At 45.1% G+C, this 71,622-nt stretch overlaps 2 protein-coding genes and 1 pseudogene across 3 annotated transcripts in view; 2 read left to right on the top strand and 1 right to left on the bottom strand.

Moving 5' to 3' along the window:
* Positions 1-9,274, top strand: part of ERRFI1 (ERBB receptor feedback inhibitor 1) — a 14,097-nt gene extending 4,823 nt beyond the window's left edge. Inside the window, exons 2-4 of the mRNA XM_060013588.1 lie at positions 5,345-5,542; positions 5,652-5,725; positions 6,586-9,274. Of these exons, the coding sequence (XP_059869571.1) occupies positions 5,421-5,542; positions 5,652-5,725; positions 6,586-7,769 (1,380 nt within the window). The 5' untranslated portion in view covers positions 5,345-5,420 and the 3' untranslated portion in view covers positions 7,770-9,274. The remainder of the gene's footprint in view (positions 1-5,344; positions 5,543-5,651; positions 5,726-6,585) is intronic.
* A 16,404-nt stretch (positions 9,275-25,678) lies between these two features.
* On the top strand, positions 25,679-26,552 carry LOC132436503 (ferritin heavy chain pseudogene; annotated as a pseudogene).
* Positions 26,553-37,018: 10,466 nt separating this feature from the next.
* PARK7 (Parkinsonism associated deglycase) lies at positions 37,019-53,162 on the bottom strand. Of its 2 annotated transcripts, none has more exons than XM_060013568.1 (7): positions 53,025-53,162; positions 51,820-51,937; positions 50,317-50,418; positions 48,432-48,491; positions 47,494-47,563; positions 43,514-43,600; positions 37,019-37,402 (listed from the first exon to the last, which is right to left on the bottom strand). In XM_060013568.1, the coding sequence occupies exons 2-7, from the start codon at positions 51,907-51,909 to the stop codon at positions 37,242-37,244; spliced, it is 570 nt and encodes a 189-aa protein (XP_059869551.1). In that variant the 5' UTR covers positions 51,910-51,937; positions 53,025-53,162; the 3' UTR covers positions 37,019-37,241. The 2 variants fall into 2 exon arrangements, with proteins under 2 accessions (XP_059869551.1, XP_059869557.1); XM_060013574.1 differs by lacking the exon at positions 53,025-53,162 and adding an exon at positions 52,943-52,966.
* Positions 53,163-71,622: the final 18,460 nt, after the last annotated feature.

Here is a 71,622-nt window from a genome sequence, read left to right as displayed (position 1 = left end):
AACACACTTTTAAATCATCTGGGCATTTAACGCAGCGGCTGTTGGTGCTTCCACAGTAGCGGGGCGCTCTCCTACCTTGCTGCCCCTCCTCCCTTCCCCCAGATCAGCCTATTGAAGTGAAATCCGAGAAAAACCCTGAATTAGGGCCTGTGATTTTTGAAGAATCTTCTGCTTTTAGTAAATCAGCTCAGGCCACACAACACTATAGCGATCATAAACGCTGAATGTGTTAGGCGAATGTCAAATAAGTTTTCTCCTTTTATTAACGGAAATTAAAATCCTGTAAAGGAGCTAAACTGAGCGTTCAGTGCAGATCGCTTGGCCACCAGCGCTTTGGACACGAATCACAGTAAAAATAGTGAGGTGTGGTTTTGTTTTCTTTGCTTTTTCATTTTCCCGAAGGTGATTATTTTAGGCATCTTCAAAATGAAAGATGAGTTGGTTTACTTGGGGAGGGTCTAAAATCATGGTAGTTGTCGTGGCCTTAAGTCAGTTTCTTTTCACAGATTTTGGCTGTGAATATAGTTACCTTATATCTCCCTGAGTATGGAAATAGGTCGGTAGGTAATTGTTACATGCAGCTGCGAAGACCATTTATCACCCTGAATAAACAGAAATCAGGTTCTTAAACCAGATTGAAAGAAGGAAATTACATCACGCTTTTAAATAAGGAAGCACTGGGCAGAAGTGGATGAGTTGTGTGACAAAAATGTGCCCCTCCCCCTCTCATGGATTGCCTGAGATTTATTAATGAGATCTGTGGCCAGGTAAGCCTATCTAGGTTATTGTCTCAAGGTAGCCTGTTTTTAAAAGAATAGTCTCAAAGAGGCTATCCTCAAGCAAAAGGCACGTCGTTTCACCTGTTTGATAAAGAATGGGCGATGTGCTTTTGGACGTAACCCTTTTTTTTTTTTTTTTAAGGAAAATGACCTTAAATTTAGCAGCAAAAACACAGGAGGTGCATCACAATCCGGAAGAGAGGAGAAGGTGAAATTCAGTGTTTCCAGAAAGCATCCCCTGATTGCTTTAAGTAGACATTTAGTAACAGATGCCAGTTGGGAAAGTTACACTGTTAACCATTTAAGCTTCTAATTTTTTACCCAGTCTCAAACTGTCCAGTTTGGATTTTGGAAATGAATTTAGTGGAAATTCCTTGCTGGCTACCCGTCCTAGACTTGTTCCGCTATAATTGGGCAATGTCAGCAAATGTTAAGTTTATCGCTTACACACCTGTGTTTTTCCCCTTCTTCACTGGTTTGTATTATAAATTCCATAAATCTTTCATGTAATTACTTTTTTAAAAATGAGATGAATATTTTCTCAAGATCCACTTACTAAGTATGTGTCAGAAATGAATGCGGTCAGGATCTGTTGGGGCGGGGGGAGTGCTGTCCTAGAAAGTTCGGCTGATAGAAGGGGACCAGGGGCACAGAACAACCCGAGCCCTGGACAGCCTCCTCTGGCTTCTCCCAAGGGAGCGGGTTCATGGAGAGGGTGGCCCTGAAGCCTACATTGATTCCTAACAGCGATGTGGGGAAAGGAGAAGCAAGAGCTTGAGAAAGGTGGATGGGGGCCTTGTTGTGAAGGCCTTCAACGCCAGACCGAGCAGCTTGCACTGAGCAGCCCTTGAAGACTTTGACGAGGTTGGAGCAGTGGGAGATGAGGAACAGCGATCTGGTGTGCAGGGTGGGTGGGGACTTTCAGACCCGAGGCAGATCTGGACGGAAGGAAGATAGGTTTGAGAAACAGCGTAGAAATAAGCTGTGGACCTTGGCGATTGAAGGTACATCTGCTGTAACTCAGGTTAAAAATGGTGCCTTTCGGAGACGTGTGATCTGCTTAGACTGTGAACTGGTTTGGGAAGGGGGAGGGGATGTGCAGTGGGTGACAGGAGGCCTTTGGTTAGTAAAGTTGGAGATGCCAGGGGACCATCCGACTGGAAAGGTAATCACCAGACAATAGGAAATGCAAAGTGGAGGCTTGCGCCTGGGCTGGACTCGGGTTTCGGGAAGCTGTCAATGTAGAGTTGAAGCCCTAGAGGGGGATGAGAACTCCAGGCAGCACCGGGTTGTAAGGAGAGAAAGTAAAGGGACAGCCTCAAGAAACAAATGGCTTTAGGGGTTTTGTTTTGTTTTGTTTTCCTTGAATTAAAAAAAAAAAAGAAGTGATGTTAACAGGAAAAAGTAGTTCACACCTGGGATGGGTATTTAACAGCATTTTTGACACAAAGGCTAAAAATTAGTTCATGTATTTGAGAAAAGTTACTATGCCCAAGGTTATTGAGACCCTGGTCTATATACCAGACTGAGTGGATTCACATTAGCTTTAGTATTGTTTGCATTTCATCGCACAATGCCATCTTGGACTTACAGTTCCTGGTTTTCCCACGTAGGTATCTTTTTGCAGCCGTTTTCCTAATGAATTGTAAGGTAGCGCTAGTTTTACGGTTACAAGGGAACAAACTTCGAAACACGGCAGCATCAGTTAAATTTCACTTGAGCGCCGTGTTTCTTTTTGACTCGAGGTTGACCAAATTGATTGACTTTTTTTTTTTTTTTTTTTTTTTTTTACAGAGGAGTATACATATTGAATACTTCCAGAGTTTTGAAAGAGGCATAAAAGAATTCCAGGTGGTTGAGTTTACAACCTGAGGAACACACTTTAAAAGTTTCCTTCCAGACCCCCTGCAGGTTCCCTTTTTTGAGTCTACAGTTGGGAGTTATTTTCCAGAAGAAGAGAGCACACAGTGACACTGCCCTGGGAGCTCCCCGTGCGAGCCAGTGGGAAGTTTGGACAGTTTCATAACATGGCCCATTCACAATTCCCCATTGAAATGTAGAGGCAGGTCACCTTCGATGAATGCACAAAGACACTATTGTGGTCACAAGCGAGCTGCCTCAGTGAACACAATTCTTTTTATACTAAAAAAAAAAAAAATTTTTTTTTCTTAAGAAAGCTAACAAGGAGGTGATGGAAACAATGACCGAAAAATAACTTTTTCTAGAACGTGTACATAATGTTAAGGGACCACTGAAATGGAAGTCCAGAATTCCGAGGTCATTTCAGCAGAGGCGATGGTTACACAATCACCCTGTTGAAAGCGAAGATTTAGATGGCATTCGGAGGCCGACCCACCGTAATTACTGGTAGTTCTTGCTGGCCTGCAGACAGGTGAGGGCTGGGCCTTCACCGTCCCCTGCAGCACTTTCCTGTAATCTGGATGGGCGATCTTCAAACGTATGCTTTCAAACCAGTCAGATACCATATTCTTCTTCCTATCTGGCCTTTCAGTTTTCTATCGCCACAGATACTGTCCCTGTCGTCCTGCCAGTGCTTGCAGATTGCTCAGAAACAGCACCCTAGACCACTGGGCAGGGACAGAGAGGGTATGTCTAGCAATTTTTTGCTGAAGATTTTATCTTAAATTTTTCTTAGAGCTTAACTGCATTCAGGGGAAGTAAAAACACATTTGCTTTGTTCCTGATCTTAAAAACCAACCCTCAGAAACAACAAAAAAAGACCTCCCAATAACTTAGATTTCTGAAATGATGGGGGTTTTTCCCCCCTCTTCTTAATCACGTATCTTTAGAGACCGATGAAAGAAAGATAATGCTTGACTATTAGAAATAATATTTTAAACCTGTTGAAATCTCTGCCTAGTATATGAAAACAGCTGACTTCGGGAGAGTAAAAAGCTGAGAAGGGCTGATCGGACCCCGTCCTCCTTTGTCACTGAAACATTAACTGTCTGCATTCCTTTTTACGTGAAAAAAAATGAATCATCAACATTTGCAGAGTATTTTTTTAGACCCTTAGCTTTAAAAAAAACAAAAAATAAACCCTGTGCCTTACATATTGTTTACATTCAGTTGCTGCTGACAATACTAATAGATGGCGTTGTACAAACGTTCCCTTACTGAGCACCTGCTAACGTTCAGGTGGTGATAATTAATGATTGGGGTGCAGCCTCTTTCCTGAGCTCACAGTCTTGTAGGGGGTGACGGATTTGACCCTGAAACAAAACTCTGACCTGTGTGCCCCTCCCCCAGCACAGCACCCATCTCACTCGTCTTGTGTCACCCACAGTCCTCAGCACGGCACCCAGCTCTCGGTTTGTGCGAAAATACTTGCCAAGAGGATGAGAAAGCGTTAGAAAGTGTATGTACACGTCGCACAAGGGGCCAATGTGACACGGAGACTTGACAAGTGACGTCCTCACCTTATTCTAAGCAAACATGCGTATCTGAAGACAGGGCAGACGTGGATGCTAATAACGAATACACCGTGGTAATGAATACGGAAAATGGGGACTGGGGACTCCAGACACATCTGACAAGGGGGCGGAGGGGTCTGAAAGTGAGGAACTGCTGGGTTAAGAAAACTGTAATCCATGCCTCGCAGCTAGGCAGGACAGACGTAAATTACTAGGCAGTTCACAGGGGAGAATGTGGAGAATGCAGTCTTCAGTTTGCCTTTAAAAGGGAGGAGGACGCTATCCAGGTCTCTGCCGAAGCCGCCTGCAGAACTCGATTTCCACGGGAGAATGGAAATGAGTATCTTCATATGTAACGAGTTCTTTTTTCTCGCAAAAGTAGTTACTGGAGAATTTGTCTTCCCGGGGCCCACATCCGAAATACGGAATCCAAGTAAATGCTGGGCTTGTGGGGTTGGTCATCAGGGGCCGAGTGTAGACTCTCCTGCTTCATCTAAGCGTTGGGTCTTAGAGAATATTAGTGTTGCAGATCGGAACCCAGTAATTTCTGAAATTACTTGTGTAGCTCGGGGGTCGGGGTGGGATGAGCTCCACTCTCAACACAACCACACGCTGGAAGGTCCGTGTGTGTGCTCCGGCGGGTGAGGCCGCTGTGTTGTGCAGCTGTCAGCGCGCAGGACCTCTGCCTCGGCTGATCTGTTTCCCATTGGCTGAAAGCATCTCACATCCTGGATTAGTACATTCCCCCGCCCCCCAAAAAAGACTTACAATGTCTACATTTACGTACCCTCGTGAAAAGTAAGAGCTAGGTAACATAAAAATGGAAGAACTGGGCTTCCCTGGTGGCGCAGTGGTTGAGAGTCCGCCTGCTGATGCAGGGGACGCGGGTTCGCGCCCCGGTCCGGGAAGATCCCGCGTGCCGCGGAGCCTGCGTGTCCGGAGCCTGTGCTCCGCAACGGGATAGGCCACAGCAGTGAGAGACCCGCGTACCGCAAAAAAAAAAATGGAAGAACTGAGTGGAAGTCGGTCGTGGAACGTTTCCATTCCACAGCCCCCGAAATTGTCTCACCGTGGCGAGTTGCGTGTGCTTCGGGATTGTTCCGTTTACTCTCTCCTCTGTATCCCCTCTAGGAAATGAAAGCCACTGGCTGACCACACATCCCTCCCTGGGCTTCACGAGTTTTAAGACTTCCCAGAATAAGGCACAATGTCCATGGCCGGAGTCGCTGCTCAGGAGATCAGAGTCCCGTTAAAAACTGGGTTTCTGCACGATGGCCAAGCCCTGGGGAGCCTGAAGGCCTGCTGGGGGGGCCGCGGCGAGTTTGAGAAGTAAGTGCAGGACGTGGGGCCGCTGGAGCCTGAGTGTGTGACGTCCGAGTGAGGGCGGGGACGCGATTGCTGCCTGTTTGTCACCAAGGTGTCTGTCCTTTCCTTTCAGCGGCTTTTTGAACATCGACCCCATAACCATGGCCTACAGTCTGAACTCGACGGCGGAGCACCTAACATCCATAGGTATGTGTCCTGAAAGCCCAAGCGCCCCTGGCACTGGGGGAGGAGGGTGGTGGCAGCCCCTCGCGTGAGCTTGGCCTCCAGCGTTATTTTCTAAATGAGGGAACGACCTGAGCTGTTTCCGACAGGAGCCGGTCCCCTAGTGGCGACAGATTCTGAAGCTAAGCGTGTTCTTAGCCGCCTTTGCACCTCAGCCTGAGTCACTGGGTCTCCCCGTGGGGGTGTGAGCTTCTAAGGCGTCCCAGCGATGAGACATAATAACTCTCAGGAACCCCGGACAGGATCTCTCTTCTTCCTGACGAGCCTCGAATGCCTGTTCGAAAGTGACAAAGCGGTATAAGTGTTGACAAAAACTTAGAAGAGTGTGTGTATGTTAGTCCTCCTAACGTGAACCTGGTGTTCCTTAGATTTTTGCCAAGGGCTGCTTGTCCCATCGCAGGCGAGTCTCTGGCTCGCGGTATCGCAAGGGGCCTGGTGAGGCTCTGTCCTATCTCAGGGCCGCCCTGAGTGTGCTGTGTGGTCCACCTCTCAAAGGACCAGGTTGGTGCAGGCTGGCACTCGCGTAAGTTACATGCTGCTGGCCTTCTGTGGATTCTGCACACGTTACAGAACCTGTCTGGGGCGTGTGGGCATGCGCCGCGCACGCGTCCAAGGCAGATAGAAGAGGTCATTTGTTCTTTGAACCGGATCAGGTGCGTTCCCCACCTCCGGGCCCTAATTACGCCCGTGGGGCTTGCCTGGGTGTGCTCGGCGTTCCAGCGGCTGGGGGTTTGGCCAGGAGCGACCCGGCAGAAGGCGGCAGGAGTGCGGGCAGCTGAGGGCGAGCGTGGTCGATCTTGGGTAACCTCTCGGGTTCCTTCCAGGGCGCGCTTCCAGGTCTGCTCCGATGAACGGCAGCCACTTTCCGGAGCACGGCCCCTCCGCCAAGTCTCGCCTGCCCCCTCTCATCATCCCCCCGAGTGAAGGCTGGGGGCAGCAGGAGGAGGGTCGGGTGGCGTGTGGATTGAAGAAGCTGGCAGTGAACGGGGTCTGTGCCTCCACGCCCCCGCTCACCCCCATCAAGACGCCCCCGTCCCTCTTCCCTGGCGTGGCCCCCTGCGAGCGGGGCTCTAGGCCCCTGCCACCCCTGCCCATCTCCGAGGACCTCTCCCTGGACGAGACGGACTGCGAGGTCGAGTTCCTGACCAGCTCGGACACGGACTTCCTTCTAGAAGACTGCGCGATCTCCGAGTTCAGACCTGACGGCCCTGGCAGGCGCAGCTTCCGAGGGTGCGGACAGATCAACTACGCGTATTTCGATACCCCGGCCGTCTCGGCCGCGGATCTCAGCCAGGCGCACGACCAGGCTGCTGGGGGGACGAGTGCCAACCCCCCTCTGTCCCAGGCCCACCGGAGACTGAGGAGGTCTCACTCAGGCCCCGCAGGGTCCTTTAACAAGCCGGCCATCAGGATCTCCAGCTACGTGCACAGGGCTTCTCCCAACTCCGATGACGACAAGCCCGAGGTGCCCCCCCGGGTCCCCATCCCTCCCCGGCCGGCCAAGCCGGACTACAGAAGGTGGTCGGCCGAAGTCACTTCCAGCACCTACAGCGACGAGGACAGGCCCCCCAAAGTCCCGCCGAGAGAACCCTTGTCCGGGAGTAACTCCCGCACCCCGAGCCCCAAAAGTCTCCCGTCTTACCTCAACGGGGTCATGCCCCCCACGCAGAGCTTTGCCCCCGACCCCAAGTATGTGAGCAGCAAAGCCCTGCAGAGACAGCACAGCGAGGGGGCCGCCGGTAAGGTCCCCTGCATCCTGCCCATCATTGAAAACGGGAAGAAAGTGAGCTCAACGCATTATTACCTGCTCCCTGAGAGGCCGCCCTACCTGGACAAATACGAAAAGTTTTTTAGGGAAGCAGAAGAGACACACACGAGCACCCCCATCCAGCCCCTCCCTGCCGACGGCGGTGTCTTTTCGGCCCCAGAAAAGCTGGACTCGAAACCAAGAGTGGATCTGGCAGGCCACGTGAAGCGCAGACATTTCTCCTACGTGGTTTCCCCTTAGACCCTGGGTCCTGGCTCAGCAGAGGCGCCGCAGCAGCCAGCGGTTCTCCTGCAGTTCTGCAGCCTGATGGCGGTTCCCAGGAAGACGGGGCAGGTCGCAGGGTCAGAGAGTCGAACTGTCTGTCTTAAAGAGAAGGGTTTAGAGGGTCGTGAGGTGCTGCCACGCTGAGCATCCCTGACCGTGTTAGTGGCGGAGAAAAGTCCGCTCAAGTCTGTGATTTAAAGATGTGATGCGGGAAGGAAGGATGGGGACATTTCTGTACGTGCTCACGTTATGCACCCGTACCTACACTTGTGGTAAAGTCGTAGATCCTAGTTGCAAGTTAACCAAGTAGTTGCTATCTTAGAGTAATATATATTTAGAATGATAAAAACTAAAGCTGGAGGATGGCTCCTGGCAGACTGAAGATTGAGCACATGGAAGAGAATACAGAATACAGTATTGTTTAGATCAAAATCATTAAAAAAAAACCCAACTATTTCTGCTTACTAAGTTGGAGGATTTCTGGCTCGGAGGCCTGTTCCGTTTTGTCTCATTCATCTTTGCAAGCAGTTTTTCCATGGAGGGCAGGGCATTCGTTCTTTCCGTGATTTAACCTGCCTCGTTCAAGTCATCCCAAGACCTAAATCCTTTAGGTCTTGCTTTCTGGTCTGTTGAGGGGAGGGATGGCCACATATTTGGTACCGTATTCTCACCTGTCCGTGTCTCACATCTTGAAAAATGGGAAGGTAACAGAATTAGTCATTTTTCCTTACCATTCCTGCTGTATTCTACCCCCCACCCCCACCCCACCCCGAAACACAGGGCGCTCGGGGGGGAGAGCAAATTAAACTCTTCGCCAGTGTTGAGGATGTCAGTTGAAGCAATAATGAGACAGCAATGCGGTTGAGAGGATCTGTGTGGGGACGTGTGTCGTGGGTTTTTTTGTTTTGTTTGTTTCTTGTTTTTTTGTCCTGGGTTTTTTCCCTCCCCTTTTTTAGACTGTATAAATAAACGAATACAACACAAGCTGGCCTTGTGTTGCTGGTTCCTCTTCAGTATTTCCCGGGGATTGTTTGCTTTTTAAGTAGAACACTTCTGACCAACAGCCCAGTATGTCTTAAGAGCAGAGGTCACCTCAGCACTGCTTTGGAAACTCTCACAGTCGGCTGCTCCGCTCGGAGAGCTCACGTTCCCATTTTCACAAGCTTCGCTGTATTTATCTTGTGTAGAGCCGCACAAAGGAGATGGTGCTCAGTGACAGAAGTACCTTACTGCGACGTTCTTCATGTTAAACAAGCTGTTTACAGTTTAAACTGCTGAGTGATGTTATTTGAGTTATTTAAAGCTTATATTTTAGTATGAACTAAATGAAGGTTAAAACATGCTTTAGAAAAATGCACTGATTTCTGCATTTATGTGTACAGTATTGGACAAAGGATTTTATTCGTTTTTGTTGCATTATTTTGAATATTGTCTTTTCATTTTAATAAAGTTATAATACTTATTTATGACACCGTTAATAATGTTTCTTGCCTACACTCTTATAAAATTTTGTGTCTCGAGGGAGGGGGAGGGGAGGTGTAAAAAAAAATTTGTGTCTCGAGTAATATGACAACATGACCATTTTTAAGCACAAGGGAACATTTTTAAGCAGTCTAACATAGGCTTGAAATTTACCACCATTCCCTAAAATGACAGACGATTTAAGCAATGTACATTTAAGTAGTATACAGACAGTGAAAACGAGCTGTTTGTATTTATAACAATTAAGAAGGTGCATCTGAATTGATGCTGGTTTGTTGCTGTGGAAACAGGTTCCTTCTGGGGAGGGGCGTCCCCATCCAAGGGGCTCTAACAGGAAGCAGCCAGCTCTGACATGGACCTGATGTGACGCACTTTTTTTTTTTTTTTTTTTTTTTTTTTTTTTTTTTTTGCGTTACGCGGGCCTCTCACTGCTGTGGCCTCCCCCGCCGCGGGGCACAGGCTCCGGACGCGCAGGCCCAGCGGCCATGGCCCACGGGCCCAGCCGCCCCGCGGCACGCGGGATCCTCCCGGACCGGGGCACGAACCCGCGCCCCCCGCATCGGCAGGCGGACTCTCAACCACCGCGCCACCAGGGAAGCCCCTGATGTGACGCACTTTGAGTTTGAGGACTGGGTCTGGGTTGCCCTGGGCCCCTGGGGGAGGCTCTGCTTCTTGCTTGATGCAAGGCCACCAAAGGAAGGCCAGCCTGCCCTGGCTTCTCATTGAGTCATAGGTTTGGGAGGCGGGAGGAGGCTGGGATGCCGTCGGGGAGGGTGCCCGTCCGGTGTCGCCTGGTCCTTTGCCTGTTCGCCTCCCTTTCTTCTGCCCTGTCGCTGAAATCCAGCTGCCTGCCGTCCCCCGCCCCCGGCCCTCGACACTCCCCAGCTTCCTGGGTGACGGCAAAGCTCTCCATGACTTTACCTGCAGCCCTGCCTGTGCTTGGTTCCTTCCAGAGTAAAGAGCGAGGACTCGGAAATGGTATATCTGGGCTGAAAGTCCAACTCCAGCTCTTTCTAATGACGTGTTGGGCAGATTCTTCGAAATCTCTGTACCTCAGTTTTCTCATTGGTAAAACTGGGGGAGAGGGTTACAACTACGACCGGGAATTATCTGTGACAACGGCGTATAAACCAGTAGCTGGTACACAGTGGGGGCCCTGTCTGTGGATTGATTTCATCCTCACCCCACAAGCTGGGCGTTATTTCTGGCAATTGACAGATGAAGAAATGGGTTTGAGGAGTTCCTTCAACAGACGTTTGTTGAATAACTACCAAGTGCTGGATCCTCGGAAAACACACCCAGGCCCTTATGGAATTTGAAGCAGTACCTAGTGACCATTTGTGATAAACGCTGGAAAGGAATGAACAGCGGTGGTGACAGAATGACAAAAGGGCCCCCACCTCTCTGAGGTGATGAGATCTGAAGGGATGGAATCTGAGCCAAAGGAAGCAGAGTGAACTGGGAAGCCCAGGACGGGGACCGCAAGGCTGGAGGGAAGCTGGGCATTCGCCAGGGGCCGGAAGTTACCCAGCGAGAGCGACAACGGGGAAGGGTAGCGGATGCCACTCAAAGGTCTAAGCAGGGGATGGATGGGATGGGATGTGTTTCAAGAAGACCAAGGGCTGTTGCATGCAGAACGGATTGGAAAGGGGGAGACTTCAGGACAGAGGCTGTCGGAACTGAGATCCGAGTGTCCGGCGGTGGAGACGGAGAAACACTGGCCTTGCAGATACTTGGAGGTAGAAATAGCAGGTGGTGATCTCAGGTGGGAGGCAGACCCAGGTGTGTGGCCCGGGCCACTGTGCCTGTCCCCCGGGGGCTCCCGATCACGGCACTGAGACCGCACCATCTGCAGCTCGTGGTTTTTGCCTGTTTTTCCCACTCCACTGCCTTTTCTTTGTACTGTGGTCAAGACCATCTTTAATTCATTGCGTACTTGCTTCCCTCTCACCTTCATGTTGTTCCTTGATTTTGCGCGACTATTATCTTTTCCTGTTTCTTCCTGGCCAGTGCCACTAGTGACCAGAACGCTATCCATAGCACCGCTTGCCAGCTCAGTCCTTGGCCAGCACACAGAGCAGATGGAATTCTAAGCGCTCCCCTGGCCCAGGGCAGCCCTGGGCCTGCTCTCTTAGTGTCGATAAGACCGTTACGGGCGAGGAGACAGCCGGCTCTCAGCTGCCACTGAATGCACTGTTGAGTCCTCACTTAAAGACGGGCCTTACCTAGTTAACAAGGCTCTGGCCTAAAGTCAGGAAGTGCAGGCTCATCTCAACCTCCCACGTCCTCCGGGAAGGATTCCCTGAGCTTCCCTTCCCCATGAACGGGAGACCACAGCAGAGCAGGGCCCAGCCCTATGCAAACAGAAGGAATTTATTATTAGGGACCGTTTCATGGCAGAAAGCAGAAGCTAAGTTCAAGAGGACTCCTTTGTTAAGTCAACCCCAAACCTGGATAATATTAAATTCCAAGTCTCTCTAGGCTGCAGTCATCGAGTATGCCTTGCCGATCTTACCAAATTCCACATTCTAATGGAAGTTTAATCTTGTTTATGTGTTGCTTATTTCTCTTTAGGTCTCAAGGGATGTCTTAACTGTGTTATGAAAAGATCTTTTAAAAGGATGTTTCTTAATGCTAGGGGCCCTCGTCAAAACAACAGAGCCATAGATTTTTCTAGAGCAATTCATAGTCGGAGAAAAGAGAACTACATCCACCTACTGGTTTAAGGATCAAAATATATATTAAGCTATTCTCTATTTTAGTTCTTTTTAAAAAAATTTTATTCATTTTATTTTTTGGCTGTACTGCATGGCATGCGGGATCTTAGTTCCCCAACCAGGGATCGAAACCCGTGTCCCCTGCAGTGGAAACACGGAGTCTTAACCACTGGACCGCCAGGGAAGTCCCTCTATTTTAGTTCTTAATTTCATCACATAATTTATTATATTAGGGTATAGGGAGACATTTTCTTAAAAATAAGCTCCTAGTATGGTTATTTCATACAGAGCTTTGTTTTTGTTTTTGACTTTTCGTTTTGAGATTAATTATAGATTCAAAAGTTTCAAAAACAGTACAGAGAGCTCCCCTGTACCCATTACTCAGATTTCCCCAATGATAACGTATAATCATAGTCCATAATCAAAGCCAGGAAATTGACATTGCCACAACACATGTGTATGTATATATATATATATATATATATATATACACACACATATACGTATATATATATATATACACATATATATATATATATATATATATACAGTATTTTATTTAGCAATAGTTACTATCAAAATGGACTTAGGGCCTACTTTTATAAAATTAACTTAGAAATTCATTTCAGCATTCTGTTAGGCATTTTGTGAAAAGCCAATAAAACTTTAAAACTATGTTGCCGTGTAAAAATGTCTACATTATGGTAACGGCAACTGAGAAGATAAAGCTGACTCAGGCTGGTTCTGACCTGCCAGGATTCTCCACAAGATTACTTTGCATTAGCTCTAGTCAAGATATTACTTCAAACTTTGAGGATTCTTGAATGATTTTTCCTTTAAAGGCCTTCAGATAGACAGACTGAGGTTCCACACCTTTGAATCTGAATCGTGTAACAACAGGAGGCAAACTGTGAGTTTCCAATCCAGTACTAAAGCTTGGGAATGGGGGGTATGGTGGTGGTATGGGTTCTTGTTTTTAAGAAAATAAGCTTAGGTCCAACTAAGATACACTCAGAGACTGGTTTGCTTTGCAGACTAGACCATTTGACAAACGTTCTGACCCTTTTCCTCTCCACATTTGAATCATACACCTTTTAAGAGAAGTTTTGGTGTTTTATTTGGAAAGGAGAGAGAGGAGAGAATAGGGCAGAAGGTTCAAGTGCATCCGAAATCAGCTAGCCTGATGGTACCAAGCGAAACAGTGTAACTGAAGCATGTCTAATGCGATCTGAGGGTGTGAATTTTCATGCTTGCTTTTCACTTGAATGTATCAAACTTCAAGATACTTCTACCTAAGCAGCCCAGATGTGTTACTAGAGCGTGTTTAGACAGGCTCACCTCGGCTTTCACGTGATCTGCCCAGAATTCAGTGGCAAAGGTAGGTATAGTGTTTACGTTTTCCAGCACCTGCAGAAATGCTTTCACATCAGAGCAGCCCTTGACGGCCCTTTGCTTCTCAGGTCCGTGGCCACCTGGCAGGGCCGCAGGGGGGGGTTTGGGATGGAGAGGGGGCTGGGGATGGTTGGGAGGGTTTTCCCTGCCTAGAAAGAGAGCTGCTGGCAGGCCATTGGGCTTACACGTGCCTCCACTATGCCGTCATCCTTCACCCTGCGATCCCATCAAATGGCCTGGAAGCCAAAGTAAGCCCACCCGTAGCAAGTTCTCTAAAACAGCATCCATGATGGCACGTGAATCTTCTCTTCCTCCCTCCCCCAACCAAAGTAAGAGGGGGAACCGAGGGGTTATAACCAAGGGACTGGTCCTTGGGAACGTACGAGCATTCGTCATCTTGAACTCTGTGCCCCGATGGGAAAAGGCAGCACCTTCATTCCTTGGAAATAACTTTGGATCCGTGTCAAATAAACATCTGAATCACATGCTTCTTGCATGTTTCTTCATTTCGCAGTTATGAGGGATTAGCCCAGCGCCTCCCCTGGGACCGCGTGACTTTTGTGCACACCCCTCTTGTGTAAGGCAGGATGAGTCTGTCTGTCAGGCCTGAGCTCTGAGTGGCCCTGGGCTCAGCACACAGGAAGCTGTATTTTGCCTGTGCCAGCTCCTCGGCCGTGCTGAGGTTCTTGCAGGCACTAGTGTCCTGTACACAGTTTTCTACCTAGTAACCGATCACAGCTCTTGGCTAAGCAGAAGCCGGGGCCGGATCCTGAGGTTCAGGGAGACCTGGGAGCCCGGCTCAGCGCACCCACAGCAGCCCACACGCATGATAAGACTTGTCTGCGTATCGTCCCGGCCTGGGAGGCTCTAATTACACGTCTGGGGCTCGCAGGAGCCCAGGTGGCCCGGCTCACAAGATCCCAGAACTGTGAAGATAGCGCGGGCACGGTTCTCACTGCCTGGGCAGCCGGATCAGGGAGGCTTCTCCGGGCCCCGTGCGTCATTTCAATACGAATTATGACAACCGCCTTCCAAAGACAACAGTCCATTTACCCAGGTGGCTCTTCTGCAAGCACTGCCACAATTTTATCCTCCCATCAAGGTTTCAGGCTCTACCTTTCTGGTCTTTCCAGCTCAACTTTCCACCTGCCCCCTAACTGGCACAGCAGAAAACAGCTGGGCATCGCGGCAGAGTCAGTGCAAAAAAGCACAATATCGAGGCCCCAGGCAGCCGTGTTCCCCCCACTCAAGGTAGCTTTGGCCTGAGAGGTGGCTCGCGGATGCCACTTTGACTGATTGAACCTGTTCCTGCATTTCCCTGACCGTGTTAACAGTCACCAGTTATCAGAAACGTGCCCTTTGCCAGCGGCGGTGCTGGGCACACGGAGATCTTGCGTGAAGCTACCAGCATCTGCCTTACAACCAAGCGACCTGGTTCAAAAGAAAAGATGCTTGGGACTTCCCTGACGGTCCAGTGGTTGGGACTCCGTTCTTCCACTGCGGGGGGTGGGGGTGGGGCGGCGGGTTCGATCCCTGGTTGGGGAACTAGGATCCTGCATGCCGCGTGGTATGGCCAAAAAAAAAAAAGAAGAAAAGAAAAAAGACACTTGTACGGAGCCGCGCGAGAAAGTCACTGTCACTGGGACCAAAATCCTGATTTGGCACACGTCAGAGGCTCATTGAGGAAAGAAAGGTGTGCCGTGGGAGCAGGTAACACAACAGGTGTTCAACCTGTCATCAGTCAGCTGTATGGGAGGATTTTGTGGACAGCAGCCAGAAATCTGTATTTATTTTTGTTTTCGAGGCTAGTTTTTTTTTTTTTTTTCTTCCAAGCTTACTGGATGCCGAATCAGTGCAGTTTTTTCCTTTTGCAAGAATCCGCACACTTTAACGCTAATAGGTTGGCACTTCTTTGGTTACTGATGAGTATCTCATAAAGAAATTGATTTACCAAACTGAAATTGTCATGTTTTATAGTTGATTTAGATGTGGTACATATATACAATGGAATATTAGCCATTAAAAAGAACAAGATGATGCCATTTGCAGCAACGTGGATGGACTTAGAGATTATCATACTGAGTGAAGTAAGTCAGACAGACTAAGACAGGTATCATATGATATCACGTATATGTGGAATCTAAAAACAAAAGGCTACCAATGAATTTATCTACAAAACAGAATTAGAGTTACAGATGTAGAAAATAAATTTATGGTTACCGGTGGGTAAGGGGGGGAGGGATAAATTGGAAGATTGGGATTGACACATATACACTACTATATATAAAATAGACAACTAATAGAACCTCTAGTATAGCACAGGGAACTCTACTCAATACTCTGTGATGACCTATATGGGAAAAGAATCTAAAAAAGAGTGGATATATGTATACGTATAACTGATTCACTTTGCTGTACACTTGAAATCCTCATTTTCTTTCTTTTTTTTTTTAAATTTATTTATTTTTGGCTGCATTGGGTCTTTGTTGCTGCGCGTGGGCTTTCTCTAGTTGCGGCGAGTGGGGGCTACTCTTTGTTGCGGGCTTCTCATTGCAGTGGCTTCTCTTGTTGCAGAATACAGGCTCTAGGTGCATGGGCTTCAGTAGTTGTGGCTTGCAGGCTTTAGAGCGCAGGCTCAGTAGTTGTGGCATGCGGGCTTCGTTGCTCTGCAGCATGTGGGATCTTCCCGGACCAGGGCTCGAACCCCTGTGCCCTGCATTGACAGGTGGATTCTTAACCACTGTGCCCCCAGGGAAGCCCCAAATCCTCATTTTCAATGTTTTCCTCTAAAACCTGGAGTATCATCAGTCTATAGACATCTTCTATTCATGTCTTTTTTTTTTCTTAAATCATATTCTTAATGGTTCTATGTATTCAGTAATCCTAAAAAGACAGATTTCTGGATACAGAGTTTTCTCTGAACAGCCTTACAGGCAAAAAGAGGTGTTACCGTCCCACCCAGCGTGCATTATAATTCTGTCGTTGCTTAATCCCCACCCAAATGCCCATTTCCAGCTATACAAACTTATATTATTCTTTCTGAATCATACATACATGCCACACCCTGAGTTGCACGTAAAACTTTGCTGTGTTATTTCTACATCACTGTGTCCTGACGCAAGCTGTGGCTAACTTAGAAGCCCTTGTATATTTTTCTGGACTCATTTATCACCTCACTTCCCCGTAACTGGTTCTAGGTGGGAATTCCATGGAAAGGTTTTCTTCTGAAATTCTGTAGCCTAATGTTGAGGATATGTTTTCAACCCCTCTCCCAGTTGCAAATCCTGACGTCAGCAGGTCTTTCTCCTTTAAGTTTGAACCTCAACCAGGACAAGAGACACTGTATTATTCGGAGGGGTGCAGAGCCCCTACCCTGTGGTCCATAACCAGGAATGTGATGCAGGCGAGCTGTGGGGACCCGTCCATAGCCCAACGCAGGTGGGCCTCCTGCCTCCCTGGTAAACATATCCTGGAGTCCCCTGAAGTCAAGAATAAACCTGGGACCTCCCTGGCGGTCCAGTGGTGAGGACTCCGCGCTCCCACTGCCATGGGCCTGGGTTCAGTCCCTGGTTGGGGAACTAAGATCCCACAAGCCACGCGGCGAGGCCCCCCGCCAGAAAAAAAACACAAAAAAACCTTTAAGTAAAAACCCAAAATGTCTATTGGCATACCGGACTGTTTCAGGAATTCACGAAAGATACAGAGTAGATAGGTGTGGTTTGTTGGAGAAATAGGATCAAAGGAAAAGGAAACCTAAAATATTCACAGGCAGTGACTTCTGTGAAAGCAGTCCAAGAGTTCTGAGAAAGTTCTGTGTTTATGGAAATGGAACAGGAAGCAGCCCTGGGGCAGTAGTCAGGGTGATTATCTGGGGAACCACTTTCGGAGTATCCGCTGGCTAGCGGCGGCTCCCACTCCCTTCCCTGTACTAAACCCGTGCCAGTGAGTGTCTGCCTCCAGGCTAGAGCGTTAGTGTCCAAGAGACAGGCAAGGCCCCAGGCAGCAGGAAGTCTCTAGGTGGGACGGAAAGCCCTTCCCGATGAAGAGGACCCATCCCCACTGCACACCCTGTCAGAAGCACGGACCCTCCTCTTCCAAGCACATGTGATCAGAGCCTGGATCCACAGACAGCAGAATTGGGGGTTTTCAAACACAAATAGGAGCCTAAGATTAAAAATCACCAAACATCTGAAAACCAATGAATGTCAAGAAGAGCACACAACTCTATAAACAGAGACCAGCACCCATGCAAAGATTTCACAAAGTAAACAGGTGTGGAAATAACCCTCAGACACAATATTACAAGACACAAAACCAAGGTATTATGGGAAAAGTCCGAGGAACAGCAAAGGAGAAGAAAAGTAAAGAGGCGTTTAGAATCTGAGGAGACAGGAACAGAGAGTGGCATGAAAGAAATAATTAAAACATAATGGAAGAAAATTTCCCAGATCGGAAGAAAGATACAGGTCTTCACATGGAAAGGGCCCTCGGGTGACAAAATGACTTACTTGGAAATAAGACACACCCTTACACATTTCCCAAAACTTCAGAATACCGAGAGAAAAACAAAAACAGAAAACAACACCGTTTCCAAAGGAAAATAAGCAGAAAATTACCCTCAAAGAAGTAAGAATTGTATGAGCCCCAGCAACATAGGATGCTGGTGGAAACTGGAGCAATGTCATCAAGGTTCTAAGAAAAAAGGACTTTGAACCCAGAGGCCTTTACTCAGCCAAATTAGCATTCACGTGAAAGGTCACAGCGAAATACTTGGGGCATATAAACCTCAGGAAGTCTGTCACTCTCAGATTTGCTCCCTGAAGGAATTTCTCAAGGATTGCCACATAGCAAGACACAAAGAATCCAAGAAGGAGGTAGCTATGGTATCCAATGGGCAGTGGCCAACAGAGCAGCCATTACAGCTTATAGTGAAGTTTAAATAGTTTTTATGCATAGCTAAAAAATGAATAATAATAGAGAACTAAGATCCCGGATTAATTCAAGGAAAAGGAGAATGAGAAGGGAAGTGAAAACAGACTCAGGTTTTGGTCTTTTGGGAGGAGAGGATAGAATTGATTAATTCTGGATATTATTGAATACTATTAGTGTACATTAAAAATCTAGAGGAGGGGCTTCCCTGGAGGTCCAGTGGGTAAGACTCCACGCTCCCAATGCAGGGGGCCCAGGTTTGATCCCTGGTCGGGGAACTAGGTCCCGCACGCATGCCGCAACTAAGAAGTCCGCATTCCGCAACTAAAAGATCCCGTGTGCCGCAACTAAGACCCGGCACAGCCTAAATAAATAAATGAGAAGTGTCAGGCTCCCTAGGAAACCATTAAAAATTAAGCTGTAAAATATAGAGAGTGGCATGGGAATTAAAAAAAAAATCTAGAGGATAGGAGACGATGTCTGAAGTAGGTTCCCGCTTCTCCATTCTTTGCCCACTGAATAAAGCTTGCTGTTCCAGTCTCAAAAGACAAAAAATCTAGAGGGTAAGTTCCACCTCAGGTAATAGCACAGAAGCTATTGAGAGTTAGAAACTCGGGAAAAACATAACAAACAACTAGGTGAAGACACAGTGCCCTAGACGGAAGGAATCTCGGGGTGGTCCACCTCATCTTACAGGGCTGAAAAGACAGAAGCTGGATTTAAGGGCTGCCAGAGTAGCTGGGAATTGAGGGAGGGCAGATCCTGAAAGGAGGAAGCCCCCAGATCTGTGTACAAATAACCCTTCAAGCCTGGGCTGATTGCTGAACCTGGTATGTACGGGTCATGCCTCCAAGGAGCCCAGTTGAAAGTGCCAAGTGGAGAGACAGAGGACTGAGCAGAGATTTCAGCAGCTGCCCGACTGCAGACTCAGAGTTTGGAATTCAAGTCCACCCTAGTTCGAGGTGTTTGGTAAACCCCCTGGGCTTTATACTAAAACCCCAGAAAGGCCATGTTTTAGAAGTGAGGCCCATATATACACACACATACACATACATACATACACACAGTGGAATATTATTCAGCCATAAAAAAGAATGAAATAGTCCCATCTGCAGCAACATGGATGGACGTAGAGATCATCACACAAAATGAAGGCACTGAGGGCAAAACTGAAATAAACATACCCTAACAAAGCCTAGAACTGAGCTGCCACAGGACCAAGTTTATCTGCCAGTAATTTAATGGCCTTCTAGAACAAAGTTCATCACCTTTCAGAGGAAGTTGACAGAAACTATGTGTCTGTCATGATGTATCACCCATAATGTTCAGTGTACGATCAGAATTTATGAGACACGCAAAGAAGGAGGAGACTGCATCCCATAATCAAGAGAAAAAAGCAGACCCACAGAAGAGCCAGACACTAGAATTAGCGAAGACTCAAAAATAATTATTATAAATATGTTAAAGATTTGACAGGAAAAGAGGGATATAATGGGTGAAGGTATAGGGATGACTTTTTAGGAGCAATATAGAAACACTAAAAAAGAGCCAAATGGAAATCTTAGACCTGAAAAATGCTATATCTGAAAGAAAAAATTTTAGGAGATTGAAAGCAGATTGGATACTGCAAAAGAAAGGATCGTAATGTGAACATAAAAACAGGTAAGTAGAAGGTATTCAAACTACAGCACAAAAAGAAAATCGATCAGAAACTTGTCCCAAGTGGGATGGTAGAAATTGGATGTACACCTTCTAAAACACTTGAAGAAAAAGAAAATGAAACTTTAAGAGAGTGATCAATCCAAGAAATGGTAAGAGGAGAAATTTAATATGAAAAATCATGGTAAAAAGCAAACATAAAATAAGATAGCAAGAATAAGTCAAAACATTCCAGTAATCACAAGGGGTATGAATTAAATTCCCATTTACACTCTTTGGCAGAAATTGCAGCAATACCTTTTTAGATACGCCTCCTAGAGAAATGGAAATAAAAACAAAAATAAACAAATGGGACCTAATGAAACTTGAGCTTTTGTACAGCAAAGGAAACCATAAATAAAACAAAAAGACAACCTACAGAATGGGAGAAAATATTTGCAAATGATGCAACCAACAAGGGATTAATTTCCAAAATATACAAGGAGCTCATACAGCTCAATAACAAAAAAACAAACAAGCCAATAAAAAATGGGCAGAAGACCTAAACAGACATTTCTCCAAAGAAATCACACAGATAGGGCTTCCCTGGTGGCGCAGTGGTTGAGAGTCCGCCTACCGATGCAGGGGACGCGGGTTCGTGCCCCGGTCCGGGAAGATCCCACATGCCGCGGAGCGGCTGGGCCCGTGAGCCGTGGCTGCTGAGCCTGCGCGTCCGGAGCCTGTGCTCCGCAACGGGAGAGGCCACAACAGTGAGAGGCCCGTGTACCACAAAAAAAAGAAAAGAAAAAAAAAAATCACACAGATAGCCAACAGGTACATGAAAAAATGCTCAACATCACTAATAATTAGAGAAATACAAATCAAAACTACAATGAGGTATCACCTCACTTTGGTCAGAATGGCCATCATCAAAAAGTCTACAAATAATAAATGCTGGAGAAGGTGTAGAGAAAAAGGAGCCCTCTTGCACTGCTGGTGGGAATGTAAATTGGTACAGCCACTGTGGAGAACAGTATGGAGGTTCCTTAAAAAACTACACATAGAGCTATCATATGATTCTGCAATCCCACTCCTGGGCATATATCTGAAGAAAACTATAATTAGAAAAAATGCATGCACCCCAAAGTTCATTGCAGCACTATTTACAATAGCCAAGACATGGAAGCAACTTAAATGTCCACTGACAGATGACAGATGAATGGATAAAGAAGATGTGAGATATATACACACACACACACACACACACACACACACACACATACATACATACACACAATGGAATATTATTCAGCCATAAAAAAGAATGAAATAGTGCCATCTGCAGCAACATGGATAGACGTAGAGATCATCACACAAAATGAAGTAAGCCAGACAAAGACAAATATATGATATTGCTTATATGTGGAATCTAAAAAAAAGAAAAGATACAAATGAACTTATTTACAAAACAGAAATAGACCCACAGACATAGAAAACAAATGTATGGTTACCAAAGGGGAAAGGGGGGTAGGGATGAATTAGGAGGTTGGGATTAACATATACACACTACTATATATAAAATAGATAGCCAACAAGGACAGGGAACTCTACCCAATATTTTGTAATAACCTATAAGAGAAAAGAATCTGAAAAATAATATATATGTATGTATATATGTATGTATAACTGAATCACTGTGCTGTACACCTGAAACTAGTAGGACATTGTAAGTCAACCATACTTCAGTAAAATAAAATTTATGTAAACAACAGCAAAGAAGATGAAGGTGACATTAAAAATAGAGACTTTCAGATTAACGACAACCAAATTGATATGTTATTCGCAGAAGACACACGTGAAAAGAAAGTTATATGTTAGTTGGAACTGCTTTTGAATACAAATAACAGAAACACCAACTACAGTGTCTAACAAAGTGGGTTTATTTTTCTTGTAGAAGTCTGGAAGCACGTGGCTGCTGGTGTTGGTTCGTCAGCGTAGGGGTGGTATCTCAGCAGTTCTCTTGGCCTTTTCTTCATGGTCACAGGATGGCTGCCAAGGCTTTACGCATTACATCCACATTGAAAGCAGGAATGGGAAAAAAACAACACTGGTCCCATGGCTTCCTCTTTCAGGAAAAGCAAAAACCTTCCCAGAGTTCTCAACAGACTTCTGCTGGTGTTTCAGTAATCAAAACTGTTGTCAGGGCTTCCCTGGTGGCGCAGTGGTTGAGAGTCCGCCTGCTGATGGAGGGGACACGGGTTCGTGCCCCGGTCCGGGAGGATCCCACATGCTGCGGAGCGGCTGGGCCCATGAGCCATGGCCGCTGAGCCTGCGCGTCCGGAGCCTGTGCTCTGCAGCGGGAGAGGCCACAACAGTGAGAGGCCCACGTACCGCAAAAAAAAACAAAAAACAAAAAACTGTTGTCAGCTGGCAAGAGGGGAGGTCACCCCAGCTTATTTAGTAAAGGCAGACAAGAGATAAGGGATTTCGAAATGAATGTTCCATAGCCAGTGAAGAGTGTCTCACACAGGTTCAAAATACAGGGATGGAAAAGATACACTAGGCACAGGCTGACAAAAGGGTAACAAGAACTGAGAGGCTGCAGAGCGGTGAGAAGCAACCCAGTAGCTCTGAGCAGGTCATGATCAACGGACTCAGCCCGCTTTTCAACTCCTGTATTGTAGAGGCTGGAACGTAAAAACCTAATTTCTGATGCTCTTTTGCAGCTAGACTCTAGACATGAATTAGGTTCTCCCAACTGCATGGACCTGCATGAGATTTGGTAGCTGGAATTGAGGCCAAGACTGTTGTTCCGCTGGCAACCAAGGTCATGACGAGGAGTGTAAAAGATTGGCAGTGGCCAGACTCAGCATTTCAGGGTTTTATCAGCAGCTTTGTGGGTAGATATGGTCATTATGGTAACAGCCGCAGCAGCAGTGGCCTCCTAACCCTGGCTTCCTTATGCCTGAATCAAAACTACATTGATGTGGTCTTCAACTCAATAGTTCCAGGGGAGGTTTCCTGATTTACCACACCTCCAGTTTTTCCAGTGATTTTATAAGCACCTAATTTCCTGTTTTAAACCCCTTTCTGCTTAAAATACACTGAGTGGTTTCTATTTCCTGCACTGAACTCTGAAACTGGTAACACACACAACCACTCAGGTCTTAGAATGATAGGGCCCCTCAGGTGACTTTCAGAAGTAGTGTAAACCCTCTCTGGGAAGAGCTCAAACTCAGTCTGAACCTCAAAGAATCCTATAGAATTAACAATAAAAGAAAGGAAAATGAACACTTCCCAAGCAAAAACCACAAAACACACAGGGAAACAAAGCACCATAAACAAAAACAGCAGGAACCACAGACAGCAGAGACAGAACTGCAAAGACTTTGGATTTGGGAATTATCAGACACACACGGCTATATTTAACATAGATAACCAGTGAGGACCTACTGTATAGCACAGGGAACTCTGCTCAATACTGTGTAACAACCTAAGTGGGAAAAGAATTTGAAAAAGAATAGTTACATATATATGTGTAACTGAATCACTTTGCTGTACACCTGAAACTAACACAACATTGTCAACCAACTATACTCCAATATAAAATAAAAATTTAAAAAAAAACATAAAAAACACATATGTTTGGTATATTTAAATAAATAAACATGTGCATACAACAAATAGATTTGAAAAAGAATAAAACATTTTAAAGTAAAATTAATATGTAACAGGGCTTCCCTGGTGGCGCAGTGGTTGAGAGTCCGCCTGCCGATGCAGGGGACACGGGTTCGTGCCCCGGTCCGGGAAGATCCCACATGCCGCGGAGCGGCTGGGCCGTGGGCCATGGCCGCTGACCCTGCGCGTCCGGAGCCTGTGCTCCACAACGGGAGAGGCCACAACAGTGAGAGGCCCGCGTACCACAAAAAAAAAAACAAGAAAGCAAAAAAAAAAACCAAAAACAAACAAAACAAAACAAAAAAATGTAAAAAGAGAGGTCAAGAGATATGAAACATATAATAAAAGGAGGTAAATTACATTATCTGGAAGGAGAGACAAGAGGGAATGAGGAAGAAGCAATATTTGAAAAGATAATGGATGAGAATTTGCCAGAATTGTTGAAACATACCAAGGCTCAAATCCAGAAATTCTAATAAATCCCAGCAGATTAAAAGGAAAGAAGGAAGGAAGGAAGGAAATAAATCCACAAATCATGGATTTGCAGTGCAAAACACCAGAGGAAAGGAAAAGTTTTAGAAGCAGCCAAAGCAGGAGAAAAAAAAAAATCACCTACAAAGGAATAACAATTAGATGACTAAATTCTCAGCTGCAACAATGGGAGTCAGAAGAAAAATGCTAGTTAAAAGAAAACATTGTTGGGGACCTCCCTGGTGGTCTAGTGGTTGAGACTCCGCACTTCCACTGCAGGGGGCGGGTGTTCGGGGAACTCAGATCCTGCATGCCGCGTGGTGTGGCCAAAAAAAAAACACTGTTGGGCCAGATTTTTTAAAAAATAATTCTTCTCTATGCTATTCACAAGAGGTGCTTCCAAAACATAAGGACACTAAAAATTTGAAAATATAGAAAAAAGTAAACCACAAAGTAGTGGCCAAGAGAAAGCTGAAATAGCTTATTAAACATCAGACAAGGGCTTCCCTGGTGGCGCAGTGGTTGAGAATCTGCCTGCCAATGCAGGGGACACGGGTTCGAGCCCTGGTCTGGGAGGATCCCAGATGCCGCGGAGCAACTGAGTCCGTGAGCCAGCCACAACTACTGAGCCTGCGCGTCTGGAGCCCGTGCTCCGCAACAAGAGAGGCCGCGATAGTGAGAGGCCCGCGCACCGTGATGAAGAGTGGCCCCCGCCTGCCACAACTAGAGAAAGCCCTCGCACAGAAACGAAGACCCAACATAGCAAAAGTAAATAAATTAATTAATAAACAGAAACAGAAAATTATCCAAAAAAATCAGACAAAATAGACATTAAAGCAAAAAGCAATAAAGAGGACTACTACATAGTGATTTTTTAAAAATCCAGTTTAGCAGGAGGAGATAACAATTCTGAACTTATATGTATCTAATAATATAGCCTCGAGATATACAAAGCAAATATGTACGCATCTATGAGAAGAAACTGACAAAGCCACCATTACGGTGGGAAAGTTGAACACACTTCTCTCAGTAACTGACATATCAAGCATATAAGAAATAGGTACGGACAGAGAAGATGTGACTAGCACAGTTAACACACTTGATGTAATGAATATATAAACATCGCACCCAGCAACTAAAGAATAGAGTTTTTTACTGAAGTAAGTATAGTTGATTTACAATGTTTCAGGTGTACAGCAAAGTTATTAAGAATATATATATATATTTTTCAGATTCTTTCCCAAGAAGGGACTTTATTTTTATTTTTATTTTTTTGCGGTACGCGGGCCTCTCACTGTTGTGGCCTCTCCCGTTGCAGAGCACAGGCTCCGGACGCGCAGGCTCAGTAGTTGTGGCTCACGGGCCCAGCCGCTCCGCGGCATGTGGGATCTTCCCGGACCGGGGCACGAACCCGTGTCCCCTGCATCGGCAGGCGGACTCTCAACCACTGCGCCACCAGGGAAGCCCAGGAATAAACATTTTTAAACTAAACTTTTAACTGAATGAGAACATAAATAGAGAAGAGAACACAGATCAAAAATATATGACTCGACAGTCCTCGCGGAGAGTCTCCGCGGTTTCTTGCTTCAACAGTGCTTGGACGGAACCCGGCGCTCGTCCCCCGTTCCGGCCGGCCGCTCAGAGCCAGCCCTCGCCATCACCTCACGGCGCCCTCCGACCGCCCCAAGGTCCCCGCCGCTGTCGTTACAGCGCCGCGCAGCCACCGCCACCGTTTCACCTCAGCCGCCCGCCATGACGACCACGTCCCCCTCGCAGGTGCGCCAGAACTACCACCGGGACTCGGAGGCTGCCATCAACCACCAGATCAACCTGGAGCTCTACGCCTCCTACGTCTACCTGTCCAGGTCGTACTATTTTGACCGCGATGATGTGGCTTTGAAGAACTTTGCCAAATACTTTCTTCACCAATCTTGTGAGGAGAGGGAACATGCTGAGAAACTGATGAAGCTGCAGAACCAACGGGGTGGCCGAATCTTCCTTCGGGATATCAAGAAACCAGACCGTGATGACTGGGAGAATGGGCTGAGTGCAATGGAATGCGCGCTACCCTTGGAAAAAAGTGTGACTCAGTCACTACTGGAACTGCACCAACTGACCACTGAGAAAAATGACCCCCATTGGTGTGACTTCATTGAGACTCCTTATCTGAATGAGCAGGTGAAATCCATTAAAGAATTGGGTGACCACGTAACCAACTTGCGCACGATGGGGGCCCCCGAATCTGGCTTGGCACAGTATCTTTTTGACAAGCACACCCTGGGAAATAGTGATGATGAGAGCTAAGCCTTGGGCTGGCTTCCCGTAGCCACAGGGGTGACTTCCCTGGTCACCAAGGCAGTGCATGCATGTTTGGGTTACCTTACCTTTTCTGTAAGTTGTACCAAAATATCTACAAGTCCTTTCCTTAGTACCATTCCTTCAAATAAAGTAATTTGGTATCCCCCCCCCCAAAAAAATATATATATATGACTCAACGATTTCTCACAAAGTGGACACACTGCAGATCCAGGACTTGGATTAAATCAGGAAATGGAAACTTACAGCACCCCAGAACCCCCTTTCTTGCTGCTCTGCCCCACCCCCAGTCACAATCCATGCTATATAGGTAACCATCATCCCGGCTTCTAACACCACAGATTAATTTTGTCCCTTTTTACTTTATATAAATGGAATCATATAGTAGTACTCTTTTGTATCTCTTTGGCTCAATATTAGGTTTGTGAGATTTAAGCATGTAGAAATGTCTTCTTCGTTCTTCCATTATATGAATAAACCACAAGATGTTTATCTCTTGTTTCACTGGTGGACGTTTAGATAGTTTCCTCCTCACAGCTAATACAAATGATGCTGAGATGAACATTCTTGGACATGTCTTCTGATGATCATGTGTACACATTTCTGCTGAGTAGGCTGAGCTCAGGTTTAGTTATTGTGCAGATACTGACAAAAAATTTTCCCAAATGGTTGTAGCAATTTGTATCCCCACCAGCAGCATATGAGTGTTCCAGATGCTCCCCCATCATCCATGCTCAATATTACCCTACTATCTTCATCTTAGCCATTCTGATGGGCGTGAGAAGACCCATGCTTCTCCATCACACATGAAATATTTACAAAACTGACCCAATGGTAAGGTTCAACAAAATTCAAAAGACTGTTACCCAACAGACCAGGCTCTCTGACCACGTTACAATTAAGTTAGAAATCAATAGCAAAAATATAGCTGGATAAATTGAAAAAAAGATGCAGGCAGTCGGAAATAATCAGAACCAAATGCTAACACAAACTGACATCAATATATATATTTTTAAAAAAAGTAGAGCCTTGAATGTTTCTATTAGAAAAGAAGAAAATCTCAAAATTAGGGAGCCAAGCATCCAAGTGTAGAGGTTGAAAAGTCTGGAAAGAGTAAGAAATTTCTGAAAAGTAGGGAAAACGTAAAATAGAAAGTATTATCAAAAGTTGATTCTTTGAAAAGACTAATTAAATAGACAAATCCCTTGCACGATTATTAGTCAAAGAAAATAAAAGGAGAAAGCACAAATAAACAATAATAAGAATGAAAAGCGGGACACGATTCCAGGTGGTTGCCAAGATTAAAAACATTCTAAGCGACTATAAACCAGTTTATGCCAATAAATTTGAAAACTTAAGTAATGAAGATAAAGTCCTAGACAAATACAACTTTACCAAAACCATCTCAGGGGCCAAAACCATCTCAGGAAGATAAAAGAACCTGACTAATCCTATTGCCTGCAAAGAATTTGAATGGTGGTTCTTCAAGCAGTTAAACGTAGAGTGACTGAACCCATAGAAAACCCAGTAATTCCATGCTCTAAAATGGTTAATATTATGTTATATGAATTTCAGCTCAGTTAAAACAGAAATCTCACCACAAAGAAAACACTGGGTCTAGATTGATTTAGAAGGAAATTTCATCAAACATTCAAAGAATATATAAGTTTAATCCTTCACAAATGATTCTATAGAAAAGAAAAAAATGGGGGTGGGGGGTGGATATTCCCCAACTCAAATTACGACCTTAGCACAAGCTTGATACCAAAATTGTACAAGAAAGGAAACTTCCAGTTCAACCTTACACGTGAGATGCAAAAAAATCCTAAAATAAATACTTAGCAAACAGAATCTGGTAATGAATAAAAAAGATAAAACATGATGACTAAGTTGGGTTTATCTAGGCATGCAAGAGATTAGTAGATTAGAAAATTTACTAATTTAATTCACCACATTAACAGATCAAAGGACAAAAACCTTTAATGATCTCAACTGCTGTGGGAAAAGCATTTAATAAATTTCAACATCCATGCATGACACAAATTTAGCATGCAAAGAATGGAAGTGTATTTCCTTACCTAATAAAGAATATGATGACGGCAGGCAGAATAATGCTCCCACCCACAACCTCCCCTCCCCTAAAGATGTCCCTGTTCTAATCTCCAGAACCTATAGGTTACCATTAATGGCAAAAGAGACTCTGAAGATATGATTAAGGCTCAGAACCTCAAAATGGGAGATAATTTTGGGTTATCCGGGTGGGCCCAAACCAGTCATACAAATCCTTAAAAGTGGAGAAACTTTGCTGGCTGCAGTCAGTCAGAGAGGGCCATGTGACCACAGAAGAACAGTCAGGGAGATGTTGTGCTGCTGGCTTTGAGGATGGAGGACTGGGCCACGAGCCTAGGACTGCAGGGGGCCTCTAGAAGCTGGAAAAGGCAAAGAGATAGATTCTCCTCTAGCGTTTCCGGAAGGAAACACACACCGGCCCACACCTTGATTTTAGCCCAGTAAGACCAGTGTCAGAGGTCTGACCTTCAGAACTGTAAGATAATATACTTGTGTTGTTAAACCACTAAAATTGTGGTAATTTGTTACAACAATAGAAACCTAATAACAACATAACAACAACAAAAGAACTCTACAGTAGGGCTTCCCTGGTGGCACAGTGGTTGAGAGTCTGCCTGCCGATGCAGGGGACACGGGTTCGTGCCCCGGTCCGGGAAGATCCCACATGCCGCAGAGCAGCTGGGCCCGTGAGCTATGGCCGCTGAGTCTGTGCGTCCGGAGCCTCTGCTCCGCAACGGGAGAGGCCACAACAGTGAGAGGCCCACGTACCGCCAAAAAAAAAAAAAAAAAAATCCAGTACCACTTAAGATGGCTATTGTTACCACCTGAATTTAGAATTTTACTAAATTCAGATCCTAACCAGGATAGAATGGCAAGATAAAGCCAAACATCTAAGGACTGGAAAGAGAGAAATAAATTGTCATTCTTTGCTGATGATGTGAATGTCTACATAAAAAATTCTGTATAATTTATAGCTAATTATTTATAGCTAGTTATATTAGAATAAGAGAGTTTAAAAGCCTGAGTACATGATCAATATATAAAAGTATCTGCATTTCTATATGCCAGCAACAATCTGAAAACATTTTTTCAAAGGTATTTACATATCAGAAGAAAGACAGAAAGAAAGAAAGGAAAAAAGAGAGAAGGAGGAAAAAGAAGAAGGGGGAGGGGGAAGGGAAGGGAGAAAGATTTAAAGAATCTAACAAAAGATGTGCAAGCTCTTGATAGAGAAATCGGAAAAGTTTATTAAAGGTAGATATTAAAGAAGACACAAAAGGGTAGAGAGTATAGTCTGTTCTTAGTTAAGAAGGATCAACATCAGAAAGACGTCAACTTTCCCTAAATTGCTCTACAAATTCAATCAAAAATTGAAAAATCCAAAAATCCCAACGGTATGTTTTGTGAGACGTGATAAGCTGATTCTAACATTTATCTGGAAGAGCCAAGGCTACAAATTGCCAAGGGACTTCTGAAGAAGTTGGGAGAATTACCTCCACCAGGTAAAGAAATTAGCCTGTGTGGTACTGATGCAGACACAGACCAATAGATTGATGAAACAGAATAGAGCCCCTAAACAAAGATAAACGCTATGGAAATCTGAGTTAGGACAGAACTAGAATTGCAGATTAGTGGGGAAAAGATGGACCCTTCACCAAGTGGTGCTGGGACAACTAATTAACCATTTGGAACAAAGAGAAATCAGGTCCATACCTCACACATACACAAAGTTAATTCCAGATGGCTTAAAGGCTTACAGGTGGAATGCAAAACTGTAAAAATTCAGTAGACAATACAAGTGGACATCTTTACAATCTTGAGAGAGAAAAGAGTTCAGCACAAACTATAAAGACAAACATTGAGATTCTCCTATATTAAAATTAAGAATTTCTGTTTATCAGAGATGCCATAGAGAATGAAAAGGCTACTCAGCCATAAATAAAAGAATGAAATAATGCCATTTGCAGCAACATGGATGGACGTAGAGATCATCACAGCAAGTGAAGTAAGTCCGAGAAAGACAGATATCATATGATTTCACTTATATGTGGAAACTAAAAAATGATACAAATGAATTTATTTACGAAACAGAAATAGACTCACAGGCATAGAAAACAATCTTATGGTTGCCAAAGGGGGAGTTTGAGATGAACAGATACGAACTACTATACATAAAATAGATTGACAATAAGGAACTACTGTATAGCGCAGGGAACTATATTCAATATCTTGTAATAACCTATAAAGGAAAAGAATCTGATATATATAACTGAATCACTTTGCTGTATGCCTGAAGCTAACAGAACATTGTAAACCAACTATACTTCATTAAAAAAAAAAATCTTAAAAAAAAACAAGTGAAAAGGCAAGCCACAATCCAGAAGATATTTGCAAAACAAATAAATAACAGGGTTTTTTTTTCTTCTTTATTTAAACTAAAATCAAAAGCAGTTCACTCGGGCTTCCCTGGTGGCGCAGTGGTTGAGAGTCTGCCTGCCGATGCAGGGGACGCGGGTTCGTGCCCCGGCCCGGGAGGATCCCGCATGCCGCGGAGCGGCTGGGCCCGTGAGCCATGGCCGCTGAGCCTGCGCATCTGGAGCCCGTGCTCCGCAACGGGAGAGGCCACAACAGTGAGAGGCCCACGTACCGCAAAAGAAAAAAAAAGCAGTTCACTCATTTCTCCCAATTTCTTCTCAAATAAATGATAGTGATTAACATTCAGAATGTATAAAAAATTCCTACAAATCAAAAAGATGAAAACCCAACAGGAAAATGAGCAAAAGAGAGTCATTACACAGAAGAAACCATAAGAAAAATGCTTCCTGAGTTACCAGGAAAATGCAAATTAAAGCCTCAAGGAGATACCATTTCACACCTACCAAATTGGCAATAACTTAAGAGTTGGACAATAGCTAATGGCGACAGGATATGAAGCAACACCGCTCGTGGAGAATAAATTCCCAGAACTGTTGGGAAGTGGCTTAGCGCGTCCTAGCGCAAGACTTCTTAACCTGGGGCACGTGGTTAGAGTTCAGGGGGCGTCTGTGTGCTCGAATGGGAAAAAAAAGTATGTCTGTGTTGCCACTAATCTCTAACTGAAACTTCCTATTTCCTTCCATTAGGAACCAAACCTTTGTGTTACTAGTACTGCACCTGTGACGTGTACCAACCAAGAGGATACAGATTTTGTGTATGACATTGAATTTGTTGCAGATATCTCAAAATACCGGTTATGCTCACCAGAACTTCGAAATTATGGTCGTTGTTAGACCAATGGCTAAATAGGACCATTTAATGGGAGGAGGACATGTATTGCTTTATCACAAGTTTGTATTTTTAACATTTTGAAAACTATATTCCAATACGATTGGTTTCCCTTGTAATCCAATGTATTTTATGTATTTTAAAATGTTATTCTAAGAAGTCATCCAAGACTTCACTACTGTACCAAAGGGGTCCATGAAACAAAAAAGCAAATACTAAAATAAGTGGTCCTTAACAAAATGTCTACCATGGAGAAACTCTTGCCCATATGCATCAGGAGATACGAGCAAAACCCTGGGAGACTGGAAAGGGCCCAAACGCTCATTAGCAATACAATGGATAAATTGTAGAATGCAGTATAATTAAATTTTTTAAAAAGTGCTTGAAGACTCGGGTGGCACTGAGCTGGATGTCTCATGGGTTAATGACATAGTATTATCCACAATCCAGAGGCAGTTCACTCTGTCGTAAGTAGGCTGAGCGGCCCGTCATTCTTGGATGATGGAAGGAGAAGCATAACCAAGTATTAAAAAAGAGGGTGAGTTCATTCTTGCTTGCAAACTTGTCCATTATTCTTGCATTGATTCGCTGCTTAAGGCAAACCAAGGGGATGGTCTAAGGCTCTAAGGCACGACTATCAGTTTCCGCATCATCATCCTTTACCTGCCTCTCACCTGGCAAGTCATCCCTAACAAGATTGCCACCTTATCTCCCTACATCCCCAGGGCTAGTCATTCAGCAAGGCTAATGGAGAGAGACTGCTTTTTGTGTAACTGACCACACATCACGTTGGGGGCCTGAGGCTCAAGGCAGGTGGGCCCCAAGACCTCCCCACAACAGGCCGGAGTGGGGTAGGGGCTGGAGGGACAAGCCCTCAGGACGCAGGAATTCAGGACTGACACCGGTTACATTCCATGTGTCTTTTAAATCAAAGCACAACTCGCTCTTCAGTAAACTCTGTGAAATATTATTCTCCCCTTGAACAAAGAAACCTTTACGGCATACTCACTTTTGCTTGGCTTTTAAGAAAACCTCTCAAGCAAAGCCGTGACATCGACCGAGGCCCAGCGTCCCGATCCCGGGCGGGATTCCGTCACCGCCAACCCAAGGTCTGTGTCTGCATATGGCTCCTCTGTTACCCACAACTTTTTTCTTTTTTAAGACAATGAACTTTCCACTCGAATGTCATTTTTAATCCAAGGAAAAATCTCCAAGAGCAGGATGAATTCAAAAGCAAAACAACAAAAAATAAACTTTTTTAAAGAGAAAACCCGAGAATGTGATCACACGCAGAACTGAAAAAGCAAAATAAAGCAGCTGAGTTGTGAGGCCCGGAGCGGGGATCGCATCTGATCTGACGATGGATAGCAGCTGGCCCAGGACTTGGGGAACCTGAAACAGCCCCTGCGGGCTGCAGGAAGCAAAGATGGTGATGCTGATGGCGATGGTGATGGCAATCCTGCCGCAGCGCCTGGCCTCAAGAGAGCCCTGGCCCTCTGGCCCTGGGTGCCTTGAAGCTGGAGCTGGGATCTGGGGGAGGGGCTAGCTCCAGGATCCCACGCTAGGAGCCAGCAGGGTGTGTCCAGCCCAGATACTCCTCAGCCCCTTCCTGTGCACCTCACTGACTCTGACCTCACACGCGAGGGCAGACGCTGTGGCAGGTATGTCAGTGGCCCTGACCCCCTGCTGCTCCTCGGGCACCCAGGTCCCCTGACCAAGGGCAAAGGCAGGGAGTTTTTTTTTTTTTTTTAAAAAAGCAAAACTATGAGATGATTGCTCAGGAAAATTGCATGTTCTCCTCATTCCTTAGGGAAGCAACAGCCTAGAGTACAGAACACACAACCAGACTCTAAGATGATAGAGTCGGCTACGCTAAAACCATACTTTACATCTCATGTTTCACAGTTGAAGAAATGTACTTCCCCCCTTCATGGCTGCCTCTGACCTTCAGACAACCCTACAGCACAGGACCGAGAGACGACAATTTTCTCTTCTTTTTACAACGGATGCCAATGGCCACTTTGTCAGGACGTTGGGAGAATTGAGTTGCATGATGTAGCCAGCACGTAGATCTCCACATGCTGGCAGAGAAAAGGTTCTCTAAGATAACAATCAGTGAAAAAGCAGGGGGAGAACAGTGACACACGTAATGACTCTGTCTGCATCCAGTGTGAAAGGTTAGCCACCCAGCTGGATGCTTGGTCCGCCCTGGACCCTCCCTGTTGTACTACTTAGCCCCTGGGAAACAGCCGCCCTAAGCCCCTCCTTCATTTATTCATCAGGCTTTCACCAGATACCAGTCCCAATCACTAACTCTTTGGAAGAGCAGTTTGGCCGTCCCTCCCCTGGGGCAACAGTGACCCCCTGGCCAGCCGAGCCTGGCCACCTCTGCCCAGTGCCGGAAAGCCACTGCCCTGAGCTGCTCACCCGGGCTGGGCTCCGGGTAAGAGATTTGACTTCCAGACCCCATCTCCTCCCTAACTCTGCAAGCGGCCTTGGGCAGACACCGGAGCTCCAGAAGCCACAGCTACTGTCGCAAAGGTGAGAGTGGAGGAAATGATGCCCAAAGTGGGGTGACCCCTGGCTGAGGAGGCCCGTCTAGCTGGAGGGGCCACACACTTAAAACTCCAAGTCCAGGTCACTTTGAAATGTAGCCAGCCGCCCCCCTCCTTCAGTTCCCAAGTTCTCTTGGTCGGCACCACTGTCCCGCACTCCCTGCCCCCCTACTTCCTAGAAGGAAGAGAGCAGGTGTGTTTAGCATAGGAAAGAAGCCGGCAGATTGACAGGGTGGAGGCTTTTAGATGCTATCGATCCGCCTGAAGCCAGTAATTCTTGACCTGGCCAGAAAAGGTCTAAGGTTTAGATAAAGCAGGTCCTGGAGCCCCTGCCCCAAACACTGTCGGGGGTGGGTGGGGGGGTGGGTGGTGGTGGTGGTGGAAATCTTCGCTATATCGCCTGGAGTCTGATAAACTGAGTCTCTTAAAAATGCTCCTTCCTTTTTGTCCATCTGGAATCACCTTTCCCTGCCGCCCCAAAGGCACAAAAATTCAAAGAGCTAATCTCTTAAATAGTTCCCTTCCTGCAGATCACTCAAATTCCAGGGAGCTTAATCAGAGGTAGGGGCTGCTGGTAAGATACGCCATGACTTGCGAGAGTCTTTTTTTTAAAACCAAATAATTAGTCTGTCTCTCTTTCTTTTTCTTTTTTGGCCGCGCAGCATGCGGGATCTCAGTTCCCCGACCAGGGATCGAAACTGCACCCCCTGCAGTGGAAGCGCAGGGTCCTAACCGCCAGGGAAGTCACGCAGGAATTTTTACTGTTCACTCTTAACAATGAATTACTTAAACATCAGAACTGGGACTTTCAAAGTAACAGGTTTTGAGTTTTTCTTTCTTTGTTGAAAGTGTATTTTATAGACCTCTTGAATTCATCAATCTGCACTCCAAATTCACCCCTCCTACCCCACGGGCTCCTTCTCCAGCTCAGGACACAAAATTTCCATTTGACCGTGTGTTCGAGTTGGAAACGTGGGAATGGCCTTCTCACCCACATGGGCGCCCACCTCTGGGGTCCTCCCCCCTGCTCCCCATGGGTCCCCTCTCAACAGAGAACCTCTGAACCGAGAGAGATCAGGGTCCTCCTCCAGGGCTCCCCATCTAGGTGCCTGCCAGCTAGCTCTCCAACCCCACCCCCAGCCAGCCGCCCTCCACACCCCACTGATCCTGCCGCAGGGCCTTTGCTCTTCCTGTTTCTTCTTCCTGGAATGCTCTTAGCAGTCCTGCCTTACTCAACACCGGATCTCTCCAGGTTTCCCCTCAGGTCCCTTTTCACAGAGGTCTATATACGCCCTGCAGGAAACATCCCCGTCACTGCCCCCTTACCTTGCTTCTCTTCATAGAACGTAGATGTTTTCCAGTCTCTCCCAATCCCACATGTTAGCTCTAAGAGGACAGACTGTGTCTCCCAGTGGCTCTTGCAGCACCAGGAATGGGCTGGGCACAGAGCAGGTCCAGCACAGCCAACGGCTGCTGAAGGGGCAAACCTGACCTTTCGTCAGGTCTCAGCTGAAACCTCACCTCAGAGGCCCCCCCACCCCTCACGCAGTCTCTCCTGTTCCCTCCCCGGCATCCTCTTTACACCATCAGTGCTTATTAAAACCTGCAATTACGTTTGCATTTTTCATCAGTAACATCTGTCTTGCCTTCTGGCTCAGGGGTAGGCAAACTGCAGCCCGAGGGTGCAATCCCCACTGCTGCCCGGTTTGATAAAGGTTTTGCTGCACGGCCATCCTGCCTGCTTGGTGGCGTGGCTGTGGCTGCTTTTGTGCTACTAGGACAGAGCTGAGTAGCTGTGACAGAAACCTCACAGCCCACACGTCGAAAAGGCCAGGAGGGAGGGAAGGAGGAACAGGAGGGAGGGGGGAAGGAGAGACGGGGGTGGGGTGGGGGGCAAGCCGGGACAGGCAGCAGAGCACGCTGGTGGTTCGGCAGTTTTACTCAGTGGCTCAGCCCTCCACCTTCAGGAGCCTGCCCACCACCTCGTTCCTCTGGGTCCCATCAGTCACTTATAAATAGTGAAACAAAAAGGCCACGGGAATTTGCTGGCTCCTGTTCGCAAGTCCAGGCGTTGCCTGCTTCAGGGGCAGGATCTTGGGTCAAGCACGTTCTGAGCTTTCCGCCTGTCATGCTGGAGTCACGTTCGGCCAGGCCTTTTTCCTCCAGGTTCACTGCCGGCCCTCCTGACCACCCAGCAGAGAACCCCAGCGGGCAGGGCGCAGGCCCTGGCACTGAATCCCACTGGCTGACGGTCCCACCTTGGTCAGGGTGCGTCAGGCTTTGACTGGCTGGGCCTGGGCTGTGTGCCCAGCCCTGGTGTGTATCCCACCCACTGCACACGGGAGCCGGGCGGCTCGCGGGGTGAAACAGCCGGGTACTGTTACCCAAGGAAGGGAGGGCAGGCTAGGCCAGCCTTGGGAAGTTTTCAATTCCATCTCAGGACTCTCTGCAATGGGAGACGAGAGATTAGCTTACAAAAATTCACCAGTGCAGCCAACTTCGTTGGTATCTTTTAGTCGCACATTAGAGATACAGTTAATGGACGGGAGAGAAGTCACAAGCCTTTTCAATCTCTGTTTTATGCTTTTCCTCCCTGCCGTGTAAAATGCGTTTCCTATTCATTTATTTCAGCAGCCGTATCAATAGTTAAGAGCTGCGGACGAAGCTGACAATCACTTGGTTTCACACAAGAAAACAGAGACCAGAAGTAAAAGAAGGAAGCATCAGTAGTTTTGCTAAATGCCCCATTTATTCTGCAGTCAAGGTTCAGAAACGTGGGGACACAAGTGCAGGTTGAGGAATCTCTGTGCAGCTGTCACGTCACAGCCACACTTGAGGGGGGATGGTGATGACGGCGTCTCCGCACGGTAATCCCCCTTCTTTTGTTTAAAGCGAACACGGTGAGCATGGATTACCCATCACCAAACCTCTCTGCTCTAATCTTTAAGAACCAGCGGGGCCTTCACTTGTTCGGCCACCTCCTTGCCGGCCAGCGCCTCGACAATCGCCAGGGCAAACTCGAAGCTGGTTCCCGGCCCCCGGCTGGTGAGGATCAGGCCGTCCCTTTCCACGCGGTTCTCTGAGTAGCTGTAATGATCTTCGAAATAAAAACAAAAAAGGGTTATGTCCCAGCGGGCTATGCTGGACAGCAAGAACCACCACTCAGCAGCCCCACTCCCCTGCAGCACTACTACTGGTCTCATGAAAATCAAAACAAGAACAAGCAAAAACCCCCGGGACAACAACGAGGTGGCCAGTCCCTCGCGACCCTCAGGCACTCCCAGCTCTCGGAGCACAGCGGGAAGATACCGAGGCCGCCACGCACAGCAAAGAGCAGGAGGCGCTACCAACTGCTGAAATGAAGTGTGTGAACACACGTGACTTCAACGCAGCTGCAAAAGCCCTCGTACGTGTGAGGGGGATGCCAGAGCAAATGCTAAGCAGTCACGTTTCTGTTCCACAACACACCCAAGTGTCAATTCTGTGAAGTGAAGGGGAGAGAATACACACTCGAAAGTGTGACGGCAGGAGTTCAGGAAACGCCACCCCAAAATAGGCTGCTTTGCTTTGCTGATTATTTTGAGCTAAAAGCACTTGAAAAACAGCACAGGCAGGGAGAGGGAGTGGCTTCCTCGGAACCTCCTTTCCTGCCTAAAGACAGATCATCCGGAAGGAACTCAGAAATCCCCTCCCGGGAGTCTCATCCACCGGGAGAGAAAACTAGAAGTTGACACCACACCCAGACGAACTTGTCACAACTACTACTCCTCCCATCTGCTCTTCGAAGGGTCCCTTCAACTTTCCTAAAAGCCAATTACGCTCCCCTGAGAGGCCTACCTCCCCGTCTCCTTTCTCTATTAAGATGGTACTTAAGTCAGAATTCTAAACCATCTCAGGGAGTTACTCATTTTTCCCTGGGTATCTCCCATGTATACACGTTAAGCTTGTTTTTCTCTGGTCAATCTGTCTTTTTTTTTTTTTTTTCAGGGGTCTCAACTAAGAACTCAGAAGAGTAGAGGGAAAATTACTTTTCCTTCCCTACAAAATGCTGGAGGAAAGGGGGATGAGGGTAAACTGGTGTTGAAGGTAGAAACTACCTGTGATACAGACCACCGCGTGTGTAACGCACACACACGCGCTCTGCTGCCTCAAAATCAAACAAGCACAAACTACACATAAGGGATCGGGAGCGGGGAGGGAGGCGCGGAGGAGGAACCACACTCACTCGTCAGGGACTATTTTCCTCTGCGGCCCCAGTTGGCTGTATTTTTGCAAATGTAATAAGAAATGTGCTTCTCCTATATTCCCAGGAAGTAAACGACACTACCTCCGGGCAAGTCTCAGGGCACAAAGCTGGGATTCCCCGCACCAGCCCCCACAGCTCTCACCCTCCACGCCAGGCAGGCGTCAGCAGATCCTCCCTCCACGGGCGCGTGCAGCACCACCGCCCCATGCAGCCTGCCCCACCGCCCTCTTGCGCCGGGAGCTGCTGCCGGGCACACTGCACTCTTTCCGGCCCCACGGGGGGCCTGGGCCGCTCCCTCTGCCCAGGAAGCTCTTCTCAGCGACTTGCTCTTTCAACTTCAGCATCAGCACCAAGCCCTCAGAGAGGGCACCTGTGACCCCTCTCTAAACCAGGTCCCTCAGGTCACTCCATCACAGCGCCCTCGCAGCGCCGAGGAAACAATCCGTCTCCTGTTTACTGTCTATTCTGTAAAACGCTGAGCCTTCACCTGCCCGTCTGGGCCAGGGTATTAATGGCACCAAGGGGGGGCCCCCGAGGACCAGGTAAATGAAAGAATGAATGACTGTTCCTCCGCCTGCTGCCTTATTGCGGGACCTCTGCGTCCAGCCTCCCTTCTGGCTGCCCTTCCCTCCACACTCAGCACCACCAAAACGGGAACCTTTCCAAAGCGCAAATCAGAGCACACCCAGTTCCCCCAGGAGAAGCCTTCGCCAACTTTCTCCAGCACATTGAGGTGACCCTGAGCTCCACGTCACGGTGCACAAACCCCGGGGCCTGGCCTGCGCACAGAGACTGGACCGGAAGGAACCAGAGGGGAGACGGAAAAGAAGCCGCATCCAGGTGGGGGCAAACGGTGACCTGGATGGGACAGCGGCAACGGAGAGGAAATGAAGGTCTGAGATGTACCTTGGAGATAAAATGCCCGGGCCTTGGGGAAAGACTCGATGTGGAGAGACATCAAGGATGACTCCCAGTCGCCTGTCCTGGGCAACTGGGTGGGCGGGTGGTGGTACCACTCAGTGACGTGGGACACGAAGGACAGAGGGTCCCCTGTGAGATCCCGCCACACCCAGTCCCCGCAGGGAGAGCCAGGCACACACCGCCTCTGAACCCCTCCCCTCCCCCATGCTCAGTGCAGACCTCCTGCCAGTCCCCCCCCACCCCCACCCCCCACCCCCGAGAACACCTGAGGACGTGGCTCTATCTTGTTCCCTTTTCTGTTCCCAGAGCCTAAGGAAGAGCTCAGGAAATGCCTGTTCAGTGAACACATACAGAAAAACGTCTCCTGGGACTTCCCTGGCAGTCCAGTGGTTAAGAATCCGCCTTCCAATGCAGGGGACATGCGTTTGATCCCTGGTCGGGGAACTAAGATCCCACATGCCGCGGGGCAACTAAGCCCACGCGCTGCAACTACTGAGCCCACGCACTGCAACTAAGACCCAACGCAGCCAAAAAAAAAAAGAAGTCTCCTGAGCAAGATGCTTCTGCTGTGTTAACGAGCATTAGAAACCACGTCCTGATGCTCGTGTCCTTTCAAAGTGGATGAATAACACCTGCAGTGATTTAGGTCTTCCTAAACCTCATTAAAAATCACGTCACCCACTGAAATAACTGACTACAGTACGTGAAACATTTCCTAGTTACACTTTTTTAGAAGAAAAGTGGATCCCTGGTTTGAGGGCGAGAGGTTTTCCTAATCTAACCTCATTTCCTGATGGTTAAAGATCATTTTAAATGCTGAACTAGGAAACCGGCTGGGCTGGGTCTCCTGGAGCTGAGACGGACAGGTCAGCGGGAGGCACGGCTCTAAATGGTTCACTTAACAACCTCTTTGTGGGTAAAATATTACAAATACAGCCTAAACTGGTTAAAGATGTTTAAAGGTTCCATGGTTCTAAGAATCTCAACCAGGAAGAGCAAAAGGTCTACTTACGGACCACCTCCACCTAGTGGCGACAATAAGGAAAACGCCCCGCGCACCAGCCAACTCCCAGCCAACCCGCAGGAGGCATTCATTCCGTTAACTTTAAGCAAACACCCCAAAGCCTCTCTCAAAGCCCAGAGATCAAACACCTGGGGGGGCCGGGGGCCGGGGGGCAGCAACTAACGGCAGCTTTTACCTGCACACCCCTCACCTACATGGTCTGGGCGCCACAGGTGGAGGAGTCGCCACAGAGACGGGGCGTCCCAGAGAGCCCGAGATATTTACCATCTGGCCCTTCAAGGAAAAGCCGCCGACCCCTGAGCACAGCAGTTCTGGGTTCAAATCCAGGTCTGCCATTCAGTAGCTGTCTGACCCCTCTGAGCCTCCTTTTTCTCTTCTGTAAAATGGGGATGATACCAACCTAACAGGATGATCATGGGAACCCAACCGAACCAAACGCCAGCAGAAAGTGGTGGTGTCACTACCGCAGACGTGGCCAGGCAAGGGCAGCCTGTTCACTGCGGCGTCCCCAGCACTCAGCACACAGCCAGGCCTACTGATCTTAACACGACGTTCACCACGAGGACGAGACAGAGGGCCTCCCGGAGGAGACATCCAGGAAGCGATTACAGCTCCACCTCTCAGAATGTTCTGAAGGGGCAGAAACTGCAAACATTTTTCTCTTACAAGAGGACTTACGTGTAAGAGGACAGAATGCAATGCTGGTAACTTAGGCGTGTGGGGGGCCTCACCAGGACAGAGGCGGGGGCCCCAGTTCCGGCCCAGCTCCAACAAGTGGCCTCGCCTCCCCAGGCGAGGTGAAGCCAACACCTGCCTTGCTGGGCACCGGGGATGCAAGGCTCGAGATAACACGCAGGAATATACCCGGTAGGTGCCCGAGAGTTAACGATCTCATCTTTTTCTAGTTCTATCAGCCTCAACTTCCTGAGGCGTTACAAGGAAAGAGCCACAGAGATACATGTGCAGATAGCGGGGAACACGTTCCACTCCTTCTTCCTTCTCATGTGTCGTAACTACTAAAGGAAGCCCGACTCTGTTCTTTCTAACCCTCCCAAACCCCTCCATGAGCTCAAAGTAAATTAAACCCCTACAATAAAAAATGCCCAGAAACCAGAGCCTTTAAAAGAAAAAGTCAATTTTCACAAAGATGGCTTTACTGACAACTTCGTATCTTTCTGCCAACTCAACTCATCGATTTTCCAAGAAAATACTACTTTGGATCAGATTTAAGAATATGCAGAATCTGCAACACCGAGAGTGAACCCTGACATAAACTATGGACTTTGGGTGATGACGACACATCAGCGCGAGTTCATCGACTGCAGCCAAGGCACCGTCTGGTGGGGGAAACAAAGCTGACGGTGAGGGGGATGGGGTGGGGTACTGCTTAATTTTGCTGTGAACATAACACTCCTCTAAAAAATAAGGTCTATTAATCTTTTTAAAAAGGCAGTGAATGAAAAATGCATCACTTTACTTTGCGATGAAAGCATTAACATAAGAAAAAATTTACTTGCCCTACTTTTAGTTCAGAATAAGTCCAGAGCAGAACAGAGATAGACAAGAAAATCTATCAGTCGCGCAGCTGTTTTCAAATCCGCTTTTGATACCATTAGTCTTTTATTTTTTTTCCAACATCTTTATTGGAGTATAACTGCTCTACAATGGTGTGTTAGTTTCTGCGGTATAACAAAGTGAATCAGCTGTACGTGTACATATATCCCCATATCTCCTCCCTCTTGCGTCTCCCTCCCACCCTCCCTATTAGTCTTTTTATTTAGCCACTGGTTTTTGGTTGGTGGGTGTTTTAAACAGAGCCGGTCACTCGGTCTCCCTGCTGGCTGAACGCCAGTCGAACCACTTTTGGCTTCTAAGTGGGAATCTGTGATTCCCTGCACTTATCCACACCAGCGTGATTTTCCTTTCTCTCTGCATGTTCCAGGGTCTCTGCCACCCTGTGATATGCACTCCAGGGACAGGTGGCAGAGGAAGATACCACCTGACAAAAGACACTACCTGGTTGGTGCTCTGAATGTCACACTGAGAAGCAGTGGCTACACAGTTGGACATCCAGGAGCTTGGTTACATTGTTTTGCTGTTAATTACACACTGCCTCATATTTTTAAGTCTGATGCACATGTCTCTGCAAGCTGTTAACTCTTGGAGGGCAGAGACAATGACGTGCTTTTTAAAAATAATCTCCAAGTGACAAGCAACAATATGAGAATTTTTTAAAAAGCTGATCAATTACAGGTTATACTATTAGGTTAAAAAAGCAAGCTGTAGAATGTACTTACTAGATCTCATGTGAGTAACAATATTAAACTGCAAAGGGCAATGAGTACGTGCAGAGAAAATTCTAGAGTTTCACAGGAAAACTTAATAGAAGTTGAATGTGAAAAGTAGAAAGGTGCTGGGGAAGTTAGAGAGAAGAGAAACACTTCCTTTTACTTCACCCCTTTCTGTACTGTTTGCATTTTTATTTTAACCATGTATAGAAATTGTTTTCATAAAAATAAATGAATGAAAGTTAAACACCTAGCTGATATTTATAAAAGAAGCCCATGAGCGAAGGAACAGGCCTGCCTGCCACCCGGGCCTCCTCTGGAAGAAGGGAGCAATGTCCATTTTACTTTGGACTGTGGGCAAAAGGGCACCTTCTGAAATCGCTATCAAGGTTTAAAATTTACCCTCAGGCCACTGGCAAAGTATTGAGTAAAATACTCGTTAAACTGGCATTTTGCGCCACTCCGAGCCAGGCTGGCCTTTGGCTCAGCACCTGCGTTCCCGTTAGGGTGCATGTCTGCAGACCCACACCGTCAGGGGGCGCACACGTAGACACCCACACCATTAGCCCGTCTCTCTCACTGAAACACTTGCAAAGAAAGTGAGGAACACATCACACCCCAACCCACAGAGAATCCCTATGTACTACTGTCTACCAAGCGGGAGACAACGCTATAGCACAGCTTTCTGAGTAGGTCTTTTGGCTCATTACAATATAAGCAGGTACTTACTTCCGTCCATCATTTTGTCTTTAGCAAGTGGGTGTGTTGTAACTTTGCTTCCAAAACCTATTTCATGAGCCAACAGAGCCGTAGGTCCTAAAAAGAAGATGAATAAAAAGACTTAAATGTGGACACAGAAAAACCCATGTTTTAAAAATCGCAGCAGCAAAACTATTCTTCAAAATCAGGGGCTCTTATCTAAAATATGCTTACGATTCTGAAACTAAACACTTCTTAGTATGAGAGGTAAAGTGTGTTTATAATAAACCATCTGCTGAGCACATGCGGCAAAAACGCACAAACTTAAAACACATCAATAACCATTTAATCAAAAATATCTGCTTTTATAGCTGAGGCGCAAACAGATAAATAGAACACGTCCCCTCGAGGGACAGGCTGCAAGTGTAACAGGGGCACAAAGGAGGGGGAGACCATGGAGGGCAAAACGTCCTGCTTACCCTTTGCACATGGAAGATTACACATTAAAGGCACAACTAATACTCTCTGAACCCCCGGGCTTGACTGCTGTTGTAGAGACTAGTTTTATTTCTCTACTTGAGAATGAAAAATTAGCACTCATCCATCTGTCTATCCAAATGTATCAGGCGGTAGGATTATTAAAATGAACAGGACATTGTACCAGCCCCAAAGGAGACACCTGTGAAACGCCCATGTCTGAGATACAAAGGCACTGGCGTTTCTGTCTCACGACGACGCACTTAAGAACCCTGTGCAAATGCCCCCTGTGGTCCTCTACATGCTCCCTCTTAAAATGAAGGTTAAAAAAAAATATGCCGCTGCCAACTTGAGATTTTTATGAATGGTCAACTTCACTGCTAATCACAAGCGTATTTTGTAGGTCACAGTCCTCAAATAGGGACTAAGACAAAAAAGTCCCTATTTGTTATCTTAAAACTTTTAGAAAAGTAGTTTTTCTACCTTTTCCCTCTAAGCCACCAAAAAATAACAAAAGAAAAACTTTCTAAGGCCTAATGTCACACCCAGAAAAACTTCAGAAGAGCACCGTGGCCTTCTAAGTGGTTAGGGCACTGTGGTTAACATCCCAGGACGGACTCTGCACACTTTAACTCCAGCAAACCCAAGCACTTGCTCTCATGACCTTTCGTTTTACAGCACCGTTCCAAGGATAAAGTGGTTATATAACGGACCTACCTACAGGCTACTCAGATCTTACCTGCCACTAACAGGAAGATCAAACAAATGATACGTAATTACATAAGCTTTCTGTCTTAACGTCAGTTGTCAGTTTCATACCAAGTCCTCACTTATATCTTAACTGGAAAGCCTCTTAAATATACTTGACGCCCCCTTCCTCCTTACTTGTATGCTGCATATGAGAGCTATGTTTGGTAGCAAATCCTAAGAGTGTGTAAAAATTGAGTAATTATCTCAATTTTTATTTGATGTATTCATGAATTACCTTTAGTTCTTATTTTGTAAGATTTTAATAAAAAATAATTTCCTACGTCATATATTTTAAAGCAAATTTCAAGCGAGGACTGATCGTACATGAGGACAGCAGGTCATACAGTGAGCGAGGAATTCTTAGGCCGCTCCCTCCAGGTGATAAAATGGCTGCCTATAACATCAGTGACTGTACGGTAAGCTCAAAATTACTGCTTGCCGGTGCTTCAGAATCCTAGCTGGAAAACTCGAGGGGACACTTAACTGCTCCTATTACTTGAGATTCCGGTGGATGAAATGTGGCCGAGTCTGCAACAGGGGTCCAGCTCTGAGCAGGGAGCAGAAGGTTCAGGGAACAGAGGGTCCAGTGGACAGAATCGCCTTGGGAGGCCCAGAGGCGAAAGCCAACAGCGCCACCGTGTGGTGATGTACAGAGGGAACACCAAGCCCGGCAACCGCCCCCAGCTTGCACCTGCAGCCCAGCGCTTGCCCACAGCCTGCTCGTCACCTCCAGGCTTCCTTCCCCTGCCCCACCCAGAGTGAATCTCGTTTTATTTTCTTCTCAAGGCAGCCTCCCTTCCAATTTCTGTCTCTCCCGTTCACTCCATATTAGGGGTTAAGTTAATATTCCTTCAGTTCAATAAACCGTTCCCATTTCCTAACTGTGACAGTTAAGAATCATCTTGTTCTCATCCGCTGGTTTAAACACCAGAATCTCTCCCATCACTCGTTCCAACCTCGCTGCAATCTCCTTCACAGGCCATCACGCCTCTCCTACTTTGTGCAGCACCCAGAGGGGCAGTGCAGGACATTCAACAGGACAACAGGTCACTAGCTCCGTTCACTTTACAATGTGGATGTAAATGACGACAAGGCCTGTGTGTCTTAGCAGCGTGGGATTCAAGTCTGCCTGAACACAAAACCCTGAACCAGATGTGGCTGATAATTCTACTTTGGTGACACAAAATGACAAACTGATATGTGGTTTTTACTTGCAACACAGTCCTAAGAGGACAAACCCAGCCCAAACCCTTCCTTTCTTCCTTTAGGTAAAGCACTAAGAATGAGGCAGAGGTGAGGGTCAGCACGTGGGGAGGGGGAGGGGGACTAAGCCCTTGCATGAATGACAGCTCCTCTGTCTTCCTCCACAAGGAGGGCTGCAGCTGCTTGGGCTGCAGCATCCTTCAGCAGACAGAAATCCCCGAGCCCCAAGGGCAGGTCAGAGATCAGTGCTGACCGGAACCCAAGGACGGGACTTGCCAGGTGGTTGCCCCTCAGTCCTTCCCGGTCTTTAATGCAGAGGTTCTCAAACATGTAAAGGGGTCTTAGGACCCCTCTAGCTATTATACGAGTTACATTTATCAGTATCTGCCATGCTAGAAATTAAAACTGGGACAGGTTTACAACATAAGAATACTCGAGCACACAAGCCATGCCTGAATGATGACATCGTCATACTCTGATGGCACTCTTGTGAGAATAAGAAGGAAAAAGGCAAATAGTGTATAAATAGTATCTGCTCTGCCCTTACGAACCCTCTGAAAAAACTCCGAGAACCACTGCTGTAATGCAGTCCCCAGATCCCCGGCCTATGACTTCTTTTAAAAAGTCTATTGTATTGAAGAAAATATCAACACATCATTTTAATTAACCATCCATACATTCATCTCTTTATTTGCTCTTTTTTTTTTTTTTTGCGGTACGCGGGCCTCTCACTGTTGTGGCCTCTCCCGTTGTGGAGCACAGGCTCCGGACGCGCAGGCTCAGCGGCCATGGCCCACGGGCCGAGCCGCTCCGCGGCATGTGGGATCTTCCCGGACCGGGGCAAGAACCCGCGTCCCCTGCATCGGCAGGCGGACTCTCAACCACTGCGCCACCAGGGAAGCCCGTATTTGCTCTTTTTGACAAACATTTAATGAAGACCTATGAATAAGGAAAGCACCTGCCAAAATTACACTATGAAAAAAAATGCAAGATGGCAGAATATCATCTGATATTAGAGCAAGAAGGATGGACTTTAAAATGGTATCAAAAACCAAAGTATTACTAGGTTTCAAAGATGTGGAGACATCGACAAAGCACCAACAGCCTTACTCTAAATTAAGTGGCAGAGAATACAGTACCTAAGACCCAGCTCTCAACACTGGGGACCAGGCAGGAAGCCCCCCAGGGCAAGCACAGGGCAGAGCTCTGACACTATGCTGGCCCAATTCTTGCTGACCCTGTGCGGGCAGAAGTACTTCCTGGCACGGGGGTTTGTCGTAACAAGCTGTTTACTGAGTGCCAGAGGGGCCACGTTCTCCTCCAGGTCCACCAAACAGGGAAAACACTAAGTTTCACAGAACGTAGACCAAAGGCAGGGAGAGGCAGAAAACGGAACTAGTAATTTCTGAGATGACATCAGCCTCATGCCCCAAACTAAATACACCGATACAGATGCCCTTCATACCTTAGGAAGGGGAAGAAGTACTGGGAACACGATCTTATAACTAAAGACGACCCCGTCACGAATTTTCTGAAGAAAGTCAACAACACACTTGAACACAGGACGGCTCTGTACTTACCCGCACAGATTGCGGCGATGAGGCCCTTCCTCTTTTCTTGTTCCTTCAGTATCTCCTTCACAGCAGAGGACTAGTCGAAGAAAACCAAAAACACAGCACGTTGTCATTAAGCTGCAGCCAATCTGGCTGGCAACTTCGGCAGAATCTGATTTTAGCTTAAACCACAAGGTCTTCAATCTATTTTTCAACAATACCGCTAAATCATCAATATAAAAACTACCAAATTCGTAGTGTTTCTACATCCTTAAACCCAATCAAGGCATTTACTATAAGAAAAACGTTCCCTTTTCTTAAAGATGTTTAAAGATAAGAAAAGCAATTTCCCTTGGGCATATTAACCCTTGCCATTTTGTACTCTAGGGAGAAAGACACAGAAGGGAGGAAATGTGCTGTTTTGGGTGTTTTCCGACAGCAGAGTAGGGAGTGGGGCTCAGCAGCCCCAAATGTCTGATTCCACCTGCCTCATGAGCTTCTGTGTGCCCTGCCCCTGCCACCGCTCTCTCTTCTTCTTCCTGCAGGCTAACTCTTCACACAAGACAAAAAGAAGAAGCAGCGGCTTCTTTTATGCCATTTTTCATTCAAGCTGGCAGCTCCAGCCCCCTGCAACCTCCCTAACCCCGATGGTTGAGTAGACAGCCGATCTCTTATCTTTCTAGGCTTAACCCTTCTCACAAGCACAAAATTAATCATTCTGCTGTGGCTGGGGGAAAAAAACAAGTAGTCTTACATTTGAACTGTATTCACAGAATCTGTTCATAACTGTTTCACCAATTCCGCTTACTTCTATAGTAAATGTTATCAGAAGCTTTTTTTAAAAATCAAGCTAGAACAGCACTTTGTTAATTTCACCTTTTCCTAATCTATCCACAGCCTCCTTCCTGAAATATTTTAGCAGCAAACCCAGCAGAATACGAGAGGCTGAAGCCCCCCAGCTTTACCTGGCATAAATTCTGTGCGCCCAGACCACCTCCTGGCATAACCACCACATCGTAAGGTCCCTGTAACAGTTCAAAAAATGAAAAAGGACGTGAAGATGTTTCACTTGAAGTGTGCGTTAAGCAGGAACACTTTCACATCAGAGCAAAAAGCTGTTCACAGAAGAACAGTTAAATTAGGGGTTTCTCTATAATGGGATACTGTAAGTAAAAACTGCAGAAAATCTGTACACAGTAACATGAAACGATGTCCATGCTGCAGAACTGCAGGCGTTATCATGATCTCATTCCTGTACAAAGCATAGATATACACACGCATGTAGATGCATGTGTGCACACACCTCTCAATGCCCCCACATACATGTGTACAGTGTACAGACACTCATGGACAAAGGAGCTCGCCAGCTGAGGCAGGGTGGGGGGAGGGCGAGAACAAGAAAGGGACATTGAGCGTTTGACTCTGCGTTTGTCTACACCGCGTGAATTGTTTTCAACAAGAATGTACATAGTAATAAATAACTAAAAACAAAACAAACTCTAAAAAGCACAAAAAGTTTTTCTTAACCTTATGAAAAATGGAACTTGGAGGATAAAAATGATGCAATATTTTAGTATCCCAGATACCAGAACACCCCAGAAGTCTAATGATTTCAAACTTGCTGAAATTACAAATAGAAATTGGTTTAATACGGTATCTTAAATTGTTAAAAGCTTTAAAAATTTAGTCATTAAGCAAATGAAATGAAAATTTACATTTTTAGTCCAACATATACTATTTAGAGTTACTTTTAAAGACTGTAAAATGCCCTATGTTGTTTGAAAACCAAGCAAAACTTAGAACAATATTTGTGAAGTACGGAACTTTTTTCACTCCTTTTGGAAACTGAACTAAACACTAAATAGACACAAGATGTCACCTGTTCTAAAACACCCAGTCACCTGGTCTAAAACACACCCAGGCACCACAGGACAAAAAGGAACAGGGAAGGAATATTTACTCCTACTTTCTCATTTTTAACCTGCTATTTAGAAAGTTTCACCAATTTATGTGAAATACCAATGTTCTTACACTCCACAGTCTAGCAAATAAATCTGAAATATCTGGATTTATTAGAAAGGAATACACTTTTTTCTATGCATTTGACAGTGAGGCATAGGGAAATCAGGCTCCAGGTTCCCCAGGAGGGCAGAGATGGCCGTCCATGAGAGGGCTCTGCTCCAAGAGGGTACAGCCTACACTCCTGTCACACCGGCCCCTGAAGCCTGAGCCCGGTGAAACCGTGTGCAAAGTTGTCTGGTATACGTAGCGTGGGGCACGCTTCTGAGGAAAGGGACCACAGCTCTTGACAGATTCCCGGAAGTGTTGGTCCCCCTCAAAAGGAAGAACCGCAATAATGAAAAAGTGACCAGTTTCAGGGGACCTCTTACCCCTCCCTTAATCCGACCACAAATCAAGTATGAGTTGTTCCATGTAACATGAATCACACAACCACGTCTGTGTCACTGATAAAGGAAAGATAAGAAGTAGCTTTCAAGTAAAGAGTAAAAAATGAATGGGAAATGTCCACTTGACTCTTTTATATTAACATAATTATAAGCGGAGGACAGGCTGCCTGTATGAGCCAGAACACTGATGAAAGGGTCCCACCCATCCACCCACACTGAGCACACGTGGTATCAGGGACCTGCCAGATTCCGTGGATACACAGTGGAAAAAGGCAAAGTCCTTCACTTCCCAGGGCTTAGTTTAGTGCCGAAGACGTCCAAGCAAAGTAACTTTCTTAAAATAAGTCTGTGCTAACAACAGTCTTAGATGTCGTCAAGAGACAGTTCAAGAAACTGATAAAGAAGCCAGAGGAAGGAATAATTCCAAGTATATGGAACAAACCTGTTTTTTTGCATCTTCTAGACTGGCATCAGGACAAATGACAACATCTCGGCTACACTGTACCGGGTCTTTTCCAGTCAGACCTGCAATGGTGACCTTAATCTAAGAGAAAGACATCATCACGATATTTAAGAACACTGAAACATAAATTTAGAGTAACATTTCCACAGCTGCCCTGTGTTTTAAAATAACTGGGCAGGAAATACTGCAACCAAACCATGCTGACCTTAGGCTATTAAGATGGCTAAATATATTTAATCACTAGGTCTGTCCCACTTTGCCTGGAACAGTATGAATTAAAGATGCTGTCCCAGCACCCTGTCTGTTTAGCGTCCTTTCTCCCACAAGTGTTCTGGTTTAGGTGATAAATTATATGATCATCCTATCAATAATCCACCTGGCAAAGTTGCTGCTGCCATTTAACCCTCCTCGTATTTTCTTAAGGTAGAAATACAAGTTAAAACAACGAAATACTACTCCGCCTTGCAAAAATTTACAAAGTTGACAATACTGGAAAAAATGGGAATTTTCCTCACTGCTGGTGGGCCCACATATTAGTACTTTGGATAGTCATTTGACAAAATCTAGTAACACCAACCATGCAACTAGCAATTCCCTTTAGGCATAGAGCCTAGAAAAACTGCTAAACCTGTGAACAATTAAACCTGTACAAGAATATTACAGTATTAGAATGCTGTGAAACAGGGTAATAAAGGAATGGATAGACTGGCATATTCCTACAGTGCAAGACTAACCAGCAATTTTATTGTTTTTTATTTGACCATGCCACGCGCGGCATGCGGGATCTTAGTTCCCCAACCAGCGACCGAACCCGTGCCCCCTGCAGGGGAAGCACAGAGTCCTAACCACTGGACCGCCGGGGAATTCTCTACGCAGCATTTTTAAATAAACAAACTGGATCTATACTTTTACTACAACGTGGGCACTTTATTTAATTATTTTATTGATTGTTTCTGTGCCTCAGTTCCTTCAACTTTAAAATGAGAATGGCAATAATTCATAAGGTTATAAAATTTTAAAAAGTTTATATAAGTGCTTAGAAGGATACCTACCACTCAGTAAATGCTATTTAAGCATTCACTATGGTTATATGTGTATATAGGGGTTTATACCACAGACATGCAAAATGAGAACCACACTCTTATGCTACTTTAAAGACACGCATAGGTCACTGTGAGGACAGCAGTTACCTCTGGGGCAAGAAAGGGAAAGGGATTAGGGAAATTTACAAAGAGGGCTTTGCAATGCCTTCTTCCTTTAAAGCACCTGTTCTTCAAGGCACAGGTCAGAAAGAAATATAGCAAAATGTTAACAAGTAGTAAATGTGCACAGTAGATAAACAGGTGGAATCAGTCCCTGTACTGTCGTGTCTGTTTGAAATACTTCATAAAGTACATGGAACATTACTTTATTCAAAATGACTTATAAAACTCCAAAAATGTTTTAAAAGACAGGAGAGCTAGAAAACTTTGGGGGACATACTCCAGCTCGTCTCATGACATCGACAGGGATGACCGTCTCCATCTCCTCTGCTCCTGTAGCCAGGATGACCAGAGCTCTTTTTGAAGCCATTTTGATGTTGGATTTCTTAAAGATGTAACTGAAAAAAAGAAAAAAAGATTTTCGAAAAACTTTCACTGCGACTCTGTAAGAGCCAACAACTTCAATTTTAGGAACATTTTTAAGGAGAGTAACTAAGTGCCTCCTAGGGAAAAGGTTTTGATACACAAACACAACTGAACATGAAAAATGCATTTTAGATTAACACTGGTTTTCACAGCATTTCAATTGATGTTTTTTGAGATGAAAACACAGTAAGGTTGCCAACACGCTGGTATTGTTTAGATTTTCTTTCATCATGTTTTTAAAAATCCAATTCCTAGTAATATATTGCAAATGTAATTTTCCAAGACACAAGTACATGGGTCTTTCATTTCACACGATGCGGGGGAGGTACAAAGTCATCTTTTTTCAAGTACTATTTCACAGAGAAACGACTAAACTTTATTAGCTGGGTGAGAAACGAAATACACTCTTTAGCAATTAGCTCCTGAGATTTTTGGAGGGGATTTTTTTTTTTAGTTCCAATAACTGCACTAAAAATTCGGGGGAAGTTAACAGTGTTAAATATTTGAACACACTTTTTTTTTTTTTAATAACGGAGAAAAATGGTAATTCCCCCTCACTACGCTCAATGCAGCTAGATTCTCTCTTTGCACTTAGCAAACGCCGTTGTAAACGACGGCTGCTAAGCCAGGGTCTGAATAGTTTTTAGCCTGTTCTCTTTCCGCAGGGTTTGTCTTCCGTGAACTGATCTTGGTAAAACGATGCTAACACACACAGGATTAACTAGCTCCCGGCTGGTGGGATGCTATGCACGCAAATTCCGGCAGCTTTAGCGTTGCTACTACGCTGGCGGCCTAACGGCGTCCTCTGCTTATGTCAGAAGGCCGCCCACCCCTCAAACACTGCGAAACGCCGGCCAGGTCCGCGCCGCTTCCGGGACCCCCCGAGGGTCCAGCGGGCGGCCGGCGCGCCCTCGCCGCCCGCGGCGCCACGGCCTGCGCACACGCCGGGTTCCCCAAGACCCCGACCTGAACCTCGCCTCTCTTCCCAGGGACGCGGAGACTCGGCCCCTTCCGTCGGCACCTCTACCCGGAGGACAACAGGGCCAGAACGGGACTAACCCAGGACTCACGCAGGTACGCAAACCAGCACGCACGCGCGCCGCCACGCTCCGGTCTCAGCCCCTCATTACGCAGGCGCGCGCCGTCCGGCTTCTCATCGCCCCTCACTGCGCAGACGCGCGCCGTCCGGCCCGGCTCCTCAGCCTCGCACTGCGCAGACGCACCTCGCTCACATCACATTACGTCACGTCCGGCCGAACCCACCCTGGAGAACGGGTGGGAAGCGCCTACCCTTCAGCGTGGAGATTGTGCTCCTGGGATTGATTCCATTTGGAACAACCGGCACCGCGGGAAGCCTGTGGACTCACGTATCCTGCCGAAATCTCCCACATCCGAGGCACGGTTCGGTGTGCCTACGGCTCACGCTGAATTTAACCCGTTTTTTTTTTTTTTTCCCCGCAGCCCATACGTTTTTTGCTGTGCCGGTCTGGAGAGTGCGTCGGCTTCCTTTAAATACTCATTTTCACAAAATATCAGTAGAATTGTTCCTTTCACGCTTCATCTGTGCACTTAGGGCTCCCTCTGCATTGTTCCTGTTTCCTGGAGCGCCTTCCCTCGTCGCCCCCGCTCTATTAGGACTCTTCAGGGTCTCCCTGCGCTCTGTCACCCGATCCCCTGTGACTAATTTGGTTACGGAGGCTAATTTCAGGTGTATTCGTTTCTCAAAATAGTATCTTTTAAAGATTCCAAAGCTGCTTCTGCATCCACAGAATTAGGGAGGGAGCCGAGCACGTAAATCAGGCACGTCTAGGTGTACTTACGAGATATTGTAGGGCTTCCCTGGTGGCGCAGTGGTTGAGAGTCCGCCTGCTAATACCCCGGTCCGGGAAGATCCCACATGATGCGGAGCGGCTGGGCCCGTGAGCCATGGCCGCTGAGCCTGCGCGTTAAAAAAAAAAAAAGAAATACCGCAGGTTGGGTCCCACACCACCACAGTGAAGCGAGACGCTCGAGTTCTTTGGTGTTCCAGTGCAAATAAGAGTTATATTAACACTATACTGTAGTCTGTTAAGTGTGCAATAGCATTACGTCCAAAAAGAGTATGTGCTTTTTTTTTTATTATTATTCCTAAAAAATGCTAACCATCACCTGAGCCTTCATGGAGTCCTAATCTTTTTGCTGATGAAAGGGTTTTGCTGGTGGAGCCTGGGATGTGGATGGCTGCTGACTGAATAGGGTGATGCTTTCTGAAGGTTGGGGGCGGCTGTAGCAATTTCTTAAACTAAAACAATGAAAATATATCAATTGACTCTGCTTTTCATGAAGGATTTCTCTACAGCATGCAGTGCTGTTTGGTAGCATTTTACCAAATGCTTTAGAACTTTTTAAGATTGGAGTCAGCCCTCTCAAGTCCTGCCACTGCTTTGTCGGGTAAGTTGATGTCATATTCTAAATCCTTTGTTGCCATTTCAATAATTTCAGAGCATCTTCACCATTAGTAGATTCCAGCTCAAGAAACCACTTACTTAGCGCATCCATAAGAAGTAACATCTCATCTCCTTAAGGTAAAGTTTGATCATGAAATCGCAGCAACTGAGTTACATCTTCAGGTTCCACTTTTAATTCTGGGAGAATTACCCAAATGTGCCACAGACACGAAGGGAGCAAGCGCTGTTGGAAAAATGGTGCTGGTAGACTTGCTTGATGCAGGGTTGCCACAAACTTTCTATTTGTAAGAAATGAAATGTCTACGAAGCACAATAAAGTGAAGTGCGATAAAATGAAGTATGTCTGTATTTGATTAATTAATTTATTGAAATTACAATCTTGTGAAAATGCACAAAGGAAACCTAAATCAAAATGGGCTGGGGAAACCATGAAGGGAGGGTTCTAACACACGTATCACTCACTGCATCTTACAGGCCCCAGGGAAAGAAAGAAAATTTCCTTCTGGCACAGCAACAAGCTGCCTATAATTGCAGCCAATAAAAAACCTGCCACAGCCCTCCCCAATTTCCTTCAGAATCTAGTAAAAACTGACCTTCCGTTGGCCTCCTTGAACTTGCCTGTGGTTTTCACCATAGTTGGCTTGTCCTGAATTGCAATTCCTCTGCTATTCCCAAGTAAACTCATCTTGGCTAGCTAAAGGTCTTACTATTTTATTTGTTTTAAGGTCAACAATCTCAAATTATGTTTTTAAAAGTCTGGTTAGTGATACTTTTACTGGTTTCAGAATCCAAAATGATATGGTTACACTGAACAGACAACTCCTATCCGGGTCCCCATCCAGTTCCATTCCCACCTCCTAGGTAACAATGTTCTTAGTTTCTTGGGCATCCTTCCATTATTTATGCATGCACAAGCAAATACCAATATATACTATTATTTTCCTTCTTTCTCATAGAAATGTAGCAGACTCTATATTGTTCTGCACTTCCCTACCTGCTGCCACTACCATATTAAGAATATCTTGAAGATTTTCCATATCAAGAAGTTCCTCATTTTTTTCCCCACGGATAAATAGTATGCCATTGTGGACACGTTTCGTAGATTATTTACTGGTGCCCTATCGTTAACACTTAGGTTATTTCGAGTCGTTTTCTGCCAAAAGCACTGCATTGACTGACCATGTTCATATGTCCTACTTGTGCAAGGATAACTGGAGGATAAATTCCCAGAAGTGGGAAATAAATTTGAGCAACTCCGTACAAGTTGAATCACTTAGCATTCTCACCATTAATGTATGAGATCAAACAGTATTTTTAAATGTCAGTGTTTTTAAAGTTTTGATTTAGATATTAAAAACCTGTTTCTTTTCAAGAAATAACATGCCATTTTTATTTGCAGAACACTTTCATATATTTCATGTTATCCTTACAATGGTGGTGACTGGTTTTTATTTAATTTTTAAAAATTGTAACTATATTAATTTATGCAGCACTGCACTCATGCAAAAAATTTAAGTGCCTCCAGTCATTTTGCATTTTAAGAAGAAAATGTTTGGGGAGTTCTGGAATGACTTCACCTTTGGCTCTTTGTGAAGAAAGCAGGCAAAAGTTGCCCCCTTTTAATTTTGAAGGGGTGTGGGAAATAGAGACAAAGAAGGAGAGGAGACAAGTGGTCAGACACACTTCAAGAACAAAGGAAGGGACTTCCCTGGTGGCGCAGTGGTTAAGAATCCCCCTGCCGATGCAGGGGACGTGGGTTCAAGCCCTGGTCTGGGAAGATCCCACATGCCGTGGAGCAACCAAGCCCGAGAGCCACAACTACTGAGCCCGTGTGCTACAACTACTGAAGCCCGCGCATCTAGAGCCTGAGCACCGCAACGAAGAGTAGCCCCTGCTCACTGCAGCTAGAGAAAGCCTGCACACAGCAATGAAGACCCAATGCAGCCAAAAAAAAAATACGTTATATATTAAAAAAAAAAGAACCAAGGAGGGATTTAGGTGGATAGAAGGAAAACTAAGAGAAGACGGGCTGTTTTGCTCTAGAGCCCATGGTAAACTCTTGTAAGGAGACAACCATACCTGCCACAGCATGAGACAACCAGGACAGAATAAAAATGGCAAGACAAAGGTTCAGTAAAAGAGAGAGAGAAAGAATCTGAGTTAACACTCCTGAGACATCTGCATCACCATCAGGAGCTGAAATGGACCTGAGTCAGTGTGAATTTTTGCCAAATGAATACATTACGTACAGTTTTAAAAACCCAAATTATTACTTAGGGTAGATTGGATTATTTTTCAGAAATATTCCCTCTTTCCTCTCCACCTGCAGCCCCTTGACTTTGGGTTTGTCCTTGCTTTGTCCAACAGACACGACCTGATCAAAGCCTTGAAAAGCACCGACCTGAGGATTAGGTTTGCTCGCTTGTACTTTGGCCTTGCCATAGGAAGAGACTGCCCCCCAGGGAACAGAATGCAGTACCCAGATTTTGTTGCACAGTGATAGCCCACTGATGACTGCCTTCAAAGGCTCATCAGGAAAAAACAGCAGCCTTCTGACTCTGTCCTTCATACTCCTCAGCCCTGCTCTCCAGAGGCAAATATTTTCAGCTCTTTAAATGATTTCTTCTGGTAATTATCTCTATTTTAAAACAATACGCTAATACTGTTACTTCTCACGTGTTTGTTTTAGACATTATATATAGACTTCCTGGCAGGTATTAACATAGTTTTCATTTCACAGATGCAGAGGTTGAGGTCCAGAGGGGTGAAGTGACTGTATAAGGTCCTGCAGAGTCTTGGTCCAATTCAGATATTCTGATGCCAGATTTCATACTCTACCCACCATAGACTCTATCAATATTACTTATTAATAAGTCAGCAACTCAACACTCTTTCAACCTTAGAGTTCATACCTATTTCTCATCACACATTTACAAAACTAAGCCAAAAAATTAAACCACTTACCAAAAAACCTTGCTCTAGTACTGGAAATGAAGACATCCCTTAGTTCAGTCCCTTTTTCCAGGTAGAACAATGCCATCCTATCCACTGCATTTTTAATTCAACATTTGACAAGTCTTTAGGCATTGGAGCAAGTACATACTAAAAGACTCTCCCTGTTTTCGAGGAGCTTAAAATTGTCAGTTTCTTGCAGCTGTTGAAACATTTATTTAAGAGATCTTGAGCTGCCTTGTGGAGCTCACAATCCAACAGTGGAGAAATGGTGTTGCTAATGTTAGTGAAGGACTTTAGGATGTGCCACCTCCAAGTATGCCACTTTAGCATATCGATTATTTTGAGTTAAAGGCATATGAAAAACAATCAGCACTCTGATTCCCATTTTTCCTTCCCCAAAGCAAATGACGCTCTTATGTAGGAACTTCCCTCCCTATACCAAGAAGAAAGAAACATTCTTATCACCAGAGAGGGAGAAGGGTCTGTTAGAATTTGTACAAAGAGACTTTGTTAAAATAACTCTCAACTTCCTCTAATTTCCCCCATTTTCTTCTACTTTCCCACAATTCCCACTTTTTGCTCAACCCAGTGTATATACACCTGGGTTTTATTTCTTCTTTGGGTCTTCCAATTCCTTACAAAATCTCCCAGGTCATGGTAAAGTTTATATTAATTTGCATGCTTTTTCTAAATCTTAATGTCAATTTAATTCTCAGGTCCAGCCAGAGGCCTTAAGAAGGTAAAGTTTTTGCGGCCCCTACATTAGCCAACAGCGAACCATGGCCCTTCTGATACTGGCTCTACAAAGCAACTTCCTGGAAGTAGCCATATCACAATAAATAGCAAAGAAGCTGCTGCCAGGTTATTTATTATTTTTTCATGGGTCACTTACATCTTGCTTAATAACACTCACTTTCTATGAATGTATCCTTTTATTTCATTGATAGCACTTATTCAGCATTTTCTTATCTTTTGTTTACTTATTTATTATGTCTCCCTTTAATCCTGTGAACGCCATGATAGGACCTTCCTGTCTTGGTCACTGCTGAATCCCTAGCATCTATTGCAGCCTCTGGCGCATAGCAGGTGTTTGATAAATTCTTGCAGGTGTTATCCTGATTTCACCCTGTAAGACGTTCCTTCCTTTCTTTGACTATGGCTATAGATTAATACTTTACATTTGTAGAATACTGAAGTTCACGATGTGATTTCAACCAATTTCTTGTTCCTATTTTAATCTTATTTCCCACGTCATTTTATTTTCACCTGCTTTCTCTTCACTGAAAGGCGGGGGAAGGTTGGGGGGATGGAAGCTCTAATTGCAGTTACTGGGCATAAAGAACCCATTTGTGGCATCAAATAAATGCATTTTTTCAATATCCAGTAAAGGCTGGGTTCAGGGCACTCCCTAGAGAGGTCCGACAGGAACTGCGAATTTCCCCTACAAGCCCCCAAAAGGTTAGGCTGGCGAGACCGGAGAAGAGTGGGCGAGCCCTGACATTTGAAGCAGCGCTGGCTCAAAGGGGGAAATTCTGACACCGAGGTCTGTGAGGGCCCGGAGGATACCTTCGCCTCTGCTCCCACCCCGTGTGAAAAGCCCCCCCCAGCCGCGGGCCACGACGCACAACTCCCACGGCCAGCCGAGCGCCGGAAACGGGCCGGCTGACCCGCAGTGACGTCAGACCCACTTCCGTCGGCCTGGTCGTGCTGCGCCTGGATTGGTTGAGCCGCACCGCAGTGGGCGGGTCGGGGCGGGTCGGGCGCGAGGAGGCGGGGGCGGCACGCGGCTCGGAGGTGGGACGCTGTGTGAGTTCATGGCCAGCTCTAGCAGCTGCGCGACGTGACCCCTCAGGCCCACTCCTTGTGGGCGGCGAGAACGGGCCCTGAACCACGCGGCCAGTCACGTTGGGGTCGCTGCCCCTTAACGACCTTGCGGACTTCTGGGGAAGGTTGCGCTCTGGGAGGGGGAGGCAGGAAATCGACGCTCCCCACCTCCTCGTCCCAGATTGGCTCCGGTGGCCGATTGGTGGCAGAGGGCGGTGGATGCGCGAGGGAACGACATTGACCCTGTCCCCGGTCTCTGGAGCCATGGGTGTTTTGAAGAATCAAAACCCAGGCTCTGCAGCATCCTGTGTATTCATCACCTCATTGATAACTTATTGGAAAACCTGCAGAGCCCTGTGGGAAAACAAGGCTCTGCCGTGGGCTCCGTTGTTTCTCATTTCTCCCGGAAAACAGCTGCTGCTGTGCTCTGCTCTTACTGGCACCTTATTTCTGGAAGTAGAGTAAGATCTGATTAGGGTTTAAATATGGGTTATCAAAGCTTTAAAAAACCCTTTTCAGTTGTAAAATGTGAATAGTAATGCCTGTCCGTAGCTTGGTGAGGCCCTAGATCTCTCTTACCTAAAACGCTAAGCTCAAAGGAATTGAAATGTTGAGTCCCTTTTTGTTATTTCCTGTTGTAGTTCTTTAATTCTGCTTCAGTAATGTCTTCATATAATCCAGGAGCTATGCCAACGTTTCTCTCAACGTGCAAAGTAATCAACATTCCACCCAGCAACACACATTTGAACCTAGCAGAACTTTCCTGACTCCCTACCTGTTGACTGCATCTTGTATCCCTTTCTTTTCTTGAGGCCCACGTACTCCACAGATTGTTAAACTGTGGCTGCACCAGGGTGAGAACCTGGAGACCTTTTGCATGTCTGCAACATTCTGTGGATCTGCGGACTGGCAGCGCGCCGCTATGTAGGGGATTAAAATCAATAGGAGGTTTGCCAATGACATTCAAATCCCTCCACACTGTGGTTCAAACTTCTTTTCTGCCTGATCTGCCACATTCTGACCTCTTACTCTCCGTCGCTCACTTTATCTGTTCCTTGAACATACCCTGTATTTGCCTTCTTCAAGCTTCATGCTTCTCCCTCTTAACTGGAATGCCCCTATGCTTCTGTACTATACTTTCAATGCATTATCCATCCTGCAAAACCCAGTCGCAGTGCCAATCCCTCCAGGAAACTTTCTCTATATTCCCATAGTACTTTGTCCTCCTAATATAGAATCTATAAGGCTGTGTGGCCTTACCTAATGTGCATAAACTTCTTCCTCCCTCTCTAGGTTGTAAAAGCTATTGGGATGGTTCCTTATCTTTCTATGCCTCACAAAACAGCAAAACTCATTCAAGAAGCACTTACTGAGGGCCTGTCACGTGCACAGTCCTACTCTGGGTGCCATGAACACAGCAGTGAAAAAACAATGTCCTCCAAAGGAGATGGAGAATGACGGAATAGAGAGTGGTCAAGGAAGCCTTTTTTTTTTTTTTTTTTTTCCTGAGGAGGAAACCTGAGTAAAATGAAGTCATATAGAAAGCAGGAGGAAGAGATTTTAGATGAGGGAGCAGCGTAAAGGCCCTGAAGCAGAAGTGTGTTTAGTATGTTAAAAAACAGCAAGGGAGTCAGACCAGAGGGGAGTGGTGGGACTTAAAGCAGGAGAAGGTAGGGGGTTAGATCATGACAAACTTACATTAGACATTCAAGAAATGCTTGTTGGATTGAATTTATTAAATCGATAAGGGATGGAGAATAACGACAGTAACAAGGAAACTTGGAGATGGCTTGGATGGGATAGACCCAGTAGGCATATATAAAGTATTCACAGTTTGCACACACATACGTTGGAACTGTTATTTAGTGCGGCGACATTTCACTGAAAAAAATCTTAGTGAAAACCAATGGTTAATGCAGGGATCTTCCATTAGAATGGAAACCCAGAAGACGGGGAGGTAGATTTCTTGGAGGAAGAAATGGATTGACATCACTCCAGTGAGTGGAATTATTTGGTAGATAATACCGATTGCTCTTAAAAAGTTCGGAGGAGGCTTCCCTGGTGGCGCAGTGGTTGAGAGTCCGCCTGCCGATGCAGGGGACGTGGGTTCGTGCCCTGGTCCGGGAAGATCCCACATGCCGCGGAGCGGCTGGGCCCATGAGCCATGGCCGCTGAGCCTGCACGTCCGGAGCCTGTGTTCCGCAACGGGAGAGGCCACAACAGTGAGAGGCCCACGTACACAAAAAAAAAAAAAAAAAAGTTCGGAGGGAATGCGCTTTTGATTGATTTATTTATTTATTGGCCATGCTGCGCTGTTTGCAGGATCTTAGTTCCCTGACCAGGGACTGAACCCATACCCTCGGCAATGAAAGCATGGAGTCCTAACTACTGGACCACCAGGGAATATTACTCAGCCATAAAAAAGAACAAAATATAATAATAATGTCATTTGCAGAAACATGGGCCGACCTAGAGGTTGTCATACTGAGTGAAATAAGTCAGACAGAGAAAGATCTATGATATCACATGTGGAATCTAAAAAAATGGTACAAATTAACTTATGTAGAAAACAGAAATAGAGTCACAGATGTAGAAAACAAATTTATGGTTACCAGGGAGAAGGGGGGGAGGGATAAACTGGGAGATTGGGATGGACATATGTACATTACTATACATAAAATAGATAACTAATAAGGACCTACTGTATGACACAGGGAACTCCTCAATACTCTGCAATGATCTATATGGAAAAAGAATCTATTAAAGAGTGGATATCTGTGTATGTTTAATTCATTCATTTTGTTGTATAGCAGAAACTAGCACAACATTTTTTTGTTTTTTGGCTGTGTTGGGTCTTTGTTACTTACGCGGGCTTTCTCTTTGGGGCGAGCGGGGGCTACTCTTTGTTGGGGTGTGCAGGCTTCTCATTGTGGAGGCTTCTCTTTGTTGTGGAGCACGGGCTCTAGGCATGCGGGCTTCAGTAGTTGTGGCACACGGGCTCAGTATTTGTGGCTCGTGGGCTCTAGAGTGCAGGCTCAGTAGTTGTGGCCCACAGTCTTAGTTGCTCCGCGGCACGTGGGATCTTTCCAGACCAGGGATCGAACCCGTGTCCCCTGCATCGGCAGGTGGATTCTCGACCGCTGTGCCACCAGAGAAGTCCCTAACACAACATTTTAAATCAATTATACTCCAATAAAAATTATAAAAATAAATTTAAGAAGGAAACAAAATCCATCTCCTGATGTTGTCCTTTTTATTTGCAGGAAAAATATTTGAATGTTAGTTGACAAAAGTTGAGTGTATGAGATAATCAGATACATTTTAAAACCCCTACCTTCCCCACGGCTAAAGGGAACGCTAGGGGCAGGGAGCCAATACCCTACAGGCAGAATTTGACCTTTAGCTCTAAGTCATAAACTTCAAGGTCACGTTGCTTGTTGGAGTGATATTGCTGTGGCAACAGTTGTCATTTGCAGCCCAACCCTTAGTGGCTCATGGCAACTCTCTCCAGCAGAATTTAAAAATACAGAACACTTGTTTACTTAATAGTTTTTGATGACAAGCTCTTAACTTTAAAAAATTTTTGAATTTTGTTACTATTATTATTTCGGTTTGGCTCTATCTAAAAAGTGGCTACTATGGGCTATTGATTCCACTCTTTGTAACACTTCTCAAAGTTTAAACTGTCAGTTTCTTGGCAATCATTCACGTATATGAGATTGTGGTTTTCGACTCAGCTCTCAAACCACTGAGTTGTCTGTCTCAGTCTTGGTTGCTGAGTCAACACATCTTTTTATTCATTCACAGGAATGAGTAGTTCCATTACGGGCAGTTCCTGAGTTAGTCACAACCGGTGGCCAAATGTTAAGGCAACCTTGGAATGAGACTTCATTCCATCCCTGGCTTCCTCGTTCCTTAAATGTGGCAGCATGAGTGGTGGGAAAGTATTGATATTTGCTCTGAGTGTGGCCTGTCTGGGGTCCAGCCCAGATCTGCCCCATGCTAGCTAAGTGATCCTGAGCAAATTACTTATCCTTCATGCCTTGGGTTCCCCACCTATAGAACAGGGATAACTTCAAAGTGTTCTCATAAGAATTAAAAGAGTTTATAAAGACAGAGCTAGAACATTGGCCTAGAATAAATACTCAAATGCTGCCATTAATACTTGGCTGTTACTTGAACTCTCTCAGCTTCTGTTTCTTTAGCATTAGAAGAGTTACATTAGTTCTTACCTCCTAGAATTGGTAAGAGGCTACATAAAATAATGTGCTGAAACACTACTGCAATGCAGGAAGCCACCCGTAAGTATTTACTATTATTAAGATTAGAAAACATTTATTTATCAATAGTTGCAATCTGTTTAAATTCAGTGGTGATGGGATCACAGGAGAGGAACAGAGAAAATGATATGCCATAAAGATATACCATCTTGTTGAAGAAGATGAGGGCTAGAAATTGTATAGTTAAAGTTTTTGCCTTGAGATACAGTGACAGGATTTCATGGAAGGATTTGAAAAAAATAAAGTGCAAATGGCTCTTCTTAGAGTCAGAGCAGATTCCCAGAGCTAAACCTATTTAAGCTTTGAGTACCCGTCTCAAAACAAGACATTTATCTTGGCCTGAAAGTCAACAAAGGGACTTGGTACAGGGGTTGTGATGTGGAGCTCTGCAGATGCCCAAGGGGCACAAAGTTCAGGGGTGTGTGAATTTGGATGGGGACAACTACATCTTTCATTTTCACTAATCTCTAATGGAAACCTAGGCTTCAATTTTTTTTTTTTTTTTTGCAGTACGCGGGCCTCTCACTGTTGTGGCCTCTCCCGTTGCGGAGCACAGGCTCCGCACGCGCAGGCTCAGCGGCCATGGCTCATGGGCCCAGCCGCTCCGCGGCATGTGGGACCTTCCCGGACCGGGGCACAAACCCGTGTGCCCTGCAGCGGCAGGCGGACTCTCAACCACTGCGCCACCAGGGAAGCCCTAGCCTTCAATTTTGAATTAAAAAATTCACAAACATAGACAAAGAAACAGTACCTGTGGTGTTGCACCAATAGAAATTAGTTTTCATATCACATTACGGTTCTTGCAGATATCCCCAAATACCATTTACCCAAAGGTGAATTTGAAGGTATGTGATCATGAAGAAGTCCATGTATTACTACATCACAAATCAGTTTTTAAATATTTGGTAAGTATATTTCAATACAATCGGTCTCCTTTGTAATCCTTTGTATTATATTTACAAACTTAAGAACATCATTCTGTGGGACACCACAAGCGTCAGGTCTACAAGATTAAACGTTAAGAGTCCTTGATAGGAGCATGGGCTGCAGAGCCAAACAGCTGAGTTTGAACCCTTTCTCGGTTCCTTTCCAGCCAGGGGACACTGGGCAGGCTACCCAGCTTCTCGTGCCCTAGGGATGAAGGGTGCTGTGAGGTATAATTTAGGGGACTATGTAAACATAAAGCAGTGCCTCGCAGGTAGTAAACCCTCAGTAAATGTGAGCCATTTGCAGAAAAGCAAATGTGAGAAAGGAAAACCGTACAGCTTTGGCTGGGGTTTACACACCAGAACGATTTCCCAAGGAAGAGGGGGAGAAGTAAAACTTTAGGTCGTGAAGAAGTAGGCAGACTCTGAGACTGGAGTTATTCATTGATTCATTCACTCATTCATTCAATCACTCCATTCATTCAAGAAAGGTTTCTTGACTGCCTACTATGTGCCTCTCAACACATTCACTACCACTTGTGGGCCTTGAGCAAGTGTAGAAATGGGGCTCATACACCCTACAGCTAAATAAGTGGCAAACCCAGCCAGTGTTGAATGTGTTCTTTTCCACTTCAACAGAGAAATCTTCAAAATAACAAAATAAAGAAAAATTGCTTTTATGTGACAAAGGTACGAAAATATCAAAGATGACTGGATTTAATTATTACAGGTGTCTACGTTCTTTGATGGCCTAGAAATGTTTGCATGGGTGGTGAAGACACACAGTTCATAAATTAGTATATATTTGGTCCATAATATTAAATTAAATTAAGTTAAAATTTTTTCATGTTGTTTTAAAGTTATTTTTCTGGGACTTCCCTGGCGGTCCAGTGGTTAGGACTCCACACTTTCACTGCTGAGGGTGCAGGTTCAATCCCGGGTGGGGGAACTAAGATCCCGCAAGCTGCATGGTGCAGCCAGAAAAAAAGTATTTTTCTTCTGAAAGTTTCAAAATTATCTATAAAATTAAAATCGTATACTTGATAAAAATCAAATATCTAGTTTGTTTAAATATATCTGACCTTTTTATTTTGTGAAATTTAATTAAATTTTATTAAATACTTTTATAAAAATTAAAACTGTTTGCCATTCTGGGGTTCAATGTCCCTCTAGTTAATTCCTGTAAAGAACCACTATTACAGTTCTCATGCTACTTCCTACATATGTGGAGATTTAACTGTCAGATGAATCATTTAATATTGCAAAGCCTTCCTCAGATTTCTTGTGCAACTATTTGGAATTCCATGGTAATTCACAAGGACTTCCAAAACCACAAAAGGGAGCATAAGTAGCATCAAGATAATAGACACTTGGGACTCCTGGGAAGCTACAGTTTCCAGAATGTTCCTGCATAATAACAGATTATGCAAGAATTTATCGCATCCTAGGCCTCTGAGAGGGATTTGATTAATTTTTTTTTTAAATCTCATGTTGATTTTTATTTTTTCCAGGTTTTTTTTTTTTTTTGGCTGCATTGCGTCTTCATTGCTGCGTGCAGACTTTCTCTAGTTGTGGCAAGAGGGGGATACTCTTTTTTTCATTTTGAATTTTATTTTATTTATTTTTTTATACAACAGGTTCTTATTAGTTATCCATTTTATACATATTAGTGTATACATGTCAATCCCAATCTCCCAGTTCATCCCACCACTAGCACCCCTGCCACTTTCCCCCCTGGTGTCCATACGTTTGTTCTCTACATCTGTGTCTCAATTTCTGCCCTGCAAACCGGTTCATCTGTACCATTTTTCTAGGTTCCACATATATGTGTTAGTATACGATATTTGTTTTTCTCTTTCTGACTTACTTCACTCTGTATGACAGTCTCTAGATCCATCCACGTCTCTATAAATGACCCATTTTGTTCCTTTTTATGGCTGAGTAATAATCCATTGTATATATGTGCCACATCTTCTATACATTCATCTGCAGATGGGCATTTAGGTTGCTTCCATGACCTGGCTATTGTAAATAGTGCTGCTGTGAACATTGGGGTGCATGTGTCTTTTTTTTTTTTTTTTTTTGCGGTACGCGGGCCTCTCACTGTTGTGGCCTCTCCTGTTGCGGAGCACAGGCTCCAGACGCGCAACTCAGCGGCCATGGCTCACGGGCCCAGCTGCTCCACGGCATGTGGGATCTTCCCGGACCGGGGCACGAACCCGCATCCCCTGCATCGGCAGGTGGACTCTCAACCACTACGCCAACAGGGAAGCCCTGTCTTTTTGAATTATGGTTTTCTCTGGGTATATGCCCAGTATTGGGATTGCTGGGTCATATGGTAATGCTACTTTTAGTTTTTGGGGTTTTTTAAAATTTATTTATTTATTTTTGGCTGCGTTGGCTCTTCATTGCGGTGCATGGGCTTCTCATTGCGGTGGCTTCTCTTTGTTGTGGACAACGGGTTCTAGGAGCGCGGGCTTCAGTAGTTGTGGCACACGGGCTCAGTAGTTGTGGCTTGCGGGCTCTACAGCGCAGGCTCAGTAGTAGTGGCGCACGGGCTTACTTGCCCCGCGGCATGTGGGATCTTCCTGGACCAGGCCTCGAACCCGTGTCCCCTGCATTGGCAGGCGGATTCTTTGCCACTGCACCACCAGGAAAGCCCTATTTTTAGTTTTTTAAGGAACCTCCATACTGCTCTCCACAGTGGCTATATAAATTTACACTCCCACGAACAGTGCAAGAGGGTTCCATTTCTCCACACCCTCTCCAGCATTTGTTGTTTGTAGATTTACTGATGATGCCCATTCTAACTGGTGTGAGGGGATACCTCATTGTAGTTTTGATTTGCATTTCTCTAATAATTAGAAATGTTGAGCAGCTTTTCATGTGTTTTTGGCCACCTGTATGTCTTCTTTGGAGAAATGTCTATTTAGGTCTTCTGCCCATTTTTGGATTGGGTTGTTTGTTCTTTAAATATTGAGCTGCATGAGCTGTTTATATAATTTGGAGATTAATCCTTTGTCTGTTGATTCGTTTGCAAATGTTTTCTCCCATTTTGAGGTTTATATTTTTGTCTTGCTTATGGCTTCCTTTGCTGTGCAAAAGCTTTTAAGTTTCATGAGGTCCCATTTCTTTATTTTTGTTTTTGTTTCCATTACTCTAGGAGGTGGGTCAAAAAAGATCTTGCTGTGATTTATATCAAAGTGTGTTCTTCCTATGTTTTCCTCTAAGAGTTTTATAGTGTCTGGTCTTACATTTAGGTCTCTAATCCATTTTGAGTTTATTTTTGTGTATGGTGTTAGGGAGTGTTCTAATTTCATTCTTTTACATATAGCTGTCCAATTTTCCCAGCACCACTTATTGAAGAGACTGTCTTTTCTCCTTTGTATATCCTTGCCTCCTTTGTCCTAGATTAGTTGACCATAGGTGTGTGGGTTTATCTCTGGGCTTTCCATCTTGCTACATTGATCTGTATTTCTGTTTTTGTGCCAGTACCATATTGTCTTGATTACTGTAGCTTTGTAGTATAGTCTGAAGTCAGGGAGTCTGATTCCTCCAGCTCCGTTTTTTGCCCTCAAGACCGCTTTGGCTATTCAGGGTCTTTTGTGTCTCCATACAAATTTTAAGATTTTTTATTCTAGTTCCATAAAAAATGCCATTGGTGATTTGATAGGGATTGCACTGAATCTGTAGATTGCTTTGGGTAGTAGAGTCATTTCCACAATATTCATTCTTCCAATCCAAGAACATAATATATCTCTCCATCTGTTGGTATCATCTTTAATTTCTTTCATCAGTGTCTTATAGTTTTCTGCATACAGGTCTTTGGTCTCCCTAGATAGGTTTATTCCTAGGTATTTTATTCTTTTTGTTGCAGTGGTACATGAGAGTGTTTCCTTAATTTCTCTTTCAGATTTTTCATCGTTAGTGTATAGGAATGTAAGAGATTTCTGTGCATTAATTTTGTATCCTGCAACTTTGCCAAATTCATTGATTAGCTCTAGCAGTTTTCTGGTGGCATCTTTGGGATTCTCTATGTAAAGTATCATGTCATCTGCAAACAGTGACAGATTTACTTCTTCTTTTCCAATTTGTATTTCTTTTTTTTCTTTTTCTTCTCTGATTGCCATGGCTAGGACTTCCAAAACTATGTTGAATAATAGTGGTGAGAGTGGACATCCTTCTCTCGTTCCTGATCTTAGAGGAAATGCTTTCAGTTTTTCACCATTGAGAATGATGTTTGCTGTGGGTTTGTCATATATGGCCTTTATTATGTTGAGGTAGGTTGCCTCTATGCCCACTCCACTTTCTGGAGAGTTTTTATCATAAATTGATGTTGAATTTTGTCAAAAGCTTTTTCTGCATCTATTGAGATGATCATATGGTTTTTATTCTTCCATTTGTTAATATGGTGTATCACATTGATTGATTTGCGTATATTGAAGAATCCTTGCATCCCTGGGATAAATCCCACTTGATCATGGTGTATGATCCTTTTAATGTGCTGTTGGATTCTGTCTGCTAGTATTTTGTTGAGGATTTTTGCATCTATATTCATCAGTGATATTGGTCTGTAATTTTCTTTTTTTGTGACATCTTTGTCTGGTTTTGGTATCAGGGTGATGGTGACCTCGTAGAATGAGTTTGGGAGTGTTCCTTCCTCTGCAATTTTTTGGAAGAGTTTGAGAAGGATGGGTGTTAACTCTTCTCTAAATGTTTGATAGAATTCACCTGTGAAGCCATCTGGTCCTGGACTTTTGTTTATTGGAAGATTTTTAATCACAGCTTCAACTTCACTCCTTGTGATTGGTCTGTTCATATTTTTATTTATTCCTGGTTCAGTCTTGGAAGGTTATACCTTTCTAAGAATTTGTCCATTTCTTCCAGGTTATCCATTTTATTGGCATAGAGTTGCTTGTAGTAGTCTCTTAGGATGCTTTGTATTTCTGTGGTGTCTCTTGTAACTTCTCCTTTTTCATTTCTAATTTTATTGATTTGAGTCCTCTCTCTCTTTTTCTTGATGAGTCTGGCTAATGGTTTATCAATTTTGTTTATCGTCTCAAAGAACCAGCTTTTAGTTTTATTGATCTTTGCTGTTGTTTTCTTTGTTTCTATTTCATTTATTTCTGCTCTGATCTTTATGATTTCTTTCCTTCTGCCAACTCGGGTTTTGTTTTTTCTTCTTTCTCTAGTTCCTTTAGGTGTAAGGTTAGATTGTTTATTTGAGAGTTTTCTTGTTTCTTGAGGTAGGCTTGTATAGCTATACACATCCCTCTTAGAGCTGCTTTTGCTGCATCCCATAGATTTAGGATCATCGTGTTTTCATTGTCATTTGTCTCTAGGTATTTTTTGATTTCCTCTTTGATTTCTTCAGTGATGTCTTGGTTATTTAGTAATGTATTGTTTAGCCTCCATGTGCTTGTGTTTTTTACGTTTTTTCCCCTGTAATTGATTTCTAATCTCATAGCGCTGGGGTCAGAGAAGATGCTTGATATGATTTCAATTTTCTTAAATTTACTGGGCTTGATTTGTGACCCAAGATGTGATCTATCCTGGAGAATGTTCCATGTGCACTTGAAAAGAAAGTGTAATCTGCTGTTTTTGGATGGAATGTCCTATAAATATCAATTAAATCTATGTGGTCTATTGTGTCATTTAAAGTTTCTCTTTCCTTATTTATTTTCATTTCGGATGATCTGTCCATTTGTGTAAGTGAGATGTTAAAGTCCTCCAGTATTATTGTGTTACTGTTGATTTTCTCTTTTACAGCTCTTAGCAGTTACCTTATGTATTGAGGTGCTCCTATGTTGGGTGTATGTATATTTATAATTGTTATATCTTCTTCTTGGATTGATCCTTTGATCATTATGTAGTGTTCTTCCTTGTCTCTTGTAAGATTCTTTATTTTAAAATCTATTTTATCTGATATGAGTACTGCTACTCCAGCTTTCTTTGGATTTCTATTTGTATGGAATATCTTTTTCCATCCCCTCACTTTCAGTCTGTATGTATCCCTAGGTCTGATGTGGGTTTCTTGTAGACAGCATATAGACGGTTCTTGTTTTTGTATCCATTCAGCAAGCCTGTGTTGTTTGGTTGGAGCATTTAATCCATTCACATTTAAGGTAATTATCGATATGTATGTTCCTATGACCATTTTCTTAACTGTTTTTGGTTTGTTTTTGTAGGTCCTATTCTTCTCTTGTGTTTCCCACTTGGAGAAGTTCCTTTAGCATTTGTTATAGAGCTGGTTTGGTGGTGCTGAATTCTTAGCTTTTGCTTATCTGTAAAGCTTTTGATTTCTCCATCAAATGTGAATGAGATCCTTGCTGGGTTGAGTAATCTTGGTTGTAGGTTCTTCCCTTTCATCACTTTAAGTATATCATGCCACTCCCTTCTGGTTTGTAGAGTTTCTGCTGAGAAATCAACTGTTAACCTTATGGGAGTTCCCTTGTATGTTATTTATCCTGTTCCCTTGCTGCTTTCAATAATTTTTCTTTGTCTTTAATTTTTGCCAATTTGATTACTATGTGTCTCAGCATGTTTCTCATTGGGTTTATCCTGTATGGGGCTCTCTACACTTCCTGGCCTTTGGTGGCTATTTCCTTTCCCATGTTAGGGAAGTTTTTGACTATAATCTCTTGAAATATTTTCTCTGGTCCTTTCTCTCTCTCTTCTCCTTCTGGGACCCCTATAATGCGAATGTTGTTGCGTTTAATGTTGTCCCAAAGGTCTCTTAGTCTGTCTTCATTTCTTTTCATCCTTTTTTCTTTATTCTGTTCTGTGGCAGTGAATTCCACCATTCTCTCTTCCAGGTCACTTATCCATTCTTCTGTCTCAGTTATTCTGCTATTGATTCCTTCTAGTGTATTTTTCATTTCAGTTATTGTGCTATTCATCTCTGTTTGTTTGTTCTTTCATTCTTCTAGGTGCTTGTTCTTTAATTCTTCTAGGTCTTTTTAAACATTCCTTGCATCTTCTCGATCTTTGCCTCCATTCTTTTAATTTTTTTATTTTTGGCTGCGTTGTGTGTTCGTCGCTGTGCACAGGCTTTCTCTAGTTGCGGTGAGTGGGGGCCAACTTGGTTGCAGTGCATGGGCTTCCTACTGCGGTGGCTTCTCTTGTTATGGTGCAAAGGCTCTAGGCTTGTGGGCTCAGTAGTTGTGGCACATGGGCTCAGTAGTTGTGGCTCGAGGGCTCCAGAGTGCAGGCTCAGTAGCTGTGG

The sequence above is a fragment of the Delphinus delphis genome, chromosome 1 (genome assembly GCF_949987515.2).
Source record: "Delphinus delphis chromosome 1, mDelDel1.2, whole genome shotgun sequence".
In the NCBI taxonomy this organism is placed as follows: domain Eukaryota; kingdom Metazoa; phylum Chordata; class Mammalia; order Artiodactyla; family Delphinidae; genus Delphinus; species Delphinus delphis.
Note: the sequence above shows the minus strand (reverse complement) of the source record. Positions and strands in the feature narration are given on the sequence as shown.

Bases quoted from the DNA above. Each gene is read 5' to 3' on its own strand.
- PARK7 (XM_060013568.1), bottom strand. From the start codon at position 51,909: ATGGCTTCAAAAAGAGCTCTGGTCATCCTGGCTACAGGAGCAGAGGAG. The intron at 50,419-51,819 runs GTATGTCCCCCA...TCTTTCTCTTAG, and splicing joins ATGTCATGAGACGAGCTGGA to ATTAAGGTCACCATTGCAGG. The intron at 37,403-43,513 runs GTAAGTACCTGC...TTTATTTCGAAG, and splicing joins AGACAAAATGATGGACGGAA to ATCATTACAGCTACTCAGAG.